This window comes from Tamandua tetradactyla, chromosome 18 (genome assembly GCF_023851605.1).
Source record: "Tamandua tetradactyla isolate mTamTet1 chromosome 18, mTamTet1.pri, whole genome shotgun sequence".
NCBI lineage: Eukaryota > Metazoa > Chordata > Mammalia > Pilosa > Myrmecophagidae > Tamandua > Tamandua tetradactyla.
The window spans coordinates 18,313,029-18,375,187 of NC_135344.1; the positions used below are offsets into that span (position 1 = coordinate 18,313,029).

Consider the following 62,159-nt stretch of genomic DNA (forward strand, 5'->3'; position numbering starts at 1 on the left):
AGAACAGCTTGTAAGGAACTCAGTGATAAAACATCATATGTCTGGTCTCAGGCAGTTAGGGACAGCTGACGCCTTTTGGCTGGGGGAGGGGTAGCCACTGGATGGACCAGGAATATGTGCCCAGCCCGTGCCGGTGAGAAGCACCATGCCACCAGGTCTCCATTCAGCAGGGCCAACGGGAAACGGGAGAGTTAGAATGTGAGTATGTTTGAAAGACTCAGGCTGACCCATCCAGTCGTGGAGTATTATGAGAAAAAAGTCTGAACCCTCTTACTAGGGTGGTTTAACTTGTATAATGCACATTATAATGGAAATCTGTAGTTATCTATTTGTTTTATTGTTTGGTTGCTCTTGTTTTATTTTGCAGTAAAACTCTTTCAGCAAAAAGTGAGCTCAGAAATGAACAATAAATATGTCCTGGATTTTTGTTTCTCAGGAAATAGAAGGTATGATGTGCACAAAAGGTCACTGTTTGCCACCCACCCTGGCACCAAAGTGTTATTTCTGATCTCGTAAGAAGGCACTAATCTGCTAAGAAATACCACGACCTCCTTTGAAAGTTAGTTATTTTCAGAAAGTTATGTTCAAAGACAACAATTTAACAAGAGAAGCTATAGAGGGTACATCAATATGTCACTCTGTGAAACGGGACTTTCCAGTTAGTCAAGTGACTTATTCTACATTAATGTAACTCATTTTTAAAAGGAGAAGCAGTATGTTAAAGTCAAAGCTCCATTAGCAAAAGAAGGCCTTTGCTTTTTGTTCAATCCAGTTTCATCAGATGCTTCACATAGGAAAAAAAATAGCCCAATAATTGTTTGAGTTTTTCATCTAATTCATGGATAGACTCAAAGTAAAGCTTTTGAACATTCTTTCTCCTAAAGGTGAAATGTATAGAACGTTGTGAAAGAATACTGTTGTACACTTCGATAAAGTGTGTACCAACAAAGATTTTTGTAGTGACAATATGAATAACATTTTGATAGAAACAATGCTATGGTAAAAACAATATTCTTATTAAAAGTCTTTGGAGAATGACCTTAGAATTGGTTATGGTGTACAAACAATTCAGAATGCATTAATCAAGATGAAATATTCTTCTAATCAAAATAGAATCCATAATTGTCAAATTTGCAAATGTTCTTCAAATAATCACAGATTAGCTAAACTATAAAATATCTGTGAGGAAGCTGCTGATGAATTAAAAAAAAACCGTTCTTCAACCTGGTAGCACGTGCTTTCCCTCTTTGCTGACCAGGCGCAGGTGGAACATAGTTATGTTTGCTCTTTCGAAGGACTTCTCAATCATTCTAAATGTTCTGTGATTGTACTTCTTTAAATGCGCCCTCTAAATTTCAGGTGCATTTTGTGCAAAAATGGTTTAAATATTTAATCAAAATACTCAAGAGTGGAGCACCTAAAATTTTAAATTTGGAAGCTTCCAGTTACTTGCAATCATTGTATACAAAGCCTGCAATCAGGAAAATATTCAAATTTATTCCTACAAAAGCAAAAGAGGAACTAAACAAAGCCTTTTTCTAGAAACAGTTTTTAAAGTAATATTTTTCTGATTATAAAAAATAAACATTCATTGTAAGAAACTTAGAAAATAAATCCTTCACAGCCTCTGTTCCAGTTCTTCCAAGGACCTCAGTAGTAGCTTTATTTCTGCTGTCCGTACTGTCTCTCCCTGGGGTCTTTTTGTTCATGTGGTTTTGGTCTCTCTTTCATAATGGGCTTTTCACAAGTGCCTGCTGATTCTTAGCAGTCAGTTTTTCGCCACCTAAAACGGGCTTATTGCCCAATGCTCACAGAAGTCAATGCTGTGCCATCAGGATTTCGAAAAATGAGTTCACTGAGTAGTGAAAGGTGGGTTGGTAAATGGTGGTTGCAAGTCCATATTTAAGGAAAAGACACAAAAGAATGATTGCAAGGATATTTCACCTGGTAGGGAGGAGGTTCATGGCTCTGTGGCTTTGTTGAGGAACCAGCACATGGAGATGTTTTTTTCCCTAGAGAATCCCCAGGTCTGACTGTGGGTGCTCTGGAGGGGGCTGTCACTTGGTCTCTCTTTTCAGACCATTCTCTCTGCGCATTCTCTCCGCCTACCCCTCACATGCCTGAGGCTCCCTGGGTTCCAACATCGTCCCTATAAATCGAAGGGGAGGCAGGGGTACTTGTCTGGTTGCCAGAGTAAGGAGGGGCAGCTGGGGCTCGCACCGCTCTGAAAACAGACATTCTACCTTAGACCCCATGTTCCAGCCCTGCATTCACCCCTGCCTTTCCAGGTAACTCTTTCCAATACCGAGAGTCACTTTCCATGGTGCTGTCCCTTCCACCAGCACTGAGGCGGAAACTTTCTCCAGAATGCTGTCTCACTCACCCCTTCTCCGTCAGCTTTCCTTCTCCGGAAATCGGCTGAAATCCCTTGTGCATGGTTTGCTTCCTTTCTTGTTTTCTTTTCCCCTGTGTTTTAATGACTTTAAAAGTTCTGTCATTTTAGCAGGTTTTATGAGAGAAACAAGATAAACACATATAGTCACAGCTCTGAGAGTTCTTTTATGTGAGCAGAATAAAACCACATTTTAACGTTTTAGAACCATTTCTTCAGCTGTTTCCTGGTTCCTCTTTTAATTGTGAAATAATCGAGTACCATTTTTTAATACCCTTTTGGTTTCTCCTAAATCATAAAAGTTTCCATTATGACTTTGCAAAAATAGATAAAGTCCTAATAATCAATCACACAAAATTTTAAAAGATCCTAATCCTAAAAGAAAGAACAATAATACAAATTTAAACAGTTTACTTCCCACTAAGATATTCCAGATATCAAAGACAATCATAAACAGTCTAGTGATTTTTAAACTGAGGGTTTTCTTTTCCCATTTCATGAATGTACCAGTAATAAGGGTGCACAGTTCACAAGAGGTCACATTGCAAACTCAATGCCTAACATGGGCTTTCCAAATACTGAGTTCTTTAGCTTATTTCTTTGGCTTTAGTAAATAAGATAACCAAAGCATCCTTCATTTATACATGCATACACACACACAAGCGTGCATGCACAGAATTCATTATATATTTATGCATTTTGAAAATAAGAACAATATCCAATCATGAACACAAAAACTGGGTATATTTAGTTCAATAATAAACAATTATATATACATGTGTCTATATATTTAAAACAAGTCCTACAAATCTGTAATGGCATCATTGTTTCCCCATATACTATCACCAGTAACGTTGGGCATTTAGTGTTCTTAATTGATTTTATTTGAAGGATTATGTCTTAAAGTTATTAAGGTGGCACTATTTAATTGTGATTCCTGCCTGGATTAAGGATACCTTAATTTCCTACAAAATGTAACCAAATAAAGATTAGTTTAATGGAGACTTGGGCTCCTGTTTTGTTACTACCTCTGTTTTTTTGGACACTTTGTGTGTGTTTGTGTGTGTGTGTGTGTGTGTGTGTGTGTGTGTGTGTGTGCGCGCGCGCATGCACATGGCTTTAATTTTTTGAGTAGTAAGTGATTACTTTGTAAGCATGGGATGATTCCATCTACTTTGTAGGTTTACTGTGAGGATTAAATATAATAATTTCTGGCACACCATGGGCATTCAATCAATGGTAGATAGAATTGCATAATGTTTCCTTTCTTTTGAGAACTAGGCATAAACCCAGGTCCAGCAAGTGTAAGGGATGTGATCTTCCACCGGGCCTTACAACATGGCCTTGGTGTGACTGGGTGGCCTTAATATCAGATGAGCAGAAATGAGTAGTGATCCCATTCAGTCTAATTGCACTATGCTGTGAATGGTCACAGGTTAACTGTAATGCACTGAATTGTGATTGTAATGAAATGCCTTGGATCGAAATTGGGCTTATATAATTTTAAATACTTAGTTTACATGCCGAGCATGACTGAAATTGCACCCTTTCTCTGTGAGGGCACAGAGTCACAACCTATGGAATTCCTTAGGAGTAGCCAGGAACTAAGTTTGTACAAATCTTCCATATTCTGATAACAGGAATTATGTTGCTCACAATATGCATTATTCAATGCCGGTGAAACAAGGCTCTAACCCCAAAGTTCCTTAGCACACCAGTCACCATCCCTGCAGCCAGGCCAGCGCTAGGGGGCAGCCCAGAGTCACCGTCCTGTCACCAGGCACGCCTGAGCCCCAGAAGCAAAAGTGCTAAAACCACATCCAGCTTCTTTGCAGCATGTGACTATTCGTCACAGCCTCCGAGTATGAACTTTCCACACTTCTGTTTTCCCAAACTGAGTTTTAAGGGGAGGTGGAGGTGAGGGTGGGGTGGAGATACACTAATTTAAGTGCCGATTTTACCTTGCACAACAAACCCCAAATACGATGAAAACTTCTCTCAGCTCCTCTTTGCCCGGAGACCCCAAACCTTGCAATATATGCCTGCAATGAGTTTAAGTTCAACCAAGGGATTGACGAGCTCTGGAAAGACTCCCACCGTGGTCTCCACAGGGTCAAATGATCTTAAATCTGCGCAATGTGTCAAACTCTGGCCTCAGCGGAAGGGAAACCCACCAGCGCGTTCACCCAACGGCCGCTCTCTGGTCCCAACCTGTCCGGGGTCCCCACGGCCCGGGTCCCTGCGGGGTCACCTATGGCCGGGGGCTCCACCCTCCTTCTCCTCCTCCCCGAATGCGGGGCCTGCTCGTCCCGGGGTGCGGGTAAGTCGCACAGCGTTCCAAGCCGCACCGAGCCGGGGCTCACCCTCCTCTCCTCGCCCCACACCCTCCCACCCCGGCCCTAGTCCGGGCCAAAGTTTAGGAGGGGGAGCCCCGCGGAGACGTGGGGAAACGCGGCGAGGTGCGGGGAGCCCCCGGGGAGACGCTGCGAGCGCCGCGAAGATGTGAAGAGCTCCGGGCAGATGCGGGAGACCCGGGGAGCCAAGGGGAGCCCTGCGGGCAAACCGCGCGCGCTCCTCCGGTTTCACCTTTCTGGCTAGCCAGGTCCCTTCTCTCCCGCTTCTAGCACTTTCCAAAGCTACGGAGCAGGAACCGGATCCCCCCGGGTGGGAACAGATCCCAAAGCCAGGCGTGGCCCCCAAAGCCGCGGCTCGGCTGCGTGGAGCGGGAGGGGCAGGAGGCCGGGCCGCGAGCTGCGTGAGCACAGCCGGGCTGGGGACCCGCTGGGGACCCCCTGGGACCCCGGGCGCCCTCCGCAGGGGAGACGGGGCGGGGTGAAAGTGGTGCGTGTTCCCAGGTGACAGGCCAGTTTACAAACTCAGGGTGATAATACGCACCCAGTCTCCAACTACAAGTTCATGCGTCTTTGGCCGGAACTGTCACTTAACGGCCTCAGTGACCAGAAAAATGCCAGTCCCTGGTGCAGGGTCTTCAGCCAGACCGTGTGGCCCAGGAATTTAAAATAAGCGGAGCGCACGTGATCATCCCGTGTTTTTCAAGACTCCGGGACTCTTCTGATTCATGCCAATTAGGCTCCGGGGAACTGCCACATTATGTAAATACGTTCGTCCGAAAACCCTGCCTGCCAACGTGGAGCAGTCATGGAGAACAGTGCTGTGGGCTTCACCCAGAGAATGTCCCTTAAGGGTTTGTCTTGGAAGCTGAGTTTAGGACTTCTCGGCCTGGTCAGCCCGGGTCAGGGCTGGAACTCCAGCGGAGTGCAGGAGGAGCAGAGGAGAGAGGCGTTGTCAGGGCGCAGGAAACAGTGGAAGCAGAGTGCCCACGTCCACTTTTAGAGACACACAAAGCTCCTGCCCAGTGATGCTTTCCATGCGACAAGTGTCCGCAGAAAGGCCTGTCGCTAGAAGCGGTCTTAATCTTTCTGGCTCCAGCTTCGTTGGTCACTGTTGCTAACTTGACCTAAAAGCACTGTCCCATTCAGCAGCAAATGGCTCTGGTTCAGCAGCAAAATGGCATTATCTTTTCTCAGAATTCCATGAATCAGAAACTTGTTCGGCTTCAGTTTGTTTGTTTGTTTGTTTGTTTGTTTTCTTTTTTGTCCGGGCAGGCACCTGGGCCTGCTGAGCCACCGTGGCCCACCCTCAGCTTCAGTTTTAAAATACTTCAGCACTCCACGTAAAATCAAAATAAACAGCCTTTCCAGCATTTGCAAAACAGTCTAATTTTACAGGCGTTAAGTAGGAAATAAAGACTTAGCAGGGATGAGTTGATCTCAAATAGTTTGGTCTTGAATATGAAATGGCACTAATTTTACTTTACAACAAATTTGCAATTGTTGTTATAAGTATATATTTTACATTGCTGGGTTTTTTTTTTTAATAATCTTGCAAATGTTAGAAATGAGACATCGACAAAAATATACTCAAAAGAGTGTTGCAACCAGAATCTAGTTTCTCTTTTTTAACAAAACGCAATTTTTACATTAGAGCACAGCACTCTACCTCACCTGTGAACAGATTAACTGACCTCTCCCTCCCCTGCAGTTAAAAATGGGGATGTAAAGGACCTCTCAGACCCAATCAGGCAGTGGTCTCCTGCTCCACCTCACCACAGCAGACTCACACCCTTGAAATCCTACTGTACTAGATAACAGAGCTGGAAAACTACATACACCAAATTAGTTACTGGCTCCCCATAACGTATTTATTAAATATTTATTTTACTGAGCACGTACCAGACCACAGAGAAGCTGAGAAATAAAACAGAGTTCCTCCTTTCATGATAGCTCAGAAGAAGAGGGAAAGACAGGCTGTATTTACCATGTGAGATGGCAGGTCTAATGGATGCACGTACATCCATGACGAGAGCTGAAGGGTGGAAAAGAGTAACTCTTGGGTCAGGATAATCCACAGTAGTGTCAGTTGACTGAGGTCCTGTGAGATAGTGACTTTTCAGGTGGACAGTGGAATAGGCAGTGTTTTCATTATCCTGTTGTAGAGGAAAATAATACACAAGTAGATAAAGAAAAAAAAAATCCCCACTTCAAAAAGGAAGATTCCCCCTTCCCCTTTTTCTTAGGACATTTACTTTAGAAAACCTGTAATTGCCCCTTTTGAGATGTACATACATCTTAAGAGCTAAATAAGCCTCTTACAACTTTAGAACCCAGGAATGCCTTGCTCTGAGTTGCAAGCCTTCTTCCTGTCATAAATACACGAAAAGTTAATTTTTTCCTCTGAGTAAAGGCAATTAGCTAACGTAGATGGTCACTCCAATGACCAGGTGAATTTTGGATGAATTAAGAGTGAGCAAATGGCTCTATCAAGTTCTCCTCATTGTAGGCTAGTTACTTATCTTGACAACATATATGAAGTGGGTTGTATCTGCTTGATTATAGAAAAAAAGTGAGATTTCTTTCTGTCTTTGCAAACTCTTTAGTGGATTGCCTGTGATACATAACATTTAGGTTTAATGCGTATTCAATAATCAAACAGCTTTCTTTCTCACCCACTTTTGTGGAGAGGTTTTCTGGCTTGGCAGAAGACTTTATTTTTAATGACATTTCTTTAACAACTTACATATTCTTAAAATACTAGATGCATTTGCAAAGATTTGCTCACACTTATTTCAGAACACTCTTTTCAAAGCAGTCCAAGCAAATATTGCAATGTCTTGTTTTTCCTTTAGGAGGAGAAGGGGTGCACTTTCAGGGGCAGGTCTTGTTTGCTCCCGCTGCAGCCCGTGTGGTGGATTGCTTGGGGGTCTTGTGCCTGCATCCCTATCCCAGTGCAGGCTCAGTGTTTTCTTGCAGCTGTCCCCACCTTTCCTAGCAGTATTCTGTGACTGCTTCCATCAGTGGTGGCCTTTGCCAAGCAGATCTCAGCTTTCACTTTTTTAGAGCTAAGTGAGAGATTTCCTGGTCCATCAAAATTCCCTTCTTTATTCCGGTAGGATTAAGGATTTATTTATGGTTTTTGTTTTGTTTGTTTGTTTGTTTTGCATGGGCAGGCTCCGGGAACCGAACCTGAATCTCCAGCATGGCAGGGGAGGACTCTGCCACTGAGCCACTGTTGCTTGCCCTTATTTATGCTTTAAGTAAACTTATTTATTTATTTATTTATTTATTTATTTATTTATTTATTTATTTATTTATTTATTTTTAGGGATTTAGATGGCAAGACTTTAGCCTGAACTTAGTTTGCCAACTTGCAATGGAAAGTTTCCATCCTGTTTTTAATTCCGCAAATGGTAAGCTTCTCCCATTCTACTCCAAATCAGCCCAGGCAATTGTTCTATTTTAATAACATTGCGAAAGCAATACACATCCTTGTCACAGATTCAAGCAATCTGGGATTATAGAAAGTAAAGAGTGAAATAGTCCTCTCCTTTTACCCTCAGGCACCTTCATGAGACAAGTTAGTTTTACCCTACAGAGGATGTGCTGTTACCAAGGTAACTCTGCTCAGTAGGAGAGGCTTGACTGGGGAGCCAGTGGGGTGGAACTTCCCTGGGCGACCAGGCACAATTTATTCCTCATTTCTGAAGATTTTCAAAGTAGGTTGTTAGTGTAACTAAAATTTCACACGCATTATTATTTTTAATAAAAATTTTATTTTGGACTAATTTTAGTTTCATAGAAAATTTGCAAAGATAATAACACAGGGGCTGCCTATACACTGCTCACACATTTTCCCTTCAAGCTAGCATCTTGTGTTATCATGGAACATTGGTCAAAACTAAGATGCTAACATTAGCACATCACTATTGACTAAATTTCAGACTTCATTAGATTTTTCTGTTAATGTCAACATATGTATTTTTTTAAAAGAGTCAGAGAGTAAAAATGGAAGATTTAAAATTACAGGGGTCATTCATAAACTATCAGATGCTATTTTTGAGAGACTGTTTATCAGTATCATATATCATATTGATATACCTGAGAAATCAGGCTTCAGTAAGGGCTTTCTTTCCTTGATGATACATGTGAAGTATGATAAGTGACAAAGATAATAGAGTGACAAGGTAGCTCAATAATTACAAGGCATTCAGCTCAATAACAGTATTTCTGAAATGTAAAAAGATAATTATAAAGACACATTAAGACAAAATGCTGTTTGTGTAGTAAATATACACGTTATCATTCTCTGTAGCTGTGTATAGATATGACAGAATCTGTAGAATGCATTATTTCAAGATTTTTTAACTAATATTAGAACATGAAAAAGGTCTGGAAGACAAAGTGATTTTTATTATAATGGTGGTTTTCTGTCTTATGAAGCTTTTTTAAAACACTGTAAGATGGTCTTGTCTAATGACAGGTCTGTGGGATTTAGGGGGAAGAGAATCTTCCAAAGAAGAGAATACAGTTGGTTTCGTTCTGCTTAATGAGGAATAGGAATGGGTGATCAACTTTGAACTCAAGAGAGGGGAGTTTAATTCGAATGCCCACCTCACTCCCAGTGCCAGCTGCAGCCTCTGTACCTTTTTCGTTTATGTCCACAAAAGACTTGTGGAAAACATGGGACAGAAAGAGATTTTTCCCTGCAGACATTCCTGAGAAATCAGCTTTGCCCGGGATGAAGGCATCACTCATCCCCATATTGGTCAGGGTCGGCTTGAGATCATAACTCTCTTCCAACTTGAACTTCGGGAGGTGCAGCTGCACTTCGTACAACTCCATCTGGTCTGGGCTGGTCCAGTCCTTTAACTTCTCATAGGTGATGGCCTTTTCCAGCTGCAGGGTTGGAACCAAGGAAGAAAGAATCAGCAATTCCGAAGTAGAATGCAAAATACTGGTTTAGTGAGGCTGGTTAGAAACGCATACAGCCTAAGCGTCAGAGGGATGGCTTGTGATCACTCCCATTCCTAGGGTCATAGAACAAGCACATTTGGAAATTCTTGGTCGCACTGTTGACCTTCAGAATCTCTGTTTTGCAGATTGATGGTTCTCAAGATATTGGAGAATTAGACCTCCACTGGAAATGGGAGCACTTCTATGTTAGGAAGACGGCAAAGACTACAATATAATACACGTTCAGATGTTCTCCACACAGAAATCTATGCTCAAAGTCAAGTCATATGTCTTGACATAAAAAGCACCAGTTTTGTCAACATATGAGATAGTTCTTTGGAAACAAAATCAGAGATAAAATAAAATGCCTGTATTCCATAATAACAACAACAGGAAATTGATAGCCATAAGCCATGCAAAAAGAAAGAAAGGAAAGGAAAATTCCAAAATCTTTAGAGTAATGACTTTTTACAGTGGATTTGAGGGAACTTTCTTCCGTTTTATCTTTTAAATTTTTTAAATAATGAATATAAATATGCACGTGTATATACATGTATATATACATATAAGGAGAAACGCATTGTTTGAACTTTTTTAAAATGGTAGGTTTGTTTCAAAGCACATGCTTTTGCCACTTTCCGAGTTTTTTAGATCCACATATCGACCATCAATGGCATCTTTGTAAATAATGATCATAAATAATGTGACGACAGCTTCAGCTCAGCAACCTGCACTCATAAGGAAGAATGCTACAAATCGAATCTCGTAGGGCATTGACTCAAAGGTTCAATGTCCACACTTGGCCTTACTTCCACCATCCTTTCCAGTTTCACAAACTTCAGGATACAATTAATAGGGCCACAGGAAAGTATAAATATTAAGAGACTAGGTCTAGCACATCTCAAAATTAGATACTGCAAAAGAAAGGCAGGCCAGGCCACCTATTTCATGTGAGACTGGTGTTCTGTCTAGACGTGAGAATTGTTCAGAAATATACTTCTATTGACTTGATGTCAAGCTTGTTAGAAGTCTGACAGGTGAATTACTTAAACAGTACTTGGAGGTGATCCTGATACAGACTATTCCTCCTGAAATTTATTTATTTGATGAAAATGTAAAAAAAGTTTCAGAAGGCAGAGTAACATTTAAAATTATGTATCAAAGACTAGATTAATGGAAATGATTAAAAACTTAATCATTTAAGTTTAATCAAGTTAGGACCCACCAGTGGAGAAGACCTGTGCTGACTGAAGGAATACTGTATCAGTCTACTCAGCTGTGTGACTGATGAAGAGAATTGTCTCTTTTGTCGTGGGGAGGGTGTGTGTGAGACCTCCAGATGCTGGAAGTTTTGTAGATTATCTAACATTTCTGAAGAACAGTAATATCAACCTTCTAGAGTTTTGTAAAGCTTAAATGATATTGTGAATGTAAAGTACCTAGGGTTCAAGATTTGTTGTTTGGCTTCCCCTAAGAAAGAACAGAGAGACCATGTCCTTTTCCACCCGGCAACCCCCAGTGGAACCATCTTCACATCAGGCAGACAGTTGTCTTTACCTGCTCCAGTCCATCAATGTCTTCTGGAAGCAGTATGAGCAAGCTGAGGTCACGGCTCTCGTAGTAGAGTTGGAGGCCCTTGGCTTGTGGCGTTTCTATGTGAAATACTGGAAGTTTTTCTTTCATCGACATCATCTGCACTGGTTTACTTGTGATCTATAAAGACAGGTAGCAAAGTCATTGAAGAGGTGTTCCATCAAACACCTGAACTTGCTAGTTGTTCAAGTTCAAGTGGGACGGTATGGTGGGCTTTCCTGCCCTAGGAAGGGGCATCGTTTACAGAAGTGTTTGTTCAGAAAGAGGAGTGGATTTAATAGAGCCCCTTTTACAATATCACGTAAAAGTCCATACTGATCATTGGCAGGTACATACCTTGTTTATTCTGAAAGGTTTTTCAGTGGTGTCCTTCACTAAGAATTGATGTTCCCAAGTTCCTTTAAAGTAAAGGGCATTCACCAAAACCATCCTGGTTGTAGAACTCACAGAGTCTTCAGGAAGAAGATTCGGGATTTTACCTAGAAGAGCAAAAGAGCAGGTTTCAAATGGCTGGGTGATTATATGTGTATTTTATTCAGACAACTAAACTTCCATTTTCCTGGAGTCATAAAAGTTTTCTTGAAGTGTCCTGGGTTCAGATTTTCCAGAAACAGAATAAACATTATGCATAACCAGTAGAGCTTTGAGTAAAGCAGGAAACTCTGAAGAAATAATATGCCAAACAGTAAGTAGCCATTACTCCAATTAATTCTAAATTCATGTTTTCACTATAAAAACTTCCACCTAATATGAGTTGATTTGTACCCTTATTTTGAAGGAACTGAAATGTTTCTTTCTCTTTCACTTCTGTTTGCAGCCATAAACTGTAAGCTGCTCCAGCTGCTTATCCTGATTGACATCTGAAAGGCTGAGTCAAGGTTTTCTCATTGCCCTAAATACTGCTTTGAGCAATTGCTTATATCAGCTGGCTCTAGTTCTTGTATAAACTGATACTTGGCTTGCAGCCCCCAATACATTCTCTCCAAACTTCTCACTAAAACACCTTGAAAGATTTATTAAGATATCAAGTCAGGCATTAGAAGTTGTAGAAGCAACGTGTTTGATAACTACGAGGTAGATGGAATTGGATTGAGGCAAACCTCCCAGCAATCCAGCTTGAAAGAGAGGCTACTGGAAATAAGGGGTTGATCTGTTTTTTTTGGATGCTGTGTGGTGGGGTCACATTTCATTATTTTTCCATGTGAATATCCCGTTATTCCAGCACCATCTGTTGAATTTTTGTTTGTTCGTTTTGTTTGGGGGGAAGTGCATGCACTGGAAATCGAACCTGGGTCTCCTGCATAGCAGGCGAGAATTCTACCACTGAACTACCCTTGCACCCCCCAGAGGTTGATCTTTTCAGCTGCCAAAATATAGGCATGGAAGAGAAATTAAAAATTATAAAAGATAGCTTGGGGTACTTAATCTCAAATTTTGATATAGACAATCATTACAGGTTGACTTATGTCCCCTCAAATGATATGTTGGTGTCCTAACCTTCAATACTTGTGAATGAGACGTTCTTTAGAAATGGGGTCTTTGTTGGTGTAGTCAAGTAAAGAGAAGGTCATACTGGGTTAGGATGGGCTTTAATCCGAGGACTAATACCCTTAGGAGACAAGAGAAATTTGGACACAGACACAGAGAGGAGGAGGACCTGTGACGATGGACCAGTGATCAGTGGGATGTATCCTACAAGCCAAGGACCACCTGGGGCTAGCTGAAGCTTTCATTTTCTATTAGCAAGCAAGTGCTAGCTAATGGAATAAAGCAAGAAAACAGATGGGTTATAACTCCTAAAAGGAAGAGATAAAATTTTTATTTACGTGGGGTCTTAAAAGACTATTAAAAATCTGCCCAAGGACAAATTGTGGTGTGCAGCTGGGGACCATGAACTTCAGTAGTTCTCTCTCTTCCCGAAACAATGCTAGTTAGCCCTGTAAGCACCTGTTAATACAAACTATGTAAGCCCCTAACGTTCAAAGGTCTACGGCAACCTATACAAAGAAGGCTCCTGTGGCTCAAAGGTTACTATGGAAACCTGCCATCAGTAAAACCTTCCTATAAAACAAGCTAATCCGTGCCTCTCAGTGCATGTTTCTCCCTTGAACACATCCGCATTACCCCTTTAGTGTGTATTGTCTCTTTCTTTAATAAGCTTTATTACTTATTCCTAAAAAATATTACTTAAAAATAATATGAAAAACAAAGAGAATCATCTAAAAAAGAATTTAATAAGAAAGGTGTCCTTGGTGTTAAGTTACACCACTGCACTAAATTAATTCTTATATTCTAATAATAAGGGATTATAAAATACTGTGGTTGGAGACTGGTGGTTTGCTACACTTAAAAAATGATGATAAAATTTCCTCACCTGATGGCCTCTTACTTCCACTAGTACAATGATCAAAACCAGGGAGTTAACGTGGGTGGAACACTGTTAACAGATTTTGTTCAAATTTCATCAGAACCCACTGAAGACCTTTCTTCTGGACCAGGAATCAATCCAGGAGCTCACACTTCATTTAGTTGTCATTTCTCCTTAGTTTCCTTTAATCTGGGGCAGTTCCTTTTTGTCTTTCCATGACTTTGACACTTTTGAAAAAGACCAGCTAGGTATTTTGTAGACTGTTATTTGCTGGGTTTGTCTTACATGTCTTCAGGGTGTTATTCAGGTCATGCTCATTTGGTAAGAAAACCATAGAAATGATGTTGTGCCTTCTCAGGGCATCATATCAGGAAGTATTTATATCCATATGTACATATGTTCATGTGTCTGGTTACTGGTGAGATTATCTTTGATCACTTGATTAAGTTTGCCATGTTTCACTGCTATAAAATTACTATTTTCCTTTGCAATTAATAAATATCGTGTAAGGAGCTACTCAAACTATGTAATTATTCTGCTTCTCATCAGATGTTTGCTCACTAAATTTAGCATCCATTGATTATCCTTGCCTGCAACAATTATTGCTGTGGAATTGGCCAAATGGTGATTTTCTATTTTTATCATTTCTTCTACACTTACCAGGTGAAATTCTACTGAGAGGAAGAACTTTCCCTTCTCCAGTTATTTAGGTATTCAGTAATTTATTTATATCAGTATGGACTCATGGCTATTTGTTTGATTCTGTGGGTTATAATTCGTTACTAGCATCATTTATTTTTTAGTTCAAATTGTCCTAGATGTGGTTATTGGAAGCTTCCTCATGTTGGCTCTGCACACTTTTGACATGTCCCACCATCTGTGGGCACTTCCAAGTTACTACCGTAACTTCTGGTAACACAGCATGCCCTATGCTTATCTTGTACTTTCCCTCTCCCAGCCCTGGAATTAACCATTTCTTCTGGGAGCCCTGGCTCCTCTTGTTGGAGGATGGAGTTTAGAAATCAAGATCTGAGCACAAGATATCGTGATTACTACCAGGTGTCACTGCTTCTAGGCCCTGTCAGCAGAGAGAACTAGGAAATATATGTATGTATCCAGACATCTCTATTTCTCTTTTTCATATATATATATATATATATATATATAAAGATAGATACAATTCTGAAAATATATATGACTAAAAGACTAGGAGGTCATATTGATACCTCCAATTCCAATTCAACACGACAGGATTCATCTCCCCTATCTTTCCTTATTTGTAATTCTTTTCTCCTACAGTGAGTAAACTGGCCCTCATTATTCACAATGTATTTACTTATTTGCTCAGTCCTAGAATACACATCAAGTTGTTACAGAATTGCTAACCTATTCTCCTGTGAAAAGCAAATGTCTTAACTTGCAATATTGATGCACAATTCTTTTTGTCCTTAGCCTTAGAGTATAAAGTCAAAATACTCCTTTCCAAAGTTACTTAATGAGCTCCAGAACAAATATTTGGAAAAAGGAAAAAACAAAAACAAAAAACAAATCTAAAACAGTACTTTAAGTGAGAAAAGATGCCACCAAAGGACTGGAACATTTGAGGAATTTCCAAAGAGAAATTGCAGATGAATCAGACTGATAGAGAAAACTGCAGCACAAACCGGGAACTGGAGATGACTCCTGGGGAGGCACATGCACTCGGGGAGTCACAAGCTCAAAGGCTTATCTGGGCAATGGTTCTTCACCGTGAATGCACTTTTTAGAATTGCCTGCGAAAAAAATACTGATTCCTAAACCCCACTCATGAAGTCTGAATTTTTCTGGCGTTGGGTTCAGGGATCAATAAATTCGAGTCAGTGTTTCCACCAGGGTGAGAATCACTGGTTTGGAGCAACTGGGCCAATTGACCTTTGCCACCTCCCCAGGCAGTGAATGTGTTAACTTACAGACTAGAGTAATGAGTGAGGGCACCTGTGTCACAGTGGCACTGTGACATTGTCCCCCAGGAGCTAGGAATCCTCAAGAAAAACTGGGAGCCTCACACACTCAGCAGGCAACTGGCATTGTCCAGAGAGTCACTGTAAGACAAGTCAACTAAAGATAAATGAACTGAGATTCTCTAATAAAGAGAGAAGCAGAAAAGTAAGAGGATTAAACAACTGAGAAAGTCAACCCAATGAAAGAGAAACTCCAGACCTCACAAGCAAAACGAATACCCACTGTACTGAAATTAATACAGCAAAAAGAAGACTTAAAAAAATTAGCCAAAAACCAAAAAAATTAGTCAAATTTGCATTTCAGAGAGATTCTATATCAGACCTCACCCATGAAAAAGAAATAACAATAAATCTCAGGGAAGAAAAAGATAATTGTCAGAGTAAACCTCTTAACTAGATGAGCAGAATGATAAAATGAACACAGCTAGAGCAAATTCATAAGCTGGAAAGTATAGCATAAAAACACAAAATAAGTGTAAAAGCATATCACATATCTACCTCTGTGTGTAGTGTATGTACAGATATAGAAATATATATACATAGGGAGACATATTTAAAAAGTATGAAAGGAAGAAGGCAGCATAATAGATCCAGAGAGTATTAGGAATACTTGGAGGCAAGAACAGAACAAAAGAAGAGAAGAAAATGGTTAAATAAATAATATATATATACTATTCCTTCTAGGAATCTTTAAGTTTAGATTTAAAATGAGTACCAAGCAGCATTTTTTTTTTTTTTTACAAAATGTACCTATGCTTAGAACACAAAATTGAAATTTCAGAGCACCAAAAATGAAGAGAAAATTATAAAATATTTTTTTGAGGGATTGGGGATACAGGCAGGGTGTTTTCATCATCAGTGCTGGATGTTAATATCTAGAGGAAAGCTGAGTTTTGAACCTTCTATGTTTTGCCATCCCATTAGTAATATGGAAAGAAAAATAAGGACTTTTCAGATATTGGATTTTTCAGATATATTATTACCCACAGATACCCTGACCCCATTTTAAATAATTTCAAGAGAATGTAATCCAGCAAATAAAAATGAAACAAAGGGAGGAAGATATGGGGTGAAAGAGAACATGATTAAAACTTAGAGTTGTCGAAATAATTGTTGATGCATTACATGTTTTTAAAAATTATCATTTTGAATTAATTACTCTATTATTTTACAGAATTTTAGATGCAAATACAAGACATATTGAGGATTGAGGTTTGAATGGATTGCTCTCCAGCCAGACGCACTCCAGTTAATTTAAGTTTTATTGCATTGTTCTCTGGGTTCATATGTTTTCAAGGCATGTTAGGACATTTAAAATATAATTTGTGTTGCAAAGAATGTACAAAATGTAGGCTTAAATAAAACTTCAGCGTAACACAGAAGAAATTTGATTCCAAAGAAAACATTTTACTCTACTCTTGAAAGGTAACAGTGCCACCTACTGGCTCATTCAGAGCACACATCCCATAACAAGTCTGGGCAATTGATGGCCATTCTCTTTGGATAGCCAAGGTAAATCCTGCTGGGCCAGATTAGTGTGGATGTTAGAGCGCCCAATGTGCCAAGCATATGATGGGTTCTGAGATTGCAAAAATGTAATCAGGGGTCCCTCCCCGGCTCTCCACTATTAAGGAGCGTGCGGACTATAAGGAAGACAAAACAGAAAAAATAATTGCAACATATGGCTGATATTATCATTGAGAATTTGACTTTGAATGCCATGTATGTCCCAGTCTGACTTTGGAGGAAGAAGGTCTACTTGGAGGAAGAAGGTCTGTTGAAAACTTAAGAAAGAAAGCTTAAGGTGGTGCACGTAGAACCTAGTCACGCAGAAGAGTTTCTAGCAACTTTCCCTCAGTGTCATGTGGAACACTGTCTCGACAAAGCTGAAGTTCCCGAATGGCTGATTAACTCCTTATTTTACTTAATCTGCTATAACCTCAAATTGACGGTAATTTGTGTACAATGCGCAAAAGAAAATACAGAAGGATGAAAGCTTTCTACATCTTTTGGAAGATGCCACTTCTAAGTAGTAAAAGTCACCAGGGCCAGATGGAGAAAATGAAGCCATGGGACATGGCACACAGAGACTCAACCAAAGGTTCTGACCATGCCAACGATGAGCTTATTCTCCAGAACCTCCAACTGAGCTACTGGTCTGACGACACAGTATTTCAAAATGCGACATCCTGTATCTTGTTCATATAGCAACTCTTCTCTGAAGTACAGAATTTTTTAAAAATCATTTGTTCAGTTTTTCTTCCAAAACCAAACTTCCTTTAGACCCATCCTGTGTAATATGGTAGCCGCTAGCTATATGTGTCTACCTAAGCTTAAATCAATTAAAATGAAATAAAATGCAAGAACTCAGTTCTTCAATGATATTCACCACATTTCAGATCCCCAGTGGTCACATGTGGCTAGAAGCTAGCACACTGTGGATTTCTATATAATGGAGATTTATATAATATTTCTACCATTGCTGGATGTCCGCCTGACAGCCCTGTCATCTAGACACTTGGACCCTGACTCCATGAGTGTCTCAGTTTAAACTGGGGGAAACCATGGCACGAACCAAATCCTAAAATTGTAAAATTGTACAACAGCTCTCCTCTTCACTCTGAAAGGCTTTGTGAGGGTTTAAGGGCAGCAGCTTTAGATGTTTCCAGCTTTCCTATTTGTAGGATTCCCACTTATTGTCCACACAACGTAACAGTCATTGAGCTAGGAATTTGAAAACTGTGTTTAGTCTGGCTCCAGCACTCTTCTTACAAGTATTAAGTTGAATTTGTATTGTATTTTTTTCAGCATTCTTAATATATAATCTCATTTGGTTTTTCATGCAAACTGGAACAGTGTCAGTGCTCAGTGGATGCTAGCTAATCTAAACTTCTAAAACCAGACCTACTTCTGGACAAATTCAATTCAGGAGTAAGTAAAATCCAGTGATCACTCTTGCCTCCCCCGTGGCTTTTGAGTCATTAGTTCAGTGTGAAAGGATCTGAGAATTCAGGGCTTCCAACTTCCTCAGTTCATTCCAATAAACTTAATGTAGTGAGCAGCTCCTATGAGCAGGCCTATTATGTGCTGGTGAGTCAAAGCTGGAAGATGAATAAGGCATAGAGTTCAGTAGGGGAGGCAGACGTGTCAGCAGTCGATCTTAGCAACAATGTGTTTTGGTGTGGTGGTAAAAGTTGGCAGAGGTGCTTTGGGAGCAAAGAGGAGGGCCCTTAGCGGCTTTCAGGAGGGCACTGTGCTGGGGTGAAGACTTGGAAAGTGACCCAGTGGCCACGGAAGGATTGGGAGTGGTAGGGTAAGGGAAAATAGTTCAGATACAGGCAGTGACATGAGCAAAGGCACAGGATCATGGAGTAACACAGGGAATTCAGGGGACTCTGTGCCACTTAGAATTCCTGAAATATACATTTTTAGGTGGGAAGTGACAGGAATTGCTGTGAAAAGACAGGCAAGCCTTCCAGATCATGCAGCAGATGATGTGTCAGGTTAAGGAGCTTGAGTTCATCCTACAGGTCATGGGGAGCCATGGATGGGTTTTGAGTAGAGTGATGAAATGGGCGACATGGTCGGATCTGTATTTCAGGAAGATCGTTCAGGTGGCTGAGTGGAGGCTGGATTTGAGGGGAACGAGATTAGAGGCAGATTTTTGGCTAGTGCAGATAAAAGATGACAAAGGCAGGACAAAGGATGCAGACATGGAAAGGAAATGCCCAAACTGAGAAATATTTAGGAGGAGGCAAAGAAAAAGGTAAATTTAGGGTGTCTCTCCAATTTCTGTTCTAGGCAGCTAGATGGTCGGTATACCCTTTTGTGCTGGTTTGAAAGGATGTATGTGCCTTAGAAAAGCCATGTTTTAATCTAAACCCCATTTCATAAAGGCAGAATAATCCCTATTCAATACTGTATGCTTGAAATTATAATCAGATCATCTCCCTGGAGGTGCAATTTAATCAAGAGTGGTTGTTAAACTGGATTATGTGATGACATGTCTCCACCCAGTGGGTCTTGATTAGTTTCTGAAGTCCTATAAAAGAGGGAACATTTTGGAGAATGAAGGAGATTCAGAGAGAGCAGAGAATGCTGCAGCACCACGAAGCAGAGAGTCCATCAGCCAGTGCTTTGGAGATGAAGAAGGAAAACGCCTCCCAGGGAGCTTCATGAAACCGGAAGTTAGGAGAGAAAGCTAGCAGATGATGCCGTGTTCGCCATGTGCCCTTCCAGATGAGAGATAAGCCCTAATTGAGTTCACCATGTACCCTTCCACTTGAGAGAGAAACTCTGAACTATATCTGCCTTCTTGAACCAAGGTATCTTTCCCTGGATGCCTTAGATTGGAAATTTCTATAGATTTGTTTTAATTGGGACATTTTCTCGGCCTTAGAACTGTAAACTAGCAACTTATTAAATTTCCCTTTTTAAAAGCCATTCTGCTTCTGGTATACTACATTCCAGCAGCTAGCAAACAAGAACACCTTTCATCAAGGGGGAGCACACATGGGGAGGACTAGGACAGGGAAAGCAATTTTGAATATGACTTCAGGTGGGTTGAGTTTGAAACAACTGTGGGACCCTCAGCCAGTCTGCCAGGCAGGTATTTGTTCTTCAGACTCCAAAGATCAGGGGAGGGATCAAGACACCTAAACATACCATGTACCTGGCAAAGGCCTTAGTAAGAACTACTCATTAGTCATCGATCCTTAGTGATTAAGTTTTTTATGTTTCTTCATGAGCTAAAAATGGAACAGCAGTTGAAATTTAGATTTAAAAGGCAGCATGATGTATTGAAATGAGTTCAGATTTTAGATCTAAACTGACATAGATTTGATTCCTAGTTCTGAGGCTCTAAACTGTATGATCTTGGAGAACTTATGCTCTCTAAAGCTTCATTGTCCTCCTTTCTAAAATAAGGGTTATAATGAAAAGATTGCAAAAATTGGCCCCTGGTATCCTTTTTCTATTTCCTTCAGAAATTAGAATGCTCAAGTTTAGCTGAGCATGTGGCTACCCAGCTAAAAGCTACATTTTACAAGACTCTCATACAGCAAGTAAGGCAGCTGGCAATCCTGTGGCCTCTCATCTAGAACCAGGGAGTCCCGGGCAAACCGGGGCAAGTTGGTCACCTTAGCACAGAGGGTGCCATGAACCTAAGTTGAAGTACCTGGAATGAGTGGAATTGATATGTAAAACATCCAGGACATCCCCTTCAAGACAAAGTAGCTTGTTCTGGGTTTTTTTCTCCCCTCTTTCTATGACGGTGAAACTGACAATTGCAAGAACCATCTTAGATCTCGAGAGGAAATTGTGTGGAGGATGGCAACGCTGACCTACCAGCTTGGGTCTCTGGGCCGCCTCGTGGGGCAAAGTGCTCACCTGCCCGATGATTCGTATCTACCTTTGGTCTACTATGTGTGAAAAAGATAAACTTATACTTACTTAAGCAACTATGTTTTGGGGTCTCGTTGTCACAGCCGCCTGGCCTATACTCTGATTCATATATAACCTTATTTTGTGAATTACTTAAAATCATTTAGCACATGTAATGGCACATTTTTATTAAATAATAGCTGTTTTTCTTAAAAACATAAAGCTAGCAATATTTCAAGTTTTATTTTACTTTTTCTTCCCCTCTCCTCTTTGGAATTAGCAGGCTCTGATCATTTTCTTGTTTACTCAGTAAAGTGGTGGCTTGACATATGTGTTAGGATTTACTGGGAAAGCTGTGAATCTGAAAATGATGATGGACATGAAGGGAAAGAAATAGTCTGAATATTTAGAGTGAGTCCACTGTCCTATTTAAGAAATGTATATAGTTATACATACCATGCATTCAAAAAAAAAAAAAAAGAGAGAAAATGAGGCTTGGAGAAATCATTCTGGTGACCACTGTGGTAGAAGCTTACCTTCTGTCTGGTTTTCAACCCAAGAGTTGATCTCCTTTCTGGCTTGGTCAAAAGTTTCCATGAAGTTAACAGACTGTGGCTCTGCACCAAAGTATTTTTTCATGACTTCTAGATATTTCTGAAAATGAGAAATCAAGTCTATTTAGACTACCAAAAGAACTAGGTAGATAGACAATTCCAAACTTCCACTCTATTACTCCTTTCCCTCTTCCTCCACCCCCAGTTGTGGTCAAGAACTAAACAGCCCCCTCTTCAAACTTAGCAGGGCACTGACTAGCCATGCAGGGCTGCAGGTGGGGAAGATTGCCTGCCTCACACAGTACCGATGTATCCACATCCTCTTCTTTTTCTGATTTTTTTTTTTCATGCCTGGTATGTTAATTTCTTAGGTATGCCATAACAAATTACCATAAACTGGGGGGCTTAAAGCAGCAGAGATTTACTCTGTCATCATTCTGGAGGCTAGGAGTCCAAAACCAAGATGTTTTCATGGCCAGACTCCCTCTGAAGTTTCTTGGGAAGGATCCTTCCTTGCCTTTTCTTACATCTGGTGGTTGTTGGCATTCTTCATGTCCCTTGGCTTGCAGACTCATTGCTCCAGTCTCTGTCTCCTTGGCCACATGGTATTCTCCCTTGTGTGTCTTCACCTTCAGATGGCCTTCTCCTCTCTGTACTGTGTCTCCCCTCTTTTAAGGACAACAGTCATACTGGATTAAGGGCTCACCCTGCTCCCATATGACTTCACCTTGACTTAACTATTTCCAAATAAGGTCAAATTCTGAGTTAGTCTCTTAACATATCTTTCAGGGGAATACAATTCAACTCATAACTTGGGAAATAAAGTTGGAATTAAGAGGGGGTACATTCTACAAATCTCCAGGAGTGATCCTGGTGACCAAAAGGTCTTGGAAATTGTACTTGACTTTCCATGGCAAGGATGAAACCAAAGTGAGACCTGTGGGCCTTACCATTGCCTGCTCTGTGCTTTAAACCCCAAAGAACCTTGCAAAGGGCCCCCGAGATGTTGACATGAAAATTGATTTCTAAGCAAGGTCAAAGGTTTCATCAGGCATTCCAGAGAAGCGGACCCAACTTTAAAGGCTGGAGAAAATAAGCTGGATGAAATTTGGATGGAAAAGTTCAGCCTCTTCCTTCCAGCCCTTTGATGTTCACCCCAGTGAAAGTCATCATAAGTGGTTGTAACTGACAGCCACTTGCGGTTGGGAGGATACCTGCCTTGGGAGCACAATTTATTCTTCAGGATGATTGTGGTACTCAATCTTTCGTAAGCTTTCTTACTTTATGGTGGGTATGTAAGCAATAAAAAGTAGTGATTTAATTCACTTTCCAAACAGTGGTTTGAAGATTAGAAAGTCTGAATTCTGTGGAATTTATAATCTGCTAAAAAGAAAACTTAATGATCCTCAAAGCACCACTCCCTTTCTTGACTTAAGGGCTTTGATCAACATCTCTGAGCACTTCCAGCCCTTGGGGACATTTTAAAGATATTCTGTCTCCCTTATGGCCCTCTCATTTCCCAGTGCACAGCAGGCTTGATCATCTCCCCTACTTCCGAATCAAGCAGGAGTCCATTTCCAGTGATGAAAATGACTCTAAGAGGCTATTTGACAAGTTTTGTATCTTTAGTCATATCAGAGTCCAAGTCCTGAACTCCCGTATCTCTGCTGGATGTGGACAGGAATAGCACCCTTGAAATCATAAAATACCTTCTTTTTATCCTCATCACTATCCCTCTATTCTACCTACTTTTCCTTAGTCTTTGCCCATTGGGTACCTTGGCTCCCTTGCTCTCTTCCGATATGTGCCAAAGGGTCTAACAGATAAACCTGGTAGAAGTAAATGTTTGACCCAATTCATGATGTACCATTCACACTCAGGAACCTTGTGTTTTAACAGTGGACAGTCTTGGGCTGCATTTGGTGGGGTTTCAACCATTAGTGAAGGGAAGAAGCTGACATTATTTCACATTAAGCATCTTCCCTAAAGCTTCTGAAGCCATGATGTGGAAATTGCCCACTTCTCTTCTCCCAAAGTTATCTTTCCTACGGGAGTCTATGGCCAACATGCCCTTCTGCCCCTCGAGATTCACCCAGCTTCGTTGCTCTACATTTTTGCTCCTGTTTCCTATGAAACAAGCACTGGCCCAAGCATTATATAGACTGCATTTCTATAGGTAATCATGTCATTCCTGGGATCTACCCTTTTATTCTGGACATAAAGATCTGATCACTAGATTAGAGTTAAGGTCCATTATTGGTTTTCTTTACTAGATCCTTATTGATCGATTTAAATGACTGTCTCCCAAGAAGTGGTGATCATATTAAGCTTGCCCCTGGGATACTTAGATAAAGGTATACAAGTTTGTTGATCAGTCTCACATGCCTCTCTATTTCTCATCAGCTTAAAATGAGATGCTTGAACTTACATTATGGAATGCATAAGTTTTCTCCCCATATATTCCATTGGCTGTTTTAAGTATGTACGCGTTGCCAGGCTTGTTGATTTCTGAGATAAGTTTCTGGAAATCAGAATATAGTTCTTCAACCTTGCTTTCCTTTGAAAGAAAAAGGAATAACAGATAAAATGTTGAACAAAAGCTACATATATCTGAATAACCTATAGCAAATGAAATTCTTTGATATGTTGCAAACAAAAACTGCTCTAAAGTAGATAAAAATTGCTTTCTGTAACAGTGCAAACATTTTCAAGTTATTGGGAGCATTATTTTCTTAACATTTTGCTAGTGGAGGTGAAACAAATTCAAAAGTGGAGCGATTTTAAGTTGTAAAAAAAAGCAGGGAGGAGAGTAGGAAAAGAAGATAAGGTGAAAGAATACGACCCTTCAAAGAAGTGTAGATATTTTGTATCCAGAAAACTGCTGCTATAATTTTAATATCATTTTTTCTAAGACAAATTACCTATTAAAGACAGTTTAAAGTAGCTACTAAAATACATGTGCTAAAAGCGGTTTCTCCATACTCATCAGATAAAATAGTTACTGGAATATTAAGAGATAAGACCTACCATTTTCCTTTTCTTTTCACTTTCAGGACAAGATTTGATGTCTTGGTGTTGGTTAAATTGAAGCACCTGCAATTTCAGTAAAAAGATAATATGTGAGTGCACTTTGAAAAGACATAATCATATGAAATACACATCAGTAAACACAAGTCTGTTGCTTCTGTAGCTTCCAAACAATTACTTAATTAATTAACGGAGCTCTGATTCTATTTAAATGGCATATGAGCTGAACTCTGCTTTTAAATAAATACAGCAAAGTATTAGCCGCTAGTCCCTTTATTTTAATACTTTTTATAGGACATTTAGGATGATGGTGGGCATACCTTTGTAGCTTAAATTCTCTTATTTCCAATGTTTCACTTTCATCTGTGTTTATTTTGAAAAGAAAGCTGGGTATTCAGTTGAGATAATTATTTAGATAATACAAGCAAAAGCCACCATTGCCCAGTTATCTGCAAAATTCAGGGAATTTCATTGTTTTCCTGGATAAGGGCTTCAGTTCTCATCTACCCCCACTGGATATGTCAAGACAATCTGTACCTTCAGCCCAGCATTTCATTTGGAAGTTAGCAGGAAGGATGTGGACAACCCTTGTTTTCCCTTTATTGCACAAAAGTAGTACAGAAGCTATAATTCTATTTCCTACATGCTGGACCTAGCTCACAATAAGGAATAACACCATTATATCACTGGTTACGCTGGCTCACAGGGATAGAACTGGGGCCATATGCATTGAAAAAGGAGTGCATACTCTTAGGCACAGCTGCACACTGAAGCTTGAACAGTTAAATAAAGCGAGGACAAGCAACACTTTGCAAAATATTGATATAAAATGGGCCAAACTTGCAATCTTCATCTAGATTAAGTCTATCGCATTAATCCTTAAGCTTTTCTCACTAATCGACCAGCCATTAGCTCATTGTGAGCCAAGATCTTGTTGTTGTTATACCACCCAACATCTTGTGAACTACAGAGTTAGACCAGCTATGGGTAAGCCCGTGGAACATACTAGAATAAGGGTGCTGCCCTAGACCCCAGCTGACAGCATAGATATTCTGCTTGTGTCCCTGAGAATTGCTACTTGTGCTCATTTCCTTATTTGGCACAAAGGGCATCCTCTTGTGGGACATTAAGAAAATTTTGTCACTTGGCCTTTGATTTTTGCAGGATTTAGGGCTAGATTCATTCTTTTCAGTTTTAATATTTTAATTTATTTTATTTCTTTTTATTAAAAAAGCACACATATAAATATGCACACGAATATATGGATATTTTGCTACATAGCTTTCAAAATATCTACACAATATATCTATGGATATACTGTGGTGGTTTAGAGCTGTGTTTCCCAGAAAAACATGTTCTCGTGGGTGTGAACTCTTATAAATGGGATCTTTTGATGAGGTTACTTTAGCTAAGGTGTGGCCCAGCTGAGTCAAGATGGGTCTTAATCTTATTAATAAAGACTATAATAAAGGGAAAGTCACAGAGAGAAAGAGAGAAAGCCAGAAGCCGAATGTCTGTGGAACCCAGAAGAGAAGGGAGAAGCCAAGAGAGGCCACCATGTGCATTGCCATGTGACAGTAAAGCCAAAGACAAAGGATCACCAGTATTAAGGGAGAAAACATTGCCTTTACAACGCATTGACTTCAGACTTTTCCTAAACTCAAATCTGTAAGCCAATAAATTCCCATTGTTTAAGCCAAGGTATTATTACATGGTATTTGCTTTGGCAGCCAATATGTTTTGAGGGATGCTTACAACAAATCAATACTTCTTTTTGTTGTTTTACAATTTTAATGTTATCTCTTACAGCACTCTGAGATTCACTCAGACACCAGGGATTAAACAGAGAAACAACCAAGCAAAGCATGAGGAAGAGAATTCACTTGGGTTTTCTTGTTTTGTGTTTTCAAGGAAATCTTTGGAGAGTAAGTAATGTGCTAACTAATTTTATTATTTAAAATTTGACCCCTTATTCTCGAAATAGTTTAGTAATAAAAAGAAAACCGGTTTTGGTGTTGCGCTAAAATTGATAATCTCACCATGTCTCCATTTTATTTTGCTAGAACATACAGATACTTCAATAGTTTTCTTTGTAACAGCTTTTAAACTGATTCCCTTTCCCAGACTTTTTTTATGGTCCAGAGTTTTTTTTAAAAAAATAGCATATATTTTGTTTTGGAGGATATTATTGTAATATATGGGCTGTTGGGCTCTCGGGACTGGAGGTAAAAGGCAAAGCAAGCGTTCAATTTTAAAGCAACAAAGCCTGGTTGATCTTTGCACTTACCTGCGCCATTTGGTCTGCGGTGGAACCTTTGGTGCCCAAATATACCATAGTCAAGGACATAGAGATGCCCCAGGGGGAAAAGAAAATATTTTTACCCTCAGCCGATTCAGCTAGCTTTTTGCTAAATTCTAAGCCAAACTGGTTGATTGATGTTGCTAAAGCGTCCATTGCGAAAATCTAAGAGAAAGTAAAGCAAGAGACAGAGAGCATGTTAATAATCCTTTCCATTTATTTTACTTTTGTAGAACGATTTGTTAGTTTACATGATGCTCTTACACTGAATCCTCCTTTACTGAAGTGACAAAATATATATTACCCAATCTTGTACATATAAATATATATAGGTATATATGTGTATTGTTAACAATCTGTATATGTATATGTACATTCAAATAAATCAATACACACATACACATATATTCATACAAGTTCAAAGACTTTAGTGACCATCTAGTCCAGCATTTTTATTTTTCAGATTCAAAAACTGAGGTCTGGAGAGTTTAGGAGAATTTCCCCAAATTTTAGAGTCAATGTGCTTTGGAGAACAATGGGATTCTGGTCAGTTCTCAGGTTTTCCCCACCCTCTCAATGATTCTTTTCAATATACCAATTCTTTTCAATGTACTGGCTTCTGACTTTACACCAGAAATGAGAAATGCACGCTGCATCTTTTCAGCTTTGTGCTTTCTTCTCATGGTCTCTATGCCTCGTCTCTCACATTTTTTGTATTTTTTAACCTATTCCTCTTGTCACACCTTTATATATGATATTCCTGGTTCCTGGAATGCCTTGATCCTCTTCTATTCTGTTGAAATTCAACCCTGTTTGTATTCCTTTTTTTTCTGGAAGCTTTTCCTGACTTTTCAGGTCCATAGGAATGCGCATTCTGCTGATATTCCATAACATAGTTTGTGCTTGCTCAACATTTAACATACTGCTAGTTGTGGATATACGTGTATATATATAATCTTTTCAAAATTTCCGCCTTACAACTGCTTCATAGATTTAGTAGTACTTAGCTCATGTTTTTGCACAAAATAGGTGCTTATAAGTATTTTTTATTTCTTAGTTGCAATATTAATTGTTTGGGTTTTAGCACCACTTTTAATTTATTTCAACTCTAAATACTGTACAATTAGGTGGGAAATGCTCACAGAGGAGTTGAGACACTGAGACTCTTTTGTCGTTACTCACTCACTAGAGACTTTGAAACTAGACTTTTTGAAATAAACACTGTTTGCTCATTAAAAAAAAATTTATATTCAACTTCTAAATTTCCCTCTAATTACTCTATTATATTAATTTAAAAGTGAATCCCTATCAAAAACATAGCTAGTATAATCTATTGACACGTAATAGCTTAAAATTTTCTCAGATTGACTGAATGAATTGAAATTAATCCAATTCCTAGGCCTAGCTCCAAATGCAGTGTAGGTTTTGTCTTACCCTGACATCACCTCCCCTTCACCTAGAAAGAGAGCTTTAGAAAGGCTGAGAGTTCTCTATTGTCAAATAGTTGAATCAAGGAAGACGCATGTGCAGACAAAGTTTTGGTTTCATCATGACTTGGAGTAAAGAGTGATACTGCTGAGATCCTTCTTAGCCATAAGCCTTCACTTAAACAAGCAGCTTCCCAGCCTCTAAAGCAAGTTTTAGGTGTGGCTCCTATTCATGCTAGAAGCTGATGATAATCCCAGGCCAACATTATTTGATTAAAAAAATATAACGACTCAAGTTATATAGTAATCCTCCACCCTCATAATACACTCAAAACTTGCTCATGAATAGTTCATCTTAATAGATCCAATGCCACCTTGGAAATAACTTCACTGCATCCTTCAGGGCAATACTCATTCAAATGACATTACATAGACTACTGCTGAATTAAGCTTTATCTTCTAAAAATCATAAATTACATTTACATGAGAAACACTTGACTCCGTGACCACGAACCTCCATGAAGAAAGGAGAATATAGCATCTTAGGGTGTGGTATTTTTATTTTTCAACCTGTGGTTTATGGTTATTTTAGAATGTGGCTGCTTGTTACAAATTCCTGAAAACAAAAATGAAAGGACTAACCTCTTGAGGAAAAATTGTATCCAGCTACATTAATTCCCCTATTGCTATCATCCTTAGTATATATTCAAGTGTATCCCAGGACATGCCAGAGGAACAATTCTTGCCAATTGAAAAAATAAAAACAAATTTAACAAAGTGCTAAACTGGCCATTAGTAAAATTTAACACAACAGTGAAACATGCTCTCTGAAGGGTGAGAATTCTGGAATGAATTGTTATGGAAATAATTTATCCATAAGTGTTGAATAATTATTTTTTTCAGAGAAGACTATACATGTTTAGATCAGAAGCCTACGGTGCCATTTTTGGAATGAATGACTCTTTAATGGTTTTAAGGAGCTATAAACTAATAAATTAAGTAGGATACTTCAACCTGTAAATGAGGTCAGGGAAGAAGCCAAAGAAGACCAGGAAAGTAAGACAAAGACAGTGGCATTTATCAAAATACTCACAGATACTCATCCGAGATACACATTCTCCCAGTAGGTCAGGGTGGGAAGGAACTTTCGAGTTCTCCTAATTCATTCCCTCATTTCATCTGTGAGGATACTGAGGCCCAGAGAGGTTGGGTGAGTTGACCAACAATGCACAGCTAGTGAATTGCCAGGGCTGCACCCCCATTCTCTGAACTCTGAATTCTGTTGCTCTTGTCATTATATCTTATTGTCTTTAAGATTTTAATGGTAAAAATGAGAAAACATGGGTGAAAAATGAGGACGAGCAGGAGGAAGAAAGAGAGATGAATACGGATGGGGAAGAGGAGGAGGAGTAGAAAGGGGAGAGTTGTGCATGAGAGAAGATGACACCCCAGCACTTCTACACTTACCTTAAGTCATTTTATCAGGAAGGCTATGCTTTGGTTTGTTTTATGACCCACACCTCATGCAGGGTGTGGGTTTAGGTGCTTAGATTATTCCATGGAAGCAAAGAAAGCCAATGGCCCATGAATGACAAGGCAGGAGGGTGGGGTGTTGGGTGTTGGGTCGTGGATCCAACTATTAGTTCTATATCCTAATGAATAGAATCAAAATTCATGTTGCCAAGGCCACTCTTCTGCCATGCTGGAAGGCCTTGGGCTCAGTTATTCTGAGAATATCCTCTTTCTCTTTGCCTATGTTGACATATCTAGGGTTAAATAACCCAGAAATGCCACCAGAGGCAGCTTGTTTTCACTATTACAGGTAGTTAAACCTCTAACCCTTTGAGAAATGAGTACTCTCTTCCCCATCTCCCTCTCTGCAGTGCAAACTTTGAGCCAACTCAGGGTTAGGTCTCTGACGCATCGAATTCTTGAGGAAAGAAACCTTATAAGAATAATACTACTTTAAGGTGATTGTTTCCATGATCTGGAGGGCTGGGGGGTGGCAATAATTCCTTATTTAGCTAGACACTTCAACAAAGAAGAAAAACAATCATAAACATATTTTAACCAAAAAAATATTTACAATACCTTATTTTCTGCTGGAGCAAAATTGGAAACTTCTTGCTGTAGGAAGAGACTGTGGTTGAACAGTTGGGTAACTTTTAACTGTAGAAATTAAAAAAGAAGAAGAAAATTGTAGTGCCTCCCTCTTCTTGGCTCCACCCTTTGATTGACTTTTACAAGCTCACGCACACTCTCTGTCATGCTTATTTTGGCCAGAAACTCTGATAAAAAGACAAAGAGGTTTGGCCTGAATTATTTAATTACTCACATGTTCCACATCTATACACATGTAGAGACCTGAACTCAGGAGCATGGTAAATCACACTCCCCTTCTTCAGTCACTTCTCCAGTCTGCCTTCTGGCAGCAATTAGATCCATTTTCCCAGGCAGATTCAGATTTCTTTTAAAGTGAAAATAGAAGTCTCCAAATTAGCGGGATGATAATGGCAATGAAACAGAAAATATCATTGGTGATGTACTGACTGTTAAATTGTTGACGTTGCTATTAAAGTACTTATGTGAGAGGCACCCAAGACATCCTCCTGCTCTTCTCGTTTTGGCATGTTGTGTAAACAGACACAGAGCAAATGGGGTGTCAGTTCTTCCCACCAGCAGGCAGAAAGATGATGGATCAAAACTCCTCAGCATGCTGGGTGGGCCACGGTGGCTCAGTGGCAGAGTTCTTACCCGCCATGCGGGAGACCCGGGTTCGAGTCCCACCAGTGCATTTCCCTCTCTCCAACATCCCCCCCCCAAATCTACAAATGGTGCTGCAACAGTGGGATAGTCACATGGAAAATGAATGAAATATGATCCCCACCACTGCAGTATCCAAAAAAAAAAAAAAAAACACAAAACTTCTCAGGCATAATTCCTGAGTGGGATGCTAACCCATCATTTTCTGGTTCTCCTTTGTTTCTCCCCCCTTATTTGTTACAAAGGAAAGCAGATAGGTTAATGGTTTAATTTTCTATCATGACAGGCACAGGCCTGGAGAAACGGTGAAGGCAGTGTCTACTGATAGGAATGGGAGGAAAAATCCGGAAGGGATTAAGAGAGAAGAGGTTCTCCTTTACTCATCACCCATTTAGTATATGTGACTTCAAGAAGATTCCAAGGTTTTTCTCTGCACGGGCACACTCACACCTTCTGGCAATCTGGCTCAGAGTTTAACATTTGAATGTTGGTGTGGAACCCAGAGCAGAGGGTCACTCTGGATTTCAACTGGGGAATGCGACATGTGGTAGGAAATTCCATGATGCCTACCTGACTTGCACTGGGCAGATATTATTATCTGGGCTGCCCCTAAGACTATTAATAGTTGGAAATATTGTATGAAGGCCCCAGATAGAGGGACTGCTCGTCTCTACTGACGGCAGTTCACAGAGAGTGACTCAGCTTCTCACGGCACAGCACGATGACCTTACGTTGCATTAAATGCACCCATGTAGCTTCTGCTCATCCACCAGTATTGCTTTATCTCCTTTATAGTCACAAAATAGGCTTTATTTTTCTTTTTTCTCCCAAACTTTCTCTAGATTCCTTTCTCAGTTAGCTCTTGATCAAAATTCCTCATTGTAGACATACTGCCTACATAGATAAGATCATGGATGTGCATTATTTTACTGACTGTTGGGAGCTAGGAAAAGAGAAAGTGGTAATCATATCTTAAGTGAGCAGTATAGTATTATTAGAGTAATTTTTGTTTATTTGTTTCTTGTTGTTATTTACAGTAGACCCTTAAGTAGATCTAGTAATATATGCATATATTACTTGTGGGGATGGAGGAATTGGAACTAAATAAATGGGAAATGGGGGGGAAGGGAGAATTTTTGCTCTAAGCCTTTTCATGATATTCCATGTTTGAACCATGTGAATTTATTACCTAGTCAAGAAATTAAAGAAATACAGTGAATAGCTCCAGTATTCTAGTTCACTATGTATCAGTATTACTCTAAGAGGAATCCAGAATAAAAGAGTAGATAAAGTGGGTCAGGAGCAATTCAGGAGATAATGGCTAAGTGTGTCCCGGAACTGAAAAAGATACAAGCCCTGATGGAAAAGTCTGTTGATGCAAAGGATAAAATTTTTTAAACAATTTAAAAATACCCTTATGCAATGAAATATTAAAAACATCATCAATAACAATGCAATAGTAAAAGCATCATCAAGAACAAAGAGAAAGGTATTAAAACTATATGGAACAAGAATTATTTTGACATCATCTTTCCCATCGGCAATTCTGGGTGCCAGAAGATAACGAAACTATACCCCAGAGTGATGGACATTTCTTTAAAGTGAAATTCTATACCCACACCCTGATTTGAAGGTGAAAGTAAAGTGCAGATATTTTAAGGCTCACTAAGATTCAATTACCACCCACCACCTCCCCCCAACCTGCCTCAATTCTCTTGACTTAAATTAGCTTCTGCTCTGTTTCTGAAACTATAACTTAGCTTCCCCCACTACAAGGTTTTCAGTGATGCTTGAAACACATGCCCTTAAAGAAGAACCATCCCTGTTTCCCCTACTGCGCTTGGACCCAACACAGTTCCATGCTTCTGAACTCAGCTCAAAGTGTGGGACCTTCACTTTGTGTCTAGACCACTGGGCCTGGGATTTGTTCCTGCTGCCCTGGAAGGCTCTAACCCAAACCATCCGTCTCAATTGCTGTGACATTTACTACAGTGAGACGGTAGCTCTACTTCACGTCTTACACAACCCCACTTCACCCCCAAGGTTGGGCCTCCTTGCAAGAGAGGCGGACATGCCTTTTCTTCTGTTATCCTGTTTATTGCTCCTGGATCTCCACAACTGAACCATGATGCTTCTCATGTCTAGGAATCAAGACACAATAGATCTTATGATCTACAGCCCTAATGAATGACAACAAACAAGTGGTTGCGTGGAAGCACGTTTATTTATTATATTTTTGTAATTTTACATGTTACAGGAACGTATGTGCTACATAATACCAAAAATGCATATAATGTATATGTGCCTGCTGTTAATGCTTTCTTCTGGATATTTATTATAAAATGATACGGACAGACACTTATTCATCATTATAAGGACAAGTGAGTGCATTTCCTTACATAGAAAATTAATTGATCACCTGTTTCTGGAACATTATGTTACATTAAATAAACAGTGAATAATAATTTTTTAAAACCTCATCATTGTATAAAATAATAAATAACAAAATGAAAATTAATGCTACAAAGTAAACTATTGGTGAGGAAGAACTAACTTGGACGTCATCACATTTTAGGACACCAAATGATTAATAGGTTTGTCATGATTGACAGGGTTGTCTAGCTATTGCTGCTCTTAAATTTAGTGTGACTTATGTACTGGTCAATTTTAATCTGCAAAAGTTGATCAAAAAATCAGCTACATGAAGGTACAGCCTTTAAGTTTTTGGCACTTGAGATGGCAGTTTTGAGGCTTATGGCTTATACTACAAAATCTTGTGCAGAAAGAGAACTTTTCAATTTTAGGGTGAGGCAAATCTACCCCAAAAGAGGATGCTCTTGGTTATCTTGTGCATGATAAAGAAGAGGAAGGGATGATTGGCCACAAACTGTGGGCCTCCGTGCCCTGTCCTCCCTGACATAATAGCCCCCGTGCCAGCAGAGGCCTCAGTACCCTCCTCGTTGACATCCACAGAGGCTTGATGGAACACTTGGGACAGAAACAGGTCATTCCTCTCTGACATGCCCGAGAAATTTGCCTGGCCCTTGCTGAAAGCATCCTCCATACCCATGCTTGTCAAAATGGACTTCAGTTCATATTTCTCTTCTAACTTGAACTGGGGTATGTATACTTCAACATCATCTTCAGCTATTGTATCTGTGCTGGTCCATTTGTTCAGTTTCTCGAAGGTTATCTCATGTTCCAGCTGCAAATCAAAAATCAAAAGCAAAACGTATCAGTGAGTGTTTAGAAAAGAAAGAAAACAACTCTATTTTAGTCTAGTGTTAAATATCACTGACAACTTTATTGTGGGTGGCATAAAAATTTGATAGCTTGGTTAAATTTTTGCCAGAAAGTTTGAGACATGACACTTTTACTGTCAACCAAGTCACTAGAAACTAAACCCCATTTCCTAAGGTGTCCATGTGTTCACCTCATAAACATTTAAAACAATTAAGTTGGAGTGTCTTACCAACTCCAAGCCAGTGGACACTTCAGCAACTTCATCTGGAAGCAAAATGAACATGCTGACATCTCCAGCATACGGGAGTTCTAGAATCTGAGCCTTTAGATCTTCTATGTATCCGATGTTCAGCTTTTCATGCAAGTACATCATCTGTACAGGTTTGTGCTCAGTCTAAAATTTTGAAAAAGTAAAATATGAAAGGTGAATCTAAGATGTCAAGAGGTTTACATACAAATTAGACATAAAGGAAAATGGAATGTGCTTTAGTCTTAAAAAAATGTGTCTATAAAAAAATAAGCAAAATGAATTATCCTTCAGCCCTTACAGTGGATGTTTTGACATTATTACCTTTTCCATTTTTAGATCTATTATTTAGTAAGATAATAATAATATAATAATTTTAGATAACATGAAAATAATAAGATAATAATAATAAGGATAATAATACTAAAACATTTGTTGAGTACCTACTATGGGTCGAGAACTCTGCTAATGCCTTTGACTCTTTACAACAATATTTTGAGTTGAGAATTATTATTAACCTAGTTTTACAGATCAAGAAATGGAAGGCATGGGAGAGAAGTTAGATTACAGCTGGTAAGAGCCAACACAGGCCTGCGCAGTTATAAAACCCATGATCTTCACCACAACTCAGACTGCCTCTCAGGAAATTACTGAGAGAGCACATTCATTGCCCAGTGTGCATAACATGACAGGCAAGTCATTTAGGTTTATCAGTGAGTGGGCTCTCATCTTTTCTGTCTGTCTTATCTAAGGACCTGAAGGGTGTGTTAGGAAAATGCATCTTGTTGCTTCATACCAAGGTCACACGGAAAGGCTGAAGCCCATTTAGCGTCTTCTCAAATGGGATTTTCCACTTTCCTTTGAAGAGGACGGCATTCACTAGGACCATCCTGGTCTCCGCATTTATGGAGCCTTCAGGCAGCAGGTTGGGGATTTCTCCTACGGAAAGCATGCCAGGTGTTTAGGTTTCATGATCAACAACTCTGAAGCTATTATGGTTTCTTGAGTCTTTCAAGTAGCCATGAATCTGAGAGTCCGCATCTGCGAATCTCTGCAGAGAAAGTAAACTTCAAGCTCAAGGTTTCTTCTCTAGATTTAGTTGAATCATCCGTAAAACTCAGCCCAAATTTCTCAGAAGGTTTATGAAATCCAAGAGAAAATGAAGAAATACAGGGTTTAAAATTTAGATTGACTATCAAGTTTGGAAAGGAAATTTTCACTTCTTTTTTTATCATTTTGTCAAAGTTGTGCAATTGTATGAGAGAGACTTTAACTCAGAATGGAGTGACAGGCTCTCAGGGAAAATCTTAGTGTCTTTCTACTGTATGTCCCTTAGTGCTCCTTAGGGGTCCCTCTGTCTAACCAAGAAGGTCAGTCTGGGGGTCTGACCCCATTCACTTATTCCAAAACATTTGTTTTTGAAAGTTGTGCTAAACTTAAACTACTAGTGGTGAAGACACAAAACAAGAATTGTCCTGGAGGAGCCAGGAAGACTGGAAGGGATGTTTGAAATCTTGTTGTGAAATTATGTGTGATAAGTCCTGCAAAAGCTTAAAAATACAAAGTACCAAGACAATACAGGGAAGGGAGGAAACGTGTGAGCCAGAGAATGTCCTCAGAAATGACAACAACTGTGTATAGTGGCTAGACAGAAGGACCCCTAAGGAGCATAAAAAATGGTTGAAGAAATATCCAGTTACACTGAGCACCTGCTCTGCACTATTCCAACGCTCAAATATATTATTTTATTTAATCCTCACAACTACTGTATTAGGTGAGTATTAGAAGGATGCTGTGGTGAGAGGGCATCGCCATCTGCCAAGGTCACCAAGCTGCATCTGAGAACTCTGTGTTTTCTGTTCAATTTTTCTGTAAACCTAATACTTCTCTAAAAAATAAAGTTTACTTTTTAAAAGAGACTACTGTGGGCTAATGTCACTAGCTCTATGGGCACCCCCAATCAGTTACAGGTCTTGGCTCTTATTGAGGTCCAGTAATGCTTTATTTAACTTTGTGATGCACTTAACAAGCTAGTATTTGACCGTAACGTGATAGATCAGACAACTCTGTCAAATTATTTTAAAAATCAGTAAACACGATCAGCCCAAATGACTGCTTGATGTTATAGCATTACAACTGTTGGTTTATATCCAGCTCAATAGAATTTGGGCGGGGGGGGGCATGGGCAGGCAAGGAGAATCAAACCCAGGTCTCCGCATGGCAGGCGAGAATTCTGCCACTGCACTGCCATTGCCCACCCTCAATAGAATTTTAAAAGAGTAAAACAACTCACGCTGTTCTCACAAAAGCGAATGTTTTATGTATCTCTACTTAATTGTGCTCTCTGTTTTTACTTTCGCTTCTGTTAATTTAGTCTTCACTTTCCTTGCTTCCTTTGTGTCAATGGTTTCTCAATATTTTAATAGAGCAATTTAAAAATCCACAATGGAAATGGAGAACTAAAGCAGACAACTCTTCTCACATTAAGAACAAGATAAAAAAAAATTGCTATAGTAGTTAGTTATATGCTTTTTCCATTGTAGTCGTTAACAACCAAGACATTCAACTTGCTTGAAAAGATGTTTTAAACATTGGAGTCAAAGGAAAGTTTTTTGTTTGTTTGCATGAAGTTATTAAATCTTTAAACATCCAACTGAAGGATCTCTGGACTGAGAATCAAAAGAAAAGAAAAGCCTCACCACTAACTGGCAATGAGGTCAAAGCTAAATAAACCCTTCTGATCTTGGACTCCAAAACCATGAATTGATGAGTCTCTAAGGATGTTTCTTATTTAATAGCTTACAAATCTGTGAAATACCAAAACAATTCTATTTCCTAATAATCATTTGTCCACTCTTAGAAATTCATTTATATATTCTTCAAACTTTTTTTTTTAATTTAAAGCCTACAATTCTAACTGGAATTTGGAAGAATGAAGGATTTTCACTTTCAGCAAAAGACTCCTAATTTTTTATAAGGAGACAGGGAAAGATTGACACACTGCCCCAACCTGAAGTAGTCATAAGAAGGTAAGAAGGCAAAGAAAACTAATTAAAAACAGTTTAATAACCATTCAAGATTTGTACATGACTAATGTTAACCCATCGGGAAGCTAATAAAGCACTATCTGAGTTGAGAAGAGGGAGCGATCAGAGCAAAGCCTTCTAGGAAGAGGGAAGGGGATTTGGTTGCCCCTTAAATTAAATGTTGGAGCCGAGGACCCATGAAAAGAAAGGATGGAGGTGGCAATGAGTGCCCTGTGTTTGTATCAAGGAGCCAACTGACTTAAATAAAGTCGGTCAGATCATCAAAAACTTCAACAGTCAGGATAAAGAGTGAAATTTTTTCACCTGGGGAAAATTTTTAGCACGAGAACAACACAGTAGATGTTCTACTTCACTTCTTTAGTTTCATCTCCTCACCTCAGCACTCTACACTCCAACCAGACCAAACTCCTTTCATTGCCTCAAAGGTCCAGGGCTCTCTCACATCAGGGCTCTTGCACATACTGTGCATTCCGCCTGGAACTCTTTCCCGGGCCGAAGCCTGTTGCCTGGCCAGCTCCACCTCTTCTTTCCAATCCTGGCTTAAACATTTCCTGTTCCAGGAAGTCTCCCATCCTGGGGTCATGGGGGCCTTTCTTATGTGCTCCCACACAGTGCCTCGTGCTTCCATAAAGCACTTAGAACCACCTCACAGCAAATTCCAAGTTCATTGCCTCCCTTAGACTGCAAGTTCAGTGACAGCAGGGTCTGAGTTTTGTTTTGCTTACCATTTTTATCTCCCTGAGTGTCTGGTAAATAAATATTTGTTGACTGAATATGTGAATTCAATAGCAAGGAATGAATGATTTGAGTTTTAATCCTTTTAAAAGATGCAAAAGGAGGTGGGAGACAAGGTATGATTAAGGACATGGCTTAAGGAAGTAAATTGGCTTAGAAAATGAAGGAGAGATGAAGCAGAGACTGAGAGAACTGGACAAAATATTACCTCAAAGTGGTGAAAGAGAAGACAAAGTTAAAGTCATATTACGACACCCCCAAATGCCAGCATCCTTTATGGCTCACAGTAATCACTCAGTTGAGGTTCATACAACTTTTCCTTTGTTTTGGCCACAATTATTTCAATACTGATATTTCTTCTATTTGAAAAACTCCTGCCTCCTCTCATATCTGATCATAAGATAATATCCGCATGAAGAATATTCAAGTACTATACGTGTGTCTTCTATTAGTGGGTTTTCAATTCTTTTTCTCACTTAAAACACCACTCATATAAACAGGAATAAGATTACACTAACCAAAAGAACTAAATGCTGACCTTTTTTCTTGTAGCTTGCACAGATTTTAAGAGGGTAAAAGCTGAATTCAAGGCTAGTTTAAAAAACAGATCAAGTTTTCTAAGTGGAAAAAAGAACAGAAAATATTTCCTTAGTTTTACCTTTGGTTTGAGTCTTGACCCAGGAATTAATCTTTTTTCTGGCTTCTTCTGCACCATCTAGAAAGTTCACTGCTTGGGGTTCTGATGAGTAATATTTCTCACAGAGTCGAATGTATTCCTTTAAAGCAAGGAAAATGCCAAATGTTATATAGAATTTATGCTGAACAAGTAGGGGTGTAATTGCGAGTTATGGGCTTCTCGTCAGGACTGGGGGTCTGTGGGAGGGGACCGGGAATGGGTTGAAGTTGGGTGGGGGACTTAAAGAGGAAATGATGCAGATTATGGGTGTTCAGTTGGGCCCCTTCCTCCCTGCCTACATCCCCTCCCTGGGCTGTGCCCTCCTGTAGACTTTTGCATTCTAGACTTGCAAGAAGTGGGAAGAAGACAGCATGGAGAGGAGTGCTTCCCAAACTCAGTTGCACTGGTCCTGATTTATTACTTGGCAACGGAACATTTGCAATAGGGAGATGAGCAATCAGTAGAAGGAGGAAAAGGGACAGCTATTATCACCCAACGCGGTTCCTGTGTGGCCAACCTTGGGGAGCCTATATGGATTCTAATGTTCCTTGTACTTATTGTGGATAACTTGCTCTGAAAGTGACCTCATTGCGGTTTTTGGACTCTTCCATTTCAATTACAGGTTTCACTTACTTCTTTGAATCTTGCGGACTTCTCTCCAAACAGTTTATTGGCGCTTTCCAATACATAATCCCCTGTGGATGCATTGATTGCAGAGTTGAGAACCAGGAAGGATGACGGGATTCTGTCTCTAGCTTGTGCCTTAAACACAAAGAAAGGATTGTCTTCATACACCGCAGAACTGCTAAGCAAGATTTTCTTCAGCAAGGATATCACTCTTTTCTCAATACAACAATAAAATGCTCTATCACATAGACCTTTTTCTGATACTTTAGAGGAATCTTTGAGAGAAAATTTTTTATAAGGATGTGGCACATTAAAGCTAATGATAAAGTTTTATATTTTTCATCTTTTCCTCTGCCTGTGGATCACATTTAACTAGGAAGAAACCAACATCCAAGAAGGGAGATTAGGGTCCTATTACAGTTTCCCAAACATCAAGGTCTCTAAGGAATTTTTATTACATTAAAATGTTACCTTGGTGATGGCCCACAAAAGCCCTTATGGCCTCTTAAGGAGTACCCGTTTTACAGTTAAGGAGTAGTTTATGCAGTGAAGAATCTAGGTTTTAGAGAACCGCGAAAGTGATGGGAACCCCAAGTCTCAACTGTGGTTTGTGAGCAGCACGTCCGAGATGGGCTCAGAGTGGCAGCGTGTGGGTGTGGAGCGGAGGGCAGAGCCCTCCAGTGGATTGCCCAGGGGCGCGGGAGAGCTGGCTGAGAACACACTGAGGGGCGCTTCCCCCATCCTTCCTGGGGAGGTGGGCAGAAGGGGCGTCAGTGTTGCAGGCAGGAAGAAATCTCTCGGAAAACCTAACTCAGAGGCATGATTCTGGAAGTTAGTTATCAGCAGAAACAGGTCTGTATCCACTTCTTATAATTTAGCTGGATGATAGCTGGGGTTAAGGAAATGGAGTGTTAATAGACAGAGAGATAGAGGGAGAGATGGGGGTGGATAGAGACAGGGATAGGGATAGAGCTAGGGAAGGAGACTTGAGAAAGAGAACGGGAAAGAGGGATCTCAGAGCCAGTGGCCTTTCACGGAGTCATGAAACTTAGTCTCCCCGTGGCTCAATTATTTGTCACTCCCTACCCACTGCCCTTGGATGTGCAGCCACGCCTATGCATTCCAGGAGTCTCTGCCTGGTTTTAGAATAAATTCCTCATGCACAGCTAACGACAGAGTAGTGTGATACGAGTTAGAAACAGCTTTGGCCTGAAGGTCATGGAGTCCGAATCCGGCCTTGCCTGTGCCATCAATTTCCCGTGTGACCTCAGGAAGCTCCCTGAACGATTCCAGGGCTTTAGTTTTCTTTCTGTAAGCAGGGGCAGCCGCACTAGATTCCTTCCTAGTCAAATACTAAAAACGAAATACAGGAGAAAGATGGACCTATGAGCCAGGTACCTGCAAAATAGCTTCCGGATAAACGTCCTTCTTGATCTGCTGCCTGATCTCACAGCCAGTGAAGCTCTTGGGAGTGGATTTAAGGTCTCCAACTTCGCTAAACTGAAGCACCTGCCAATGGAATTACTCAAGATGGTTAAGCTCTCCTGCCACTTCACTTAACTTTTAAAACCAATGGTGGCTTCTTAGTGGCCCAGTATCTGGTTCGCTGCCTTGGGGTGGAAGGGACACACATAATGTTCAATTTCAAGGCCAGTTATTAAAGCTGTCTTCTCACGTCATAAGAGTAAATGCAGCAACAATTGGGACCCCTCATAGATACTCGTCATAGGGAAGTGTCAGCTAACTTAATTTCTCTTACAGAAAACAACCTGAGGTATTTCATATGAATCCAATATTGGTTCATATACTTGTAATTATTACTAATTATGAGTTGATTTATAACCTCTTTCTCTAAATATCTAAATGTTCATCTTGCTTGGAAATTGCTCAAAGCACTGCCTGGATACTGAAAAGCTATCTTGTGCTCAGAATGACTGATAAGCTAATTTTCATTTAGTATCAAAGTTAAGTCTTTGATACATTGACAACCTGGAGCACTTTAGTCAGCACTTGCCCTCAAAATACATTGCTTCTGATTCCTTTGCATTTTAAAAATCAAGACCCCTGATGTTTTCTAAAGATTTTAATGAAGTTCACTGTTTTCGTTTCTTCAAGGCAAAGAAAAATAAGGGGAAGGAATGTTGCAAAATGTTGCTGGTTTTAGAGAATTGGGCAATTGTGTTTCGTTGTAAGTCTCTGTGTTTAAACTGCCACCAACACGGGAGGGATGCATCTATCTCTTTTCCTCCTGCAGTGAGATTGGCCAATGTCCTCTCTGGCTCAAGAGAGGCCTATCTTAAATGGGTCACCATATACCTGTATATTCAAGTACAGTTCTCATGGGAAAACAGAAACCAGCCTTTGGCAATTTGGTGTGACCGAAAGCATAAGGCTTGCTTGTGGAAAATCAGGACCTGTATATGAAAGCTTTCAACTTCAGTGTTTATTTGCGTGCACGTGAATGTGGAAGAATTATAATTATATGATGACCACCTCTGGGTCACTGACCTAAGAAATAACAGGATCATGAGTTTGAAATGTGCTGACTGAATCCTACAAGAATATTGCAGCAGCTGGTTGGAGTAGTTCCACATGTTTTCAAGGCCTCAGACTCAGTGCAAAGTGCCCCCTGATTGGGTCTGTCTCCATCCACCAGAGAAGGAAAACAGCGCCCTCAACACAGAAATACCTCGCAGCACTGCTCCACACCCTGTCTGTAATACCGCTCTTGAAGACGGGTCACGCTTCAATACCAGACCACATTTTCTTGGCATGAGCTCAAGGGCTTGATAACAAGGCTGGAGGTTCTCTGAAGTTACATCACAGTCCATGTATCTCTGTGAGTGACAAAGCTCTGCTCCATTGTCTCTCTTTGTGACACTCTTTTTAAACCATTAAGAGGAACTCTTTACAAGAACAGTTTGAGGGAACAGCCACTACAGTGGCCAATGCGATGGGAAGGATCTGAGCTGGGAATTTGGGAACATTGGGAGACCTTGGGAAAGGTGTTCCATTTGTGCTGTTAATTTTCTTATGTTTTAAAACTAAATGAGATTCACCTGCAAAACTCTTTGAAAGGTATAAATATTATATCATTAAAATGTTAGGTGACCCAGTGTACTATTTCCAGCTTTGTAGGTGAATACATTCTGATATGCCTTCTGCTATCTACAGTTGAAGGTTTTGGGGGTTTGGTTGTTGCTAGGTGTGAATCTATGGGTTTTGTGTAGCCATTGCAGGTGCTATATTAGCACACTATGGGCACTGACCCTGTTAGAGTCAAGATGTCCCGAGTATAACGTAAGAGAAGTCCAGGAATCCCTGGTCCTCATTTGGAGTTTCAATGCAGACTTACCTTTGCCATCTGGTCTGCAGTGTTGCCCCTGGCACCCATGTAGACCATGGCCATGGTGGAAGAGATGCTCCATGGGCAGAAGAAGAGATTCTGGCTGGGGTTTATTTTCACCAGATGCTTAAAGAAATTGAGGGCAAAGATTGTGTTTGCCACACAAAGGTCCTCCATTGTCTCAATCTAGAAGAAAAATCAAGGAAGAAAGAAATCGCTCTAAAAGATGACTCAGCACCTTGAGTGAGGTCAACAGAGTAGCACACAGTGTACCTGCTTGGGGTACAGGTTTCTTCTCCGTTCTTCCTTCATGGAGCACCTGAGGTCAAAGCAGACCAGCTTTGTGGATGTGTGACCCGTGTGGCCACAGAGGGCCCCAGGCTTGGTTGAATCCTCTGCTATTACCATCTTGAAATTCCCAAACAATTTTAAACAAAGGGCCCCACATTTTCATTTTTCACTGGACCCTACAAATGGTGTATCTGATTTTGAGATAGCATGAGATGTTATATGATGATTAGTGTCATTATGACACTCCATGAAATAATGATCACAAAAAATGACAATAAATAACATTCCTTGAGTTCTCACTGTGTACAAGGCTTATTCTAAGCCTGCTACCTGTACTTAAGATTTAATCCTCACTGAAGCCCTAGGAGGAAGATGCTGCTATACCTGTTTGTTAAGTGAGAAGCTGCTGCGCACGTTTAAGAAAATGACCAATTTCACTCAACTGTAAGTAGGTGGAGCTGGGAACTGAAGTCAGGTAGGTGGGTTCCAGGGTTACACTCTCTAACTCTATGTTGCACCCACAAACACACACTGCCCTCACAACACACAGCAAATAATCCCATAGCCAAATGTAAGGCACATGCAAACATATTCTTGCAGGCCCCAGTTGAAATGGTCCATCTCTTTTCAGGTTCCCTGTATCTAGAAATGACTTAGACCCACTGTTTGAGGGTTGGTACGTTCTGACACCCCCATGCACACAACAACAACAAGAACAAATAATAATATTCACCAAATTCTTACTGTATATGCCTTGTTACAAAAGGACTTGCTGGGGAGTTCGTTACTGGGAGTACTGGAATGACCCCCTCCCCATCCAACTCCCCACAGGGGAAGTCAATGCCTGGCAGCCTTGCAAGGACATCAGGGGTATATGAAACACACACACACACACGCACATGCACACACATACACACTCAACTTATCAACAATCTAAAAGTAAGGGACAGACATAACTTGCATCACCGAAAGTTCAGCAAGCAGCTCAATGGTTGACCATGCCCAAAGTGTGTGGGAAACTGTTGGTACTGGAGAGTGGTCATATTTCTATTTCTGATTTTATCTTATGCTTACATTGTGGTTTAACACATGTTCTGTAATCACCAAAGTATTGCAAGTGAAGCTAACTGTCATTATCCCACTGGAAACTTTCTTGTGATAGTGTGGGAGGGGCTGGGGACCCCACCCCCCCACCCCAGGTGAGGCATGGCCTACAGCTGGTTGTGTGACTGTCTGCCCTAGTCCTCTCTCTCACTAGGGACCCCAAGGAGGAGAGGAGGCCACTGCTCTCGCTAATCCATGCAAATACTTATTCTGTAAACTCTTCCTTTACAGAAAGTGATTGAAAGTTGTATCAAAATTTCTCATTCGAGATACCATTGGATTGCAGCTTATCAAGATGAAAATGGTAAATTAAGTGAAACCCATCTTTGAAATTCTGTCCCTCCCTCTTGTCACAGGATCTAGAAGAGATAGACAGTATTATCTCCATTTTATAGATTGCATCCTGAAGCTCAGAGAGGTTAAGTAACTTGTCTAAGGTCACACAATTCATGTGCAGTGATGCAGGGATTCAAGCCAGGTGTGCTTCAGCAAAGCCCTTCTCTCTAGTGTGCCCCATGGCCTCACCTGCTGATGCAAACCTTCACTAGCATGTGCAAGGCCATAAATAAGGTGCACTAGCACGTGTTGGGAAGAGGAAGTAAAAAGAGGAAAGTAGCATGTCTGTAACACTTCTAGAAAGCTTATTAATTAAAAAGCAACGGTTTTTCTTCTCGCTTCATCACCGAGACTTGATAAACTTGGGTGGTCCAAGACGTAATTTTCTCTTCCATCTAACAATTTAAAATCATCTTTCTAATTAATTAGCCTTATTTTTAGGTCTTTATTTGTAAATTAGTGCAATACCTTTTTGGAAACAAACTGAGTACTAATGACAAATGCAAATATTTCTCTATTCCTGCATGAAAAATATATGAGAAATCAGCACCAGAAAAATAAATTTGGGCTTCACCTTTACCTAATTTTTCATGACAATCTGCAAGTTAGTCAGGCCCTGTGATAACAGCAAAATTTAATTGACAAGACAAACTATTAGAGAGGGCTTAAAATGACAAGTTAGGACTGAAAATAACTTGATAAAGAAAGCAAAACAATATGAACAGACCAAATTGTCTCTGATGCATTTACTTCTTTTCAAAAGTCTAAATTTTAAAAAGTTATGTGAAATTATTTGCATTTATCATAAAAAATATCTGACCCTTATTTTGCAGTCATCAAATTCCTTCAGCAGCATCGTTTCGTTTAATTGGCACAACTACTTGCCCAGTAAAGCTTTGTAATTCATGAACATATGAAGATGTAAGCGGCACACCTGGTTAGTTTCAAAACCAGGACTGGAGGCCAGCCTTCTGACTCCAAGTCTAGCACTTTCCCTGCCAACTTTCTCCAAATAAGGTTTGAGAATCTCATAGTGTTAGGAATCTATGAAGGCACAAGTAAGTATACAGTGCTTCCTGACTCTTGTCCAGTCTGTGCCTTATGTTTGGATTCTGTGACATGGTGGGATTCCACCATGTAAACTTGAAGTCACAGAGCAAAACAGGTGGCATCTGTTGTGCAATTCTTAACTCTACAGTAAATTATGCAACTTCATTCACCTCCAAATGCCGTGCTCCTAGTTAAGGCTTAGTATTATCATTGGAAAGGATGGTTGGAAACCAGACTGTGGGTCTGACTCTCCGATGTTTGTGCTGCTTCCTGCCACACGAGTCACCTGCCGCGCCTCTGAAACTTGGCTCTTGTGACAAAGAGTTCCGGGAGGCACTGCCTGCCCACTGCCCGGGATGCTATGTTTGAGTTTGCTGTGGCATTTACAATTATTTTTCTGGCCACCATACAGAGCAGATTCTTTGGCCAAAAAAAACAACAGCTAAGAGTAAACAATAGCTTGAAGGAAACTTCCCTTCAAAAATTACCACAATCCCCCCCCAAAAATTAAAAGCAATTTCTTTTGTTAGCTAACTTTCGTAATGAATAATTGTCTGTTTCTGGAGTCTTAGATTCTTTATCGAACTATCACTTCAGTTACTCTAGAAACTACTTTGGCTGATTTTTCTTTTTCACTAAATTGACGCATTCATTATCTTACTAAATTCATTGAACATATTTTGATATTAGGTTGACCCAACCCAAATTGTTACTTAATTTCTCCGGTTTCTGGTTGCTCATTGCAGATGAAAACGGAGTTATCTTTTCCTTTTATTTACATACAATTTACAGATGATTTTCGTTTGCTTACATAAAAATATTTCAATTTACACTTATCTAGATATTTCCATCAAATTCAGTGTCAAAGCTGTCACTAGCCTAGATTATAACTCTTCTAACTTGCTTGATAAATTTGCTATCATATCTTGAAGGTATATTTTAGTTTGTCTAATTCTGCATAGACATTTCCTGGCTCTGGCATTCAGAATTAAGCTTTCCTAAAGATCTAATTAAAACCTTGAACTAAAATATTTTCAGTTAAATAAGCAAAGAGCTGAACAAGAAGACACGACTCATTTTTACTGGCCCTCTCAAAATCCCACCCTTTAATTTTCAATATATTAATAATGCTAGAATAAAGGAAGAGAGAAAATGAAACCAGAGCTCACATAGAGATTGCCAAGAAAGTCCCTGGAATACCTGGTTATTCTCTGAGGTGCTGACAGCCGGGAAGCGCTTCTCTGAGGGTTGCCATCATCCAGGCTAAGGGTGACGGGTTTTATAATGTCACAGTTCCTTGCCCCTCCCACAAAGCACTTTTCTCTCTCTATTTAATGTGTAGCCTTTGAGTGATTCAACTTTTACTCAGAAAGACATCACTAGAATAAAAATGCTTGTTTGTAAGAGCATAATTTAAGAAATTTGTTGGGAGGATGTCATCACCGAGAAATTTGAAAATTTGGCAATCTCCACACATGCCTGCCAAAATTAGCTGCAACTTGTCACTCTAGTTTCAAGTCTTTTCCCTCTATGCCTGTGCTAGTGGATGGCTGTCAACTTCCAAGATATTCCTTCTACCTTCCAAGTCATGACAGGGAAGATGGCACAGCCATGGTCTGCGAGCCTTTTGCCATATATAAAGACAATGGGGTCCTTTCTCTTTTCTGAGTCTGGACAGTCCCCCGAGTGACCCTCTTGGACATGGGAAGGAAGAGTCAGCCATTACTGTCTTTCTTAGAAATTCTTTATTTTAAACTGTCTGATGTTTTCTCAAACTATAATTGCCAAAATAATGATGGGTTCTGCCGTAATCTCCTGTCACAAGACACACCCAAAGAACTTCTCACCTGTCCATAATGAGAACCTAGACCTTATCTTTTATTAAACAGTGACAATCCACTGGGTATTTACAGATGATTTCTAATTCTCAGGAAATAATAAGAATTGAGTGGAAATTGTGATTTCAAAACCTTGATTGAGAACATCACCAACTTGTTAGAAACAACCAAAGAAATATGGAAGACAAAATTAGGTAACAGATACGTATAATGAAAAATAATTGAATCCAGAAATATGTAATTTGAGAGTTCATTGAAAAGAGTTTGCAACACATTGTAAAGATGGCTTTCTTTGCACTTTACATTTATGTATAGGAAATACTCAAATGGGATAGAGATGAGAAGTAAAAGCAGTGATGTTTCTCCACAGCTGCAATGACAAACTCTGTGTCTGGTCAGAGAACTAAGTTGATCATCTGTGCTGTCAATGAAGAGAAGACAGGGTTTTAGCCCTGCATGGACTTCTCAGCTTGGTTGTAAGCCACAGTTTGAGACTTGATCTTTAGTCTTGCTAATATGAAAGTCTTTCTGGTTGCAAAGGAGTGAGGATGCCTCAACACAAACCCCTGATTGCCAGTAGAGGAACAGTGGGACGGGTTTATTTTTCAGAATCTTTCTGGCTCTCAAAAGTCATATTATTTGATTTTTTTAGCTGGAAGATCATCATGGTCCCCTGAAGAAAAAGAACCAGAGGACAGAAGTCTTCACAGAGAGTCATGGTGGTCAACCCACAGCCTTGGCCACCTCTGCTGGTCCTTGGTACCTCTTCCTGGTCCTTGGTCACCAATTCCCCATGCCCTGGAGCAACCCAGGCCCCTCAGCATGCCCTCATCTTGGGTGCCCTCACAGGGGCATCAGAGCGACCAGTAGGCTGCAAAAGCCACTGTCGACTGTCAATTCTGCCTGAAGCTCTACCCTCTACTTCTATTTGCCCATGTCTCACTATTTTGATGGTGGTGTTATGGCTTTGAAGAACTTTCTTAAATATTTTCTTCGCCAATCTCATGATTCAAAATATTCATTAAATATTTTCTTCACCAATCTCGTGCCTTTATTGAGACTCATTACTTGAATGAGTAGGTGAAATCCATCAGAGAACTGAGTGACTATATAATCAACTTGCACAAGATGGGGAACAGAGACTCTGGCTTGGCAGATTAACAAGGACACACTAGGAAACAGTGATAATGAGAACTCAACCTTAGGCTGGCTAGCCCAGAGCCCTGGGGGTGATATCGATGGTCACCCCAGTAGTGCATTCATTTTGTTGTATTAGCATGCACCAAGTTCTTTCATTTGTACCATTCCTTCAAATAAACTAATTTGGAAGCCTACCCCAACAATGATCTTTCCTCCTAAGTTCTCCATGAGACCATAGAAGCCTATTACAAGGACATTGACCTTCTCGCAAGTTTTATAATGTGCTCAATACTCATCACTTCTCCAGCAAAGGGTCAGTAAATGCTTTTGCTTGATAGTGTGGGTCTTTACTGCTTTTCAGCCTCAGTCCCCCCAGAAGTCCCTCTCTGTCAATGTCTGTCTGACCACATCGCCCCACTGCTCGTAACCTGCACATTGGCTGCTCAACAGTTGGCTGAGAAAATATTTAATCTACTTAGAATTTTAGCACCCACCCCCTTTGCTTCACTTACTTTCTAGGCTCTAATGTTTTCTATCATATTGCTTTGTCTCAAGTTATTCTTAACAGAAATGTCATTCTTCTATCTCCCCACCTATCCAAATCTGAGAGGTTCAACTCTCACCTCATGTCTTCCATGCAGTAGGCTGTAATTCCAGCAGCCCTCAGGGAACTTCCTACAGCTCTTAGAATTGAGCTCACCATTTTACAATCTCACCTAGTTTAGCTGTTTCATCCAATTTAGGCTTTGTGCTGGTTTGAAGCAGTATGTACCCTAGAAAAGACTATGCTCTTTTATTTTATTCTTGTGGGTATAGACCTATTGTGAGTGGGACCTTTTGATTAGGTTGTTTCAAGTGAGATGTGACCCACCTAATTCAAGGTGTGTCTTAATCCTTTACTGGAGTCCTTTATGAGAGGATAAAAGGCAGAAAAAGACAGAGCATAGAAAAAGAAACATCCAGAGAGAGAGAGTGTGTACAGAGGGAAAAAAAGCCCCAGAGGAGCGGAGAGAACCCACAGACACTCAGAGAGAAAGCCCCTGGAATCAGTAGCTGAAAGCAGTGAAACCTGGGAGTAAAGAACAGCATATGCTGGCCATGAGGTTTCCTGTGACAGAGGTGTCCCAGATGCTGGTGGCCTTTCTTCAGAGTCCAGGAATCATCCTTTTGTTGCCTTAATTGGAAATCTTTCAAGGCCTAAAAAAACCTGTAAATTGTGAGTTAGTAAATCTCCGTTATAAAAACCAACCCAGGCGGGCCACGGTGGTTCAGCAAACAGAGTTCTCGCCGACCATGCCAGAGACTCAGGTTCAATTTCCAGTGCCTGCACATGCAAAAAAAACAAGACAACCCATTTCTGGTATATGAATTCCAGAAACTTTAGCAAACCAAAACAGACTTCTGTCCCTACCTAAATTATAAGAGAATGGTTCTAGGAGTAGAGTGGGTAGTTACTAAGTATTTTCTTATGAAATGAGTAAGAGGCAAAAAATTTCTAGAGAAGCCCTCTAGTGTGGTGAGCAAGGATGAGATTTCTGAGGGATGCAGGAAAGTCTGATTTGAATCCTCTTCCTAACATTTGCCAGTCATATAATCTTGGAAAAATTGCTCAACCTCTCTGGGCTTTAATTTCTTAATAAAGTGGTATAGTTGGTACCATCCATTGCCTACCCAAGGGCAAGCCTCTTCTGCTACCCTTCTTCCTGATTTTGTTCAGGTCTTGTTCAGCAATTTCTTGACCTCCGGAAAGGAGGGACCTACTTGTTGGTCTAGGAGTGGACATATAACCCAATTCTGGTCGACGAGATGAGGAGAAAGTCTGTTGGGAAAGTTTGGGGAAGTTTTTCCTCCCTGATAAGAGAGAGATATGTGAGAAGAACCTTCCTATCCTGTCTCATGGGATACCTACCCAGCTCTCTACATGGTGGTATAATCATGTGTTACCAGGAGATACTACAGCTATATTGCCAAACTAGAGGAAGCCCAGGGATTTGCAGAGACCCCAAAGCAGAACCCTGAAATCAGAAAGCTCCTGAGCCCATGCCAGCAACCCCCTACCTTCTGTTTGTGTTGTTGGTGTTACATGAGGCAATAAATGCATCTGTACCATTTAAGCCACTGTTAGACAACATGGGTCTCTATCATTATAGGGGACTATGGGTCCTCTATCACTAGCAGCTAAAAGCATTCTTAAATGACTCAGGCTTTTATGGGGAATAAATGAGATAATGTCTGTCAAGCACTTACCATATTACCTTTCATTCAGCAAGTGTTTCATATATTAGCTACTATAAAGGAGTGCCTGTCTAGGTCAGGTTTGGAGGTTGCCTTCCTGCCTAAATTAGAGCTTGACAGTGTTGCAAGGTGACAAGACTTTCACACATCCAGCAATTAAAGAAAGTCGTAAAAGTCAAAGCATAATAAGAGCCTAATTGAATGGTGCAGATGCTAAATGTCATAGAAGGAGGGAAAAGAACTGAGGAATGCAGTAGACTCTTGAACAAATGGTTGGAAAAATTAAAAAGTGGAAAATTGAAAGAAGAAAGTCCTGAAAGTACAAGACTGAGAAGCAAAGACCCCTGAGTGGCTGCCCAGGGTCTGCCTGGAGAAGAGTCGGTGTAGCAAAGGAGGGGAAGAGGAAAGGAGAGAGCTGAGATACAAGCTACTGATGACCTACTGTCAACTCTGGGGAAATGAATTGACTTCTAAAATGTGGTATATTTTAAAGAGAAAAACTCTGGAAATTTGGAAAAGGAAGAATCCAAAGGATGAAAGATCTATTAGGAGATCATTGCAATAATTCAGCTAGTCAGTCAACCAGAAGAAAGAGTATAGCTACTGCAAAGCATCCCTTACTGATACAAAATGAATAAGATTGCGGTCTCTCAAACAACCTGGACTAGTGCAGGGGAGTGTGGCCGCATCTGGCATTTCTATGGCATTTGAGCATAGTGAAGCAGGAATTCTCTCACCCTCTTATTTTCTTAATCTTCCAGGAAATGCATATGAGAAAATCGCAGGTGGAAAAAAAAGACGAACATAAAATTATATGTCCTCTATGACCTCAACTATATAGATAAAAGTATGTGCAGAAATATGACTTAAAGGAAACAAGTCAAAATGAAAACAATACTTATCTTGGGGTGGTGAGGTTAGGTGTGTGTCATTTTTAAGTTTCCCAAATTTTCCACAATAGGCACACTTTTAAAATCAGAAATACATTAAGAATCTATATTGAGGTTGTTTTTTTCTTCCTAGTAGTAATAAAGTGAACCATGTATGAAAGAGAAATAATTCCCCAAAGAAGAAAACAACTCCATGAATAAACTTTTGTCATTAATCTCAGTAGAAAGACGAAAATTCACATTTAGATAAAACGGGTTGTTCGGATTTGGGGAGTGGCATGCACTGTGCTTTGTCTTTGAAACACCTGTCTGGCGGTGATGGGCTAGGCTGCTCAGTAAGGATAACTCATACAGTGAACATCTCCCCTGCTAGAGAAGCAGCATCATGAGGTCTGAGACCATGGTCTTCCCCAAAGGCCAATGCAGGTGCCCGGCTCACCTTAGGGGCTCACTCATGTTCACTGAATGATTCACTCACGTTCAGCACATCATAAAATGGATTTCTATTCTTCCCCTCACTTCCCCACCTCACTTTGGATGAGCAATCGCCGGTACTTCCATAATTACCCATTTCTTGTGGCTTGCTGATAACTGGGTAATATACAAATTAGCTAAATGTGTCATCTCTGCATCAGAAGTAATGTCATCATTGAAATTATGCAAAATATGCTACCACTGAGATCAGAAAGAAGTCCCTGGTGATGGTAGTGCAATATTGTGATTGTATGAGTACCATTAAATTATACACTTGAAAGTGATTAAAATGGGAAATTTTGAGTTGTATATATGTTATTTCAAGGAAAAGTTGGTTTTTTTTTAAAAGAAGTCCTTTTTTATAAAAATCCCATAGGATCATTTTCTTTTATTATGGACTTTCAGTTATATGTATGGAAACACTGTTGATTTATCACAAGTCATTAGAACTAACTAGACTTAGTGTTTAGATAGCATGACTGAAATTGAAAGTAGCTGTTGCTGTGAGGAGGACCAAATGGAGTGAAAATGGTGAGCTATGGTGTGAATTTGGGTCCTTTGGCTAAAACATTACTAGTATATGCTTCTTTCAAAATATCTTTATTGGTGAACAAATGCCTCCCTTTACAATTAGCAGTAAAACTCGGCAGGCTAATGGCTCTGGAAGAAGTTCCACATGGATCTGAATTCCCATGGAGAGGGTGCTGACCGGGACGAAGTGGTCAGGGAGGGAGTTTCAGGGTGTGTGAAGGGGACGAAATAAAAGAATAAGAAGGCTTTGGACGAGAGTGGGTCTTGGCCACAGGGAGGGATGGTTCTAAAATCTAGGACAAGAGACAGCAAGCTCGCCTATTTTAAGATATTGCCCTGGGCCAGCCCCGAGTGTGAGAAAGTTTGCCATGGGAGCAAGCTTGGTTAGGGAGTACACCACCTCCATTAAGGTATTTATCTCGTTACCAAGTGATAACCCCAACATAGCTGCCAGGGTCCGTAGGCTATGGGAAAGGCCCAGGATTCTGTGATTCAGCTATTTGAGAAAGCCATTAGCCTTCCCCAGACTTGTCATGCCAAAAGCATGCAAAGAGAGACTCCCCTTTCAGAGTAAGCTCAGAGTGCCTTGTGAATCACGAATTCACTCATCACATATACCAGGTGAAACTCTATGCTTGCAATGATGCATTTCCTTCAAGGGTCTAGTGGTTTAATGGTGTAACGTTGAACTCATGTAACCCCAATTGCATACATTATCCAATTCTCCACTATATGTGTGGATCATTTCTGGATAAGTGGATTATTTATATCACTTAACAAATCTTAGTTTACTCACTTTCTCAACTGGCACATACCTAGTACATCTTGCCAATTCTCTATGCTTAGGAAAAGTGAGCATATTTCAATGCAAACGTTCATAAATCATACTTACAAGGTACACATATAACCAAATAACCATAAAATGCATTTCAAAGCCAATGTCAGTGACTTCCAGTTTACCTGTTTATGAATTTCTGTATATTTTTTCATTAAGGGCAGATGAAAACCAGAGATCACTTGATACTTATTGCTAAAATACATTCATGACTCAGACACAGATTTCATATTTATTCCTGTATAAAATGGACTCGGAGAATCATCTGATTTCTAGGAGGGAAATGTCAAAGGGAAATTAGAGGAATTATGAGACAGTGATAGTTTATCTCAGGGTTGGACCAGAGAATTTGCATCTCCCTCAAATCATGATAGTGTTAATTACACTTGGGTTAAAATGAGAAAGAAGGAGCAGAAATTATTGCTTCATTTTCCCCCTGCTAATTAGTCACCTGCACTGAAAACTGAGCAAAACAATGGGGATGCAAATGGGACGAGTGGGCCATAGTGGGAAGAGGCAAGAAGAGGTGCCAACAAAGACTTCGATGACTCTCTCCCCAGCCTTGGTCCCTCCCCGCAACCTGAGAATGCCAAACCCAGCTTCCTGGAAGACATTTCCACTTGCCTGTCCTGTGGCCACTCCAGTTTCAGCACATCCAATGTTGGACACATCTTTTCCCCACCATTGTCCTAGGCCTGTTCTTCTCATCTTCTCAGTGATATTGCTGCCTATCAGCTATCCACGTCAACACTGGAATGACAGCTTCAACTCCTTCCTTTTTAACTTCATCCGTATCTACCATTTAGCAAGTTCCACTAATTTTAATTTTAAAATATTTCTTGAATCAGTGAGTTTCTCTTTCGCTTTAAAAAGATTGCCCTGACTCTGGTCTAACTATCTCTACTATCTTGTCCATTAAGCCATGAACTTGAACTTTTTACAATGTAAATCTGGCCCCAGGATGACTTTGCTTTAAATGCTTCAAGGAATCCCCATTAAACATAGGATAAAGTCCTAATTGGGTCTGAATGAATCTAAGGCCCTTTGTGTTCCAGTCCCAGCCTGTCTCCAATCACATCAGCATAAATACTATAGATAGCGGGCGTATCCTCATATCTGGTGCAGAGTAAGTGCTCAAAAATGGTTACCATTAGCAACTATGAATAATTTTGCCTCTTTTTTTACACTTGAAAAGTTGCATTAAAATTCTGTGTTTACATACCTGTTTCCCCAGTTATATTAGAAGTCTTTTGAGAGCAGGAACTATATGTTTCATTCCTAAACTCACAACATATCATATAATATATGCCCACTGGGGGTGTCCAGTTGATGCTATTTGAACAGAACTGAAAACAAGTTTTTATATCCCAATCTTCATCCTCCCTAACATTTCTGTAGCCTCACATTGGGTCTCCCCCATCCTTTCCTTGCTCTGAGGATAGAAAACTCGCTTCCGGCACAGGGTAACAATGATACAGATGTAAAGTAAATGTTGGGATCCTGGGTTTGGGAGCTTGGGGAATTTTAGGGCAGATGCTGGGGTTGGACTCTGTTGACAGAGGAAGAGAAACCTCCTCCTTGGCCAACTAGAATAGCCTATCGGTGTGCAGAGCTGGCACCCTATTTCAGTAACTCCTAGGTTTGGTTGAGTCCACAGAAGTGCTGGAGCGCCAGGAGTTATAAGTAGTGAACAACTGTCAAGTACAAAGGAGGAAGGCAAAAGTAAAGAGAAGATGGTAAAGGTTAGAAGCCAAAGGAGGAGGACTCCTAAGAGGAGATGGTGGTGGTGGTCAGAAAAGGTGGTCTTTCTCACGTGTATGTTGGACACTAGACTGCCAACAGAAATCCCCAAAGTGCTTAATGACAAAATCCAAGCTTTTGAAGATCTTGATAAACATCAGCTTCCAGGTAACAGATTACAAACAATTTTCAAGAATATTGGCTTCAGAAAAGGAAAATAATTAAAATGATTTATACCCTTGGCATTGAGATGAAGAGGCTAATGAAGCCATTCAAAGATCAGAACAACTCCAATTTCATCAAGTCAGGACTTGTGTTGGCATTTTTTTTTTCCTGACACATGGTTCTAGATATTTAACCTATTCCCTGGAAGCTCTTATTTATCTGAAATCTGACCTAAAAAAATGAATATTCCTCCAGAGCCTATAATTTCTTAATGACTTTTGCTGTTATCACCCTCTCCATATTTCTTGGTGATGTCAATATTTACACCCATATACTTGCTGTTGTAGTGTGAAAGTTCTGTTCATTAAAGAAGCAAAATCTCTACGTGCGTTCAAGATTGTGAAATATGCTGAAGCAGTTACAGAAGAGGGTTTCTCATCCTCGTGGACTCAAAGCATCATCTAACTGACTTGCTTAATTAGTTTATTTTAAAAGGAAGGCCAATTTCAGGTATTACTACATTTTGTTGGCTGATTGGTTGGTTTATTGCTTTGGGGAAAGATAATCATATTTAATCCAACGGTATTTTTTTTTCTCTATCTCAAGTGTTATTCTCATGATTTAGTTCTTAAAAATTTAATTAAAATTGTGCATGAACCTAATTATTCCCTCTCACATTCCTCACCCCCCAAAGGCAACTTTAGCTTCTGCTAATTCTTTTGCTTACTTCCATATCTGTAAGGAACATGCTTGTATCGCTAATCCTTAAACAGCTTTAAGCACTGACTACCCCTATCACACATTTATTTTCCTATCCCACTGTATCTCCTGTATGGTTGTATTGACATTTTGGTTACATCAATATTTGTGGTTTACTTTTTTGTGACTATGTGTATGGAATTTATGATTGAGCCATAGTCTATAATTTTACTTTCTGTTCATATTTTTACCATTACTATTATTTCATTTGTTTAACTTTATTTAGACTTCTCACCAATTCAACCACAATTTCTCCCCTATATTAAAAAAATCTTATTTTAATATTCTCAAATGTTTAAGCTATTTGATCAATCTGACTTTGGCCTATTTAACTTTTTTAAAATAATCGCACTTAGGGCCTCTGACCTACTCCAGAATAAAGAGTTTCTCCCTAAGCCATTGAAGGTCTGTCCTCTCATGATAACCTAGACCCTCTGGGGATCCCCTTTACCTCTCTCAAGTTGCATTCTTTTTCCTAGATTCTTTATCTTCCTTCTCTTGGTTCACTGCCTCGTTTTAGTGGAGCACCTGCTCTGGTAGCTACTAGAGAAAATTCACAGGGGAATCTGTTTTTTTGAGATCTTGTCTATCTGAAAGTAACTTTTTATTCCCATCTACTAAATTAGGAGTTTGGTGATACAAAAGAATTCTAGGTTAAAAATTGATTTCCCTCCAAAATGGAAGACCCGGACGTTATATAGGCTGCATTTCTTTGTGTTCCTAAACTGGATGTCTAGTCTTCCTGCCAGGGCAGAATGCTGTTTGGTCAAACACTCTGGGTCTAAGCTTCTCAAATATTAATGTGCAAGCACATCCCTTGGGGTTCTTCTAAATATGCATATCCCGATTTACTAGGCCTGGAGAAAAGCCTAATGTTTGCATTTCTGACTAGCTTCCCTGGTGATGGATCACCATCAGACCACCATGCTGCTGGCCTGAAGACCAACTGTGAGCAGCAAAGCTCTGGGGGATGGCCTTCCTTCTTTTTATCCTGTCTACCACCCCCCTCACTGGCAACATGCAGTACACACTGCTGTTACCTTGCCCACCCAAGCCCCGCTCTGTCTGCTTTGTTGCTGCCAAAGCCTTGCACCTGTGACATTCAGCAAGTGCCACTGAGTGCTAGAACCATCTCTCCAATAGTAAGGGCTAGAAGTGCATGGCAGGACTACATCTCCCCTGGTAGATCCAGTGCCAAAGAGAATGCAGAAACCCAACTCCTTTGTTCAGGGATGATACGAACTCTGATGTACACTACCCTCCAGGTGTCCCCTTGCCATCAGACTGAATTTGGGACTGCACTTAAAGTTGTTCCTTGGTTGGACTCTTCCCCTTCTCTTCTGCTTCCACTGCTTCCTTCTTGGTTTGTTCTGGGAGCACTTCCTTTGTAATCATTTCTCCATGAATCCTAAGCTCAAAGTCTGATTTTGAGGGAGCCCAGTCTAAAACAGATGGTCTCCTCCAAAATAATTCATTGATTCCAAGAGATCTAAAAAAAGAATGATTAAAGCATCAGTTTCAAGAAAACAATCTGCATGAGGACACTGCATTCTGCTGGTTCATAGCACCCAACAGCAGACTGCCAGGTACATATAAAGCACTTAATCAGTTTTGGTTGAATGACTGACCAGATGATTGAATCAAACTTCTTGATGGGATGATTGAAAACCTTACCTGATTTTCTGACCAGGTGTTCATGATGGAACCTGAGACCTCATCACATTTGAATACCTGCCTAGCCAGGACTGGCCATACACTCTCTCACTTCTAGACCACTCAAGTACCCATTTGGGGATCTCAAGATGGTATAAAAGGTCCAGCAACAAATGTCCCTAGGCCTAGCCCTTTCCCCGTAAGAGCTGTGCTGACCCTTGCTGGCATCCCTTCCCCTTTAACCCACTTTCTTCCTCTACTCCAGGAAAGCCCTCCAGAGCCTCCAGTCATTGCCACAGCGCTGAGCTGCTGACCCAGCACTCCTCCTAACAGTTTCTCTTTCTAACCATGAAGAAACACAGGAAATCAATCCTGCACACGTAAACGCCCATTTCCTGCCTATTTGTAATGGCAGCACATCACGAAGCTGCTGTGTCCTGCGGCAACCCAGCAGGGCACGCATTCTTGCAACATATTAGGAATGCAGGCCCAGCAGATGTGCATGTGATGTGGGGCTTCGTCATTCTAAAGGAAATGGACTGATGAGGTGCATTTTGAATAAATGGTCATAAATTCTTGCTTTTTAATCATCTCCTTCCAAGGATTGCTTCTATGAATGGGAAATGGAAAAGTAAATGTGTATCGTGACTCATTTGGGTACAACAGAAAACTAATAGAATTATAGATGAAATTCACTATAGAAATACAAAGACATCAAAAGGTAGAACAATTGTTTTGCTCAAGCAACAATTTCCATCCCTGAGGAGAGGTTTGGAGCATCTGCTACTGACTTTTGTAGGAGTGAAGTCAATGATAAAAGATGTTTGATTAAAATAATTTCCCCTATCCTGGGGTGGCAAATGAGTCTTTCTGTTTTATCGTTTGAGTTGCTGCCTGCGTCTGCTGGTTCTTCACACAATTTTATAGTGGACTATAATATTGGCCCACATTCTAGTTCATTCCTGCTTATGGCTTCATAGCTTACGACTATGAAAACATGTTAGCGTTGAAATGACAATTAATTCTTTTCCTTCTTCCAATATGATTAAGCGCTTCACATACACAGAGGGAAAAAAATGCATCTTGAGGCCTGTTTCTGGTCCCTGAAATAGTAAAGCCTTGAATAATCTGGACTGTCCAACAGAAAACCTTGTGTTTCTGATTTTGGCTTTAATGGTGTCTGAAGATGAGGCATAGTTCTGGTGAATACGCTAACCGTAGGAGAAAGCTGCTGCTTTTCCACTATGGACTCATGGAATTTTGGGGACCTTGGCCCTTATGCCCATTTTTGTCCTTCTGAGGCCTGCAATAAACTTTTTATTTCCTTTTCTGAATGTTTCTATCTCTGGGTCTGTCTTTGATATCTGTTCCCAGAGGTTCCACAGAGGGAAAGACCTTGAGTCTTACTGCTAATGCCAACAAAAATGATTAGCCTATAGTGTGCCTTGTCCTGACTGCCCAGCAGCCAGGAAAGCTAAAAACCAATTCCCACCTTTACTCCCATCTCTTGGAAGAACATTAAAGGCTTTCCGGTAGGTGATTCACAGTAGAGCCGTGTCCCTTCGCAGCCCTGTCCATTCCCTCAGCACCAGCCTTGCTCCCAGCATCTTTCCTACTTTCTCATTTGCTTTTCTGCTCTTGTTTTCTTTCTCTCCCTCTCATTCCTCCACCGCCCCTTACTTATAAGATTTTGCCTACCTCTTTCCTTTGGTCCTTTGTATCAGCCCTTTATCATCTAGCTCATCTCACCTCCAGCTTCTGCTGGTTTCCTCCTTGTTATATGTGTTACCCAACTTCTCCTGCTTGGAAACTAATGCCTATGACAAGAAATTCCCCACGCAGAAGAAAAGAGAACAAGGAAAGGAAGGTTGGGAGAGATTGTGAACATCCATTCTGTAATAATTTTAATTCCATTTAAAATTAAAATTTACCCTCTATTCATTTGAAAATGTGATGTTACTGTCATGAAACCCATCCTTAGCACAAACAGCTGTGCAAAGCATGCACCTCTCCCCACCCCCCGTCTCTACCTCACCCATTTATTCTCAACTTGTTTAAACATGTTTGTATCTTCCTGACTTCCAGCTTCTGGTTCCATATCTCAGTTTTATTCATTGCTTTGTGCCTCCTTCAGCTCTGACAATCATTAGCATTCCTATTTCCTTTCTGCTTGCCAGTAATAGGCAGATCCCACCGAAGTGTTCAGTGGCTAGAAAGCATTTCCTTCCTACATCATATTCTGCGTCATGGATTCTTTATGGCTTTAGTATGTAAGTTTCCATCACGGACATTTGTGTGTGTGTGCGTGTATTCTTGGTTATTAATATAACCAAGAATAAGTCATATGTTTGCATTTGTATTTGTTTGCCAACTCACTACAGTAATCAAGAATCAACGCATATGTCGGTTCTCCTAAAACCCTAGACTGTTTTAGAAATACAAAAACAAACACGTAGCAACATCACAGATAATCCAACCTTATATTTAAATTAAATAAATATGTATTATAAATGGCTTTTAATACATCTGACTTTTCTGATTATTTTCTAGGTAATATTATCTCAAATCACTTCAGTCACGGCTTCCACAGCACTAATCTAAAACCAGGTGCCAGTGCATGTTGTAATATAATTTAATGCCCTAACTCTGTAATATTATTCCCGCAGTGTGCATTTTGGATTGTTGCTCCAAATAGTGCTAAGATAAAAGTTTGAGGCACTCACATGGCTGCGTCCTTACGGAAAGATACCTGGAAGTGAAATTACTGAAGCAAAGGTTTAAACTTTAAAAATCCCTCCATATGTCAAGTTTCCTTTCAGGGATATTGCATGAGAGTGCTTGTGAAAGGCCACTACTGAATGTCATCTTTAAAAAGTTATTTAATAAGGGGGTACAAGGGTAGTTCAATGGTAGAATTGCCTGCCATGCAGAGACCCAGGTTTCATTCCTGGCCCACACACTTCCCAGAAACAAACAAACAAGCAAACAAACAAAAATTCAACAAGTGGTGCTGCAATAACCAGTACTCACGTGGAAAAAGAATGAAATGTGGCCACCACCATACAGCACACACAAAAAATTATTTAATAGATAAAATATGTGATGTCATTGTTTATGGCATTTCTTTTGTTAGAAGAAATGATATTTTTGACATTTATTAACCATTTGCTTTTCATGTGCATTCACGTTTTTAAAAATATTGATTTGCAAGAGCTCTTGGTACATAAAGGCCATTTCCTTTCTGCTGTTGCACTTTTGTGGTAAATACTACTTTCTTAGACTTTTATTTTTCTTTAATTTTGCTTTTTAAAAATACACTGACTTCTTCCTCATCCCCAGCAGCCTTTGAATATGTTGGTTTTCTTTCTTTGAAGAGTCATCCATGGTGGCTTCTCTCTCATTCAGCTATTAAATACGTACCGACTGGAGTTTTCTTTGATTTTCTTCTCGTTAAGCTCTTGAGCTGACTGGAAACTTGTGTTCATGTTTGGAATAGTCCTGCATAATCTTTGAAGAATTGTGGTGAGCAGGAGAACCCCAGAAGGTCTGAGAGGAGCCGGGCGGGCACGGCATCCCTGGGAGGCTGTCTGTGATGAGGGAGAGGCACGCCAGCCCACACCTGGAGCACGGCCTTCCGTTCTGATAACCACATGAAAAGGGGCACCTCAGGGTGCAAGCACGGATGATTAACTGTGAGAAGCCTCCAACCACATCTTAGGATATGATCTATAGTCTGGAGAAGAGAAGACTCAGAGATACTGTCATGAAATTTTGGGAAGATTGATGCAGAACAGCAGGTACAGACCAATGAGTAAAATGAAAAACAGGAAGTACAGTCAGGTTGACCTCAGCTAAAATGCAGAAGAACTTTCTCATTGAGAATGGGCCACCTGGTCAAGCGATGTGTTCCCCCTACTGAGATAGTTTTAAAGTCCTGCTCTACTTGATCTGGCCTGTGTCTTCAGCTTTAAACCAATCATCTCTTACTGAACCCAACAAATAGCAGTTCTTAGAGGAAATAGACACGCACATATGTGCACATACAACAGATACAAACTGAATGAAACACACCAAAGTGTTAA

At 40.2% G+C, this 62,159-nt stretch overlaps 2 protein-coding genes across 4 annotated transcripts; both read right to left on the minus strand.

Annotated features, from left to right (window-relative positions):
• Positions 1-8,449: 8,449 nt before the first annotated feature.
• On the minus strand, positions 8,450-30,813 carry SERPINB10 (serpin family B member 10). Of its 2 annotated transcripts, none has more exons than XM_077136118.1 (9): positions 30,444-30,601; positions 29,446-29,542; positions 26,914-27,090; positions 24,627-24,692; positions 24,028-24,156; positions 21,582-21,699; positions 11,632-11,774; positions 11,260-11,415; positions 8,450-9,645 (listed from the first exon to the last, which is right to left on the minus strand). In XM_077136118.1, the coding sequence occupies exons 3-9, from the start codon at positions 27,079-27,081 to the stop codon at positions 9,241-9,243; spliced, it is 1,185 nt and encodes a 394-aa protein (XP_076992233.1). In that variant the 5' UTR covers positions 27,082-27,090; positions 29,446-29,542; positions 30,444-30,601; the 3' UTR covers positions 8,450-9,240. The 2 variants fall into 2 exon arrangements, with proteins under 2 accessions (XP_076992233.1, XP_076992232.1); XM_077136117.1 differs by lacking the exon at positions 29,446-29,542 and adding an exon at positions 30,688-30,813 and having other exon boundaries at positions 8,453-9,645; positions 30,444-30,521.
• Positions 30,814-33,320: 2,507 nt separating this feature from the next.
• Positions 33,321-47,114, minus strand: SERPINB2 (serpin family B member 2). 2 transcript variants are annotated; one of them, XM_077136119.1, is made up of 8 exons: positions 47,018-47,114; positions 43,046-43,222; positions 41,089-41,199; positions 39,697-39,825; positions 39,046-39,163; positions 35,402-35,544; positions 34,588-34,752; positions 33,321-34,320 (listed from the first exon to the last, which is right to left on the minus strand). In XM_077136119.1, the coding sequence occupies exons 2-8, from the start codon at positions 43,211-43,213 to the stop codon at positions 33,916-33,918; spliced, it is 1,239 nt and encodes a 412-aa protein (XP_076992234.1). In that variant the 5' UTR covers positions 43,214-43,222; positions 47,018-47,114; the 3' UTR covers positions 33,321-33,915. The 2 variants fall into 2 exon arrangements, with proteins under 2 accessions (XP_076992234.1, XP_076992235.1); XM_077136120.1 differs by having other exon boundaries at positions 46,987-47,068.
• Positions 47,115-62,159: the final 15,045 nt, after the last annotated feature.

Excerpts from the sequence above, each read along its gene's own strand:
- SERPINB2 (XM_077136119.1), bottom strand. The coding sequence starts at position 43,213 with ATGGAGGACCTTTGTGTGGCAAACACAATCTTTGCCCTCAATTTCTTT. Across the intron at positions 39,826-41,088 it reads ATCCGGAAGCTATTTTGCAG|GCACAAGCTAGAGACAGAAT; the intron begins GTACCTGGCTCA and ends TTTGTGTTTAAG. Across the intron at positions 35,545-39,045 it reads GGTCAAGACTCAAACCAAAG|GAGAAATCCCCAACCTGCTG; the intron begins GTAAAACTAAGG and ends TGCTTTCCGTAG.
- SERPINB10 (XM_077136117.1), bottom strand. The coding sequence starts at position 30,732 with ATGCTCCTGAGTTCAGGTCTCTACATGTGTATAGATGTGGAACAT. Across the intron at positions 30,522-30,687 it reads TGTGTATAGATGTGGAACAT|TTAAAAGTTACCCAACTGTT; the intron begins GTGAGTAATTAA and ends TAATTTCTACAG. Across the intron at positions 27,091-30,443 it reads TTGCTCCAGCAGAAAATAAG|ATTTTCGCAATGGACGCTTT; the intron begins GTATTGTAAATA and ends ACTTTCTCTTAG.